The 72,089-nt window shown below is 38.6% G+C and overlaps 6 protein-coding genes across 7 annotated transcripts; 4 read left to right on the top strand and 2 right to left on the bottom strand.

The window, feature by feature from the left end:
• Positions 1–12,750: 12,750 nt before the first annotated feature.
• On the top strand, positions 12,751–15,679 carry LOC149677706 (uncharacterized). Its single transcript, XM_089837377.1, has 3 exons — positions 12,751–12,795; positions 13,697–14,650; positions 14,936–15,679. The coding sequence occupies exons 1-3, from the start codon at positions 12,751–12,753 to the stop codon at positions 15,677–15,679; spliced, it is 1,743 nt and encodes a 580-aa protein (XP_089693503.1).
• Positions 15,680–15,748: 69 nt separating this feature from the next.
• LOC149677707 (uncharacterized) lies at positions 15,749–17,796 on the top strand. The gene is made up of 2 exons (XM_089837378.1): positions 15,749–16,750; positions 16,810–17,796. The coding sequence occupies exons 1-2, from the start codon at positions 15,749–15,751 to the stop codon at positions 17,794–17,796; spliced, it is 1,989 nt and encodes a 662-aa protein (XP_089693504.1).
• A 70-nt stretch (positions 17,797–17,866) lies between these two features.
• On the top strand, positions 17,867–18,457 carry LOC149677708 (uncharacterized). The gene has a single exon (XM_089837380.1). It carries the CDS (start codon positions 17,867–17,869, stop codon positions 18,455–18,457), a length of 591 nt encoding a protein of 196 aa, XP_089693506.1.
• A 20,593-nt stretch (positions 18,458–39,050) lies between these two features.
• Positions 39,051–42,300, bottom strand: LOC149677709 (uncharacterized). Its single transcript, XM_089837381.1, has 5 exons — positions 42,288–42,300; positions 40,508–40,831; positions 39,798–40,355; positions 39,137–39,754; positions 39,051–39,061 (listed from the first exon to the last, which is right to left on the bottom strand). Exons 1-5 carry the CDS (start codon positions 42,298–42,300, stop codon positions 39,051–39,053), a joined length of 1,524 nt encoding a protein of 507 aa, XP_089693507.1.
• Positions 42,301–52,316: 10,016 nt separating this feature from the next.
• On the bottom strand, positions 52,317–55,693 carry LOC149677710 (uncharacterized). Its single transcript, XM_089837382.1, has 2 exons — positions 53,438–55,693; positions 52,317–53,387 (listed from the first exon to the last, which is right to left on the bottom strand). Exons 1-2 carry the CDS (start codon positions 55,691–55,693, stop codon positions 52,317–52,319), a joined length of 3,327 nt encoding a protein of 1,108 aa, XP_089693508.1.
• Positions 55,694–64,250: 8,557 nt separating this feature from the next.
• On the top strand, positions 64,251–67,170 carry LOC149677711 (uncharacterized). 2 transcript variants are annotated; one of them, XM_089837307.1, is made up of 3 exons: positions 64,251–65,574; positions 65,636–66,151; positions 66,217–67,170. In XM_089837307.1, exons 2-3 carry the CDS (start codon positions 65,885–65,887, stop codon positions 67,048–67,050), a joined length of 1,101 nt encoding a protein of 366 aa, XP_089693433.1. In that variant the 5' UTR covers positions 64,251–65,574; positions 65,636–65,884; the 3' UTR covers positions 67,051–67,170. The 2 variants fall into 2 exon arrangements, with proteins under 2 accessions (XP_089693433.1, XP_089693434.1); XM_089837308.1 differs by having other exon boundaries at positions 64,253–66,151; positions 66,217–66,303; positions 66,382–67,170.
• The last annotated feature ends 4,919 nt before the right edge of the window (positions 67,171–72,089 follow it).

A 72,089-nucleotide genomic window follows, 5' to 3' on the forward strand; every position in this document is an offset into this window, starting at 1 on the left:
TTTTCTCCCCATAATGACGTAAAATACATAAATGCTGTGACGTCAGCAACAATCGGCCTCAATTGCGGGAATTCAACAGTGACTCTATGTATCTCTATGGCATTTTCCGTTTCAACGACGATTTCTTTCCATTGTAGGGCATTTTCATCGTCATAGCTTTCTGCATCCGAAATAGTTGAAATCTCTTTAGCCTTTTCGGAAGTTCTTCGGAAACCGAAAATATCTCATGGTATTCTCTCATGGGTTTTAGCGTGGATAATGAGCTTTTGAAAGTTTCAGCGAAGGTTGCAAATTCGCCCAATAACTCAGTTTCGTTTCGCCATGGTTTGAACAGAATTAGTAGAGCGTGGCAGTACTTTTCTGGTTCCTCTATTGGGTCGTGAACGTAATGTTCTATTATGTAGGGCTTAATCGTTTTTCTCATCAAACCGAGATTATTTTTCAACTCGATTACATTTTCAGATTTTTTCGCTCCCTCCGAACATTGACGTAATCGTAAAACCGCCCGAACTCTCGCAAGCTTAAATCTTCCTAGCTATCGGGTCTGTTGGGAAACTTGTCGTCCACAAACCCTTTTTGGCAAATGTCTTCGCTTTCAGGATCAATTTCCCTCAAGCGCGCAAGATCCTTGTAAAATTTCAAAACTTTGGATCGGTTTTCCATCACTTTAGTGTTTATAAATCTGGTGCTGTCAGACTTTTGAAACAATTTCTGACCCAACATCATGTCCAAGGCTTCGTAAATACCGACAGACGTATTTGTGAAAGATTTTAGTCCGTAAGACAAGCTTTCGTGTGCCATCTCTGCGAAGCACTGATCCATTTCAGCCCGATCTCCCTTTGTCACGTACGACGTGACGTATATCGCCACTTGTTCCGAGGAATCGGACACAAATTGCAAATCCATATTGGCTTTCAATGCCAAAAGTAATGCCGGATTGAAGTCATTGATAATAACTTCGCTCTCAACAAGCAATGGTAATGCGCCAAGCCGCGAGATTGGTACTCGACGCGCACAAAATGATGCGCCAGTGGCGGATTTACACTTTTGCCGCCAGTAGGCTATTCAAATTTTGCCGCCCCTACCGACCTCTATAAGTGTAATTTCCTAGATTATTTTTAGATTTAGATTACATAAGAATTAGAAGTAGTTTTTGAGTATATTTCTGGGCTAATAAAAGCTCAATCATGTTCTTCTAATAAGACGGGGTTACGCGGTAAGGTATGCCTTAATCCTTCTACAAAACGTAATACTAATTAAATAATTTTTATTGCGCTCACTTACAGTTTTAAAACAGTTTTCAATTTTGTCATATGAAAACAATCCGGCTGATGATGACGATGATAATGATTGATTCTCAAATTCAATTAACTGAATTAATTAATCATAGTAATGACAGTTTTACAATTTCATTTTGCGCGATTTTCTGTTCGTAAAATCATCGATTACATCGTCGTATGAAATCTTGTTCATAAGCTCTGACTCTATGCACAAAAGAGCTAAGGCGTTTAGTTTTTCTTGACTTAAGGTATCTTAGGTAATTTTTCACCCGTTTTAAGCAAGAAAAGCTTCTTTCACCCGAATAATTTGTCGCTGGTGTACATAGAGCCATGCGAACTGCTGTACCCAAGTTTGGATAAACGTTTTGCAAATTCGATTATCGCAGGAACGAAGATAGACTTTCCAATGATCTAGAATCTGGTTTTACTAAAATTCAGAACGAAGATAGACTTTCCAATGATCTAGAATCTGGTTTTACTAAAATTCAGAACGAAGATAGACTTTCCAATGATCTAGAATCTGGTTTTACTAAAATTCAGAACGAAGATAGACTTTCCAATGATCTAGAATCTGGTTTTACTAAAATTCAGAACGAAGATAGACTTTCCAATGATCTAGAATCTGGTTTTACTAAAATTCAGAAGAAAGGTGGCATTGAACTAAGACAGTCTCTAAATCATTAGGATACATTTCTACCAAGAAAAGGGATTTTTCCGTAAGGGTTGATGATGACAATTTACTAATTTTGGTCAGAAATGAAAACTTTTCAATGAAACTGTTGTAGGCCTCCTGCCGTTTTTCTAATTCGGATGCGAGTCTATCAAGGAGGACGAGAAATGTGTTTACCCTGAAATTATCACTCGCAGTCATTTTCATTTCTTCATCGGGGGTTTCATCATAAAATATTTTCCTTTTCTGCTGCCTTTTCCGCAAGTCTTTTGTATACTGCTTTGACACGCTTTCTCCCATCACTCATTCTATGATATAATGATGATTCTAACAATTTTTAGCAGTATCCTTTGTTAGAAATTTCACTATTTCAGGACACTGAGGTGACCTGCTTAGACAGGATTGTCAGGATAAGAGGCGAGAGTGGCGAGACTCTACTAGAGAAAAAACGGGTCTGAAACAGCCCGATTCCAAAACCAAAACAAAAATTACTCAGTGTGGGTACGAGAAAAAAATAAATTTTCATACGAAGACCCAAAAAGCAACTGCTATCTTTATATTGTAAGAAAACTCATTCCTACAACGAAAAACTTATTTCACCATTCCGTGAAATGTTGGAATTCTGCTAGGAAAGGTAAAAATAATAGGGAACTAGCCTGGTCTATGTAGGCATGGAAGAAAAGGGGATTTATTTACCAAGCTTGCGTGGATTTTCCGACCCTCACCTTGTCACCCCCTTGTACTACGGGTAGGGGTAGTTTAAAAATTTAAACTACCCGTACCCGTAGATTTTGGGGCCGCTAAGGGGCGGCAAATTTGGGGCCAAAACTACTAGTTTTGGCCCCAAATTTGCCGCCCCTTAAATCTGCCGCCCTAGGCTCCAGCCTACTCAGCCTTCTGGCAAATCCGCCACAGTGATGCGCTATCGGTCCAAAAACCGGATTTTCTTTACATAGCACAAAGTTGTTTAGTAGCGATCTCACTTTGTTGTGAAAATGCAAACTGACGCTAAGTGGATCTAAATTTAATAGTTCAGCCACCGACATAGATTCGATCCCTGGCACGTCAGCATTCACTCGTCGTAGGTAGTCGTGAAGTTCAATGTCATCGTATTTGGCCGGATTAAAGGTTAAAAGCCAAGTAGGTGGGCCATACTCCCTAATCATGGCCAAAACACATTTGAGAACTTTATACCGATAATCCTTGGTACCTCGAATGTGGGCCATGAATGTCGCTAAATTACTCTCGAGCTCCGAATCTCGAGAATCAACTTGATTCACGAAATCATTGACCGATACGTTCATGGGTTTTTTCACGCGTAGAAAGTAATTCAAACTACTTTTAATGGATTTCATTTCGGCCTCTTGGTATAAATGGAACATGAACGCATAATCTCGTCTAAACATTGGATTCGCGTTCTAAAGACGAGAAAGTCGGTATTCAGTATCCGTTGTTTTCCCAAACGGTCTTTCGTCGTGCTTGCCATAGCGAGCCATTGGGAACAAATGCACGAATGACATGAATTCTAGATTTTTGTCCCAATTACTGATAGGCTCGGCTTCGACACGCTTCATTTGGAAAGAAGCCAACAAATCTTTTGACGGCTGAACTTTCACCGGGTGAATTGTATAGTGATCGTACAGCTCATTCACTTCATCTTTTGAGAGTTTTCGCAACAGTGCCTCAGGTTGAGTTAAAATTTTATAACGGTCGTCTGGCGAAAGATCGGATTCGATCACACCATCATTGATAACATCGATATCGATTTGGTGCGATTCCGCTTGCGGATTTTTTGCAACTGTAGTGAAGCCGTTTGTATTGGCCTCGTCGCGGTTGTTTAACAGTGCCAGAGGGTCCGTTTCCGCCAATAATTCATCGGGAGTTAATGAATTTTCGTCTTCAATAGTTCCGTTAATCTCTTCGGAGCCATAAATGTAATCCTCATTGATAAGAGTAATATCAATGTCTTTGTACAATGGATTAATTTTTTTCAGTTTAGCGCCGGCCTTTTTCAAAGCATCAAGGCGAACAATTTTTTGCCAAATCTTTTTGTCACTAGTGGGCAAACCATTAACCAAGACGTGCAATTCGTGATCTTTAGGCAGTGCTGCTGGTATCATATCCAATTTTTTTGGACTGGAATTGGCAAATAAATGATTCTACCCTTCAATGCTTTCACTGCGCCAAACTGCATGTTGGAATTAGTTTTAGTACCTAACCGGACAACAGTGTGAAATGCCTTCAAAAGCTGAATTATGGGTTTTTCAAACATGTTCAAACTCGTGACTTCGGTCGGAGGGACGTCAACCCCAAGCCATTGAGGAAACATCTAATTGGAACCTTTCCCTTTTGCAACTCTTTAGAACAATAAGTTCATAAAAGCATGTCCATTTCTCTAAAGTCAGGATTTTTCAACAGTAAACCAGCTCTTAAAATGAGAAAGGCGTGGTTGTCAAAAACTGCAGTGCATGCTTGTTTTTCAACGGTCCTCAAATCTGAATTCTTTAATAATCTAGCGCAACAATCGCAAGATTTGTCGTGAAATTCGTTCGTATCACGCTCAGCTCCAGCAAATTGTTTAACGTAGAAAGCCAAGATTTCACTCTCATCGAGACAAGGCCTTATATCGTTCTCACCGCCTTTCGTCGCCTCGTTTTCGGCATTTGCCATTTTTAATCCACGTGCCTCCACAACTTTACTAATTTTGGGTAAATCATTTTGAAGAGATTCGTAATCACCATGCTCAATCTCATCGGTCAATGTTGAAAAAGCATTAAGCAACGCTCTAACGGAGTAGATTTTACTCAAAATGGTTCTAATTCCCGAGTAATGCGGAGCCAGCTCTCTGAAGGCCCTCAAGTAACTTTGGCATTCCTCGCTTTCAGAGCAATAGTAGAAATGACCAAGATACGGCAAAACTTTAACTTCAAAATCTCAATCGTCCAATGGCAATTTGACAATGGATTTCTGGCAAAACTTATTTTTGTAGGATCAAACGTCAAAATCAGAACAAAAAAGTTCATTCAAGACGCTATCACTGGCCTTTGTCGCCTGATTAATGAAAGCTATGACTTTAAAAATAGTCCGCTCTCTAACGTTGCAAATGTCACTGCATTCCCAATACGAAGCTTTTTCTTTGATTTCAATAAACCCAGATTCGTTAATTACGATATTCGCTTTGGGATTTTTGTCCTTTGAAACGTTTTCTACTGCATTGAATAGATTCGTGACAACACCGAAATCATTAACTTGCAATTAGCGTTCAATGCCTCTGTTCAGTCTTTTCTGGTCAATAAAATTACCAGTTTCATCAACCCATAATTCATTAACGTTTTCGCCGCTACGAGAGCTTTCTCGTAGCACCTTTATTAGAAGACCATTTTCGTCGAACTGTAAAATTTTTTCAAAACGTGTTTCGTGGTCCTCGTTTTTAAAAATTCTACCATCATTCCCCAAAGTAAAATATGTTGTCTCGTGATAAAAAGCTTCTTCGAGACTATTGTGAAGCCTTTTTCCTCCAATGACTTTGATTAAATTGTCACTATCTACCAATCCAATTTCTTGCACTTTCTTGGCAAAACTTTTGAAATCTTCAATAAGTAACGAACGCCTTGCCTAGAAGGCCGAATATATTTGCCTTTTTAAGTGAAATGTTTTTCCAGATAGCAACTGGCATTGGAGTTTGTGGGATGTAAATTTGGAACTTTGCTTTTTTACATCTCCGAGTGACGTATGTCACGGAGAGGTATTACACCGGCCGTGTCTGTGTGTCTGTCAGACCCCACGTGACCGAGTTCGCAGTTTGCGTATCGGAGCAAACAAATACCCGATTTCCGGAACGCGTTCGCGGTTCACGGAAATTTGACCATTCATCTACCAACACCAGTCTTTACTAACTGGCTTCTAAGTGTCCCACATGGACACTAGTCTGTACTTGCTAGCTTCCAAGCACAACCATCTTCTGTTCTTCGTCTTTCGTCTATACCACATAGACACCAATCTGCAACATTGGCTTCTTACACCACCATCTACTAGTCTTTCGTCTATACCACATAGACACCAATCTGCAACATTGGCTTCAAACACCACCATCTACTGGACTTTCGTCCATACCACATAGACACCAATCTGCAACATTGGCTTCAAACACCACCATCTACTGGACTTTCGTCCATACCACAAAGACACCAATCTGCAACATTGGCTTCAAACACCACCATCTACTGGTCTTTCGTCTATACCACATAGACACCAATCTGTAACATTGGCTTCTACTCCATCATCGTCGTTAGGCTTAAGATGTACGCGGCAAGCGGCTAGGGTTACGAGAAACGTCTAGCCTCCCAATGTCAGGGCTTCCACCATCGGTTCACGCGAATGCGTTTTTATCTATTATTGGTTTCAAGATACACGCGGCGATCGGCTAGGGTTACGAGAAACGTCTAGCCTCCCAATGGCAGGGCTTCCACCTTCGGTTCACGTGAATGCGTTTTTATCTATTATTATAATGGAAACGAATCGTATATATATCCCAAAATTTGAAAAAAGCGGGCAAGAGGGGTACCCTTCACTTTAAACGTCAATATTAGCAAAGTTTCGAAAGATAATAGGAACAACTTTATTTTAAACGATTTAACTATTTTTAAAGTTATTTACTGGCCATTAAAATAATTAAAAATAATTATATTTATTTAAATATTAAAGATAAACCCAAGTACCGAAGTCGTTAAATCATTGCCTCCTATATCTATCAAGGCCCGTGCATTGCGTTATATTTCCTACATTGCGTCCTGTATCCATCAAGGCCCACGCATTGTGATATATTTCCTTCATTGCCTCCTATATCTATTGAGGCCCGTGCATTGCGATATATTTTTGAGAACAACAACCAAAATGGGAAGCTCCTCTCAGAACCATAATAATTTGTTTTCTCTGTTATATGAAATGAAAATATGGATAATATTTTCGGCAATTCGATTTGAATGGCTCTTTCTGATGTATGATTCTCTCAGCACTGTTCATAATGGACAGGAACGTAGAGATTCGAGACACTAGGAATTACGATTATGTTTCAAATCCTCTGTAATGAGGGCTTAAAGGCTTGGAGTGAGTCGAAAGATAAATACACATCCAATTTTTTAGTTGTACCATGCGTACCACAATGTTGCCAGGCGTTTATTGAAGGATGCTTGGGTACTAGTACAGACTGTTACGTCTACCAGGTTTCCTAGCATCCAACAATAAATAGGATTCATAAAAGCCAGTGTTAAGCGCATGTCATGGGTCAAGTCGTTAAATATATCGACGCAGTTAAATAGCTGATGGCATTATTTTATCCACTTTCTCATTGCGTTTCGAGAGGAAGTTCAACTTTGGCACGGACGGCAGATGGCGCTCTTAACCTTCTACCCCCAAAAATCGCTGTTGTCTGCTCGTTTTCCCCTTCCGCGTTTTTTCGTTATAAACTTATGATTTAGCGAACTGTTAAGACAAAATTTCATATTTCCTAAGACAGTTAAGCAGCTACTCCTTTCATCTTACTCCCAGTTAGATTTAACCTTGTTAAAACATAATCAGATGAATTTGAGTTACAATGTCGTAAAATCCTGTGCATACAGTTACCTAGGAGTGATAGAGACATTTTTAACGATGCCTAGAGATGATAAACTTAAGCGAAATTGTTTTACGTTTGAATAAAAATACCGCTTCCAGTAGTGGGTTTATAGTACTCCTTGTTTGTGTAAGATTAGTGTAGCTGTAGAGCATAATCATGGTAAACGCTTAAAAATATATATTTTCAATAAAAACACCGCTTCCACTAGTGGATTTATACTCCTTGTTTGTGTAAGATTAGTGTAGGTGTAGAGAGTAATCATTATAAACGCTTAAAATTATATATTCAAAAATGAAGAATATAGAACATTTTTTTGTATCAAAAAATATTTTGGTGCTAAGATTGCTTTAGAAAAATCCAAACGGCTAGGTATTGGTAAAAAAGACATGTGTAAGCTATTTGTAGATAAGATAATGTTTTACATGTTTTAAATGAGGCTAAAACTTCCACTATTGTGTCTAAAAAAGTGTTGGCAATGTATATTTTTTAAATATGACGGAATTGCGGTTGATATGATAGCGCCTATTTGCGAAAAAAACCTTTTTTTAAACAGTTGAATAACTCTTTGATAGAATTTCAAAGGAAGAAGTTAAACGTTAAATTTGCTCGATTAATTTTGTTCGGAAAATAATATATTTAAGCGCTACGTATTACTGAAGGAGATTGATTTTGCCAATCTTTGTGAGTATTTAATTGTTTAATAATTATTTTGGTTAAGTGGGAGCCTAGCTTATGTGTGATTGGGTTGTGGCTTCCATGTTTTGGGGACATTTGCTTTTTGTGTGGCGAGGTATGATTCAGCTTTGATATGGACAAATGTTACAAATCGTACTGGTAGACTAAGAATACGGTTGAGGTATAGCGAGAGACTAGAGTTTCCACAGCAATTGAGAAATATTGAATACGCTTGAACAATTGACTATTTTAAAATTGAATTCCTGCACTTGCAAAGAATTAAAAAAAGCGATAGATGCATATATTTAGGTTGTTTAAGGGGTAGTGATAGTCATCTCCACTCGGAGAGGTAATATTTTGGCTTTCCCAACTTGTACATGAATTAGCAGAAGTTTTTGTTGACAGCAAACGTTCCGTAAGTCGCGTGATCAAAAACCTCTTGAAACTTTCGGCAATCATCTTTTTATTTTTTGTTTTAAAAATTCCTTTGTTGAAGGAGATTTTTTTAACATAATAGTTGGCAGGATTCGCACCACCTTTTCTTTGTCGCGAAGTGCCACCTATTTTGGGGGCCTGCAAAACCTTTTTTTTTGTTGAACTTGTCAATAAAGACTTACGATTACGTCCACACTCGATTTTTTACTCTGAGAGAGCTGTTTTTTTAAATGGTACCTTTTACACCTAACTCGGTTTGATACAGAGTTTTCCAAAATCTTATTCACCCTAGCCTGAGCTTGGTCTTTCAACGCAATTCGCTTTAAATATTTTAAGTGATTTTTTTGTTTCTTAGCACGTAGCAGCGAAACCATTTTAGTTCTCTTTCAGAGCCAGAAAGGCTTCTTTTAAAGCAAGAAAGGACTCCCTCTCTGTTGAACCACGAAAAAAGGTCTCTTTGTTGAACCACGAAAAAAGGTCTCTCTGTTGAACCACGAAAAAAGGTCTCTCTGTTGAACCACGAAAAAATGTCTCTCTGTTGGACCACGAAAAACGAAAAAAGGTCTCTTTGTTGAACCACGAAAAAAGGTCTCTTTGTTGAACCACGAAAAAAGGTCTCTCTGTTGAACCACGAAAAAAGGTCTCTCTGTTGGACCACGAAAAAAGGTCTCTCTGTTGAACCACGAAAAAAGGTCTCTCTGTTGGACCACGAAAAAAGGTCTCTCACACATAAACACAAACACAAATACAAAGAATGAAGCAAGAAAAATTTTCTTACCTTTAAAAAGACACTAATAAATTGCAATGTACAGCTTAGTCCGCTTTTAGAAAAGCGTCAAACCTAAGCCAACTGAAACGATGCTCAGCAAACTTCACAGCTGAAAATAAGAAAACCCAAAACTCATTAAAATGTAATTAGGCTTACCTATAAGCTTTCACGAGTGAAGTGAATGTCTTTGTCTGAATTAAAAGCACGCGTGCCGTCACTGCCGTGATCGGACGAACTTCACATACAGTTCAGTTCAGCTCAAATGTAGACCAAAACATTGAGAGTGAAAAAATTTATTTGTAGCAGTCGCACTCGCTGGGGCCTACTTAGCCATAGCCAACTCGATTACGCAACCACCTGTACACGTTTTCCCCTTCAGTAGTCCAGGCCCATCATCCTCCTTACTCGATGGAAAATTTCAGCTGGTCAAGTTGCTACCGATCTTCTCCAAGCTTGTGTTTATACTCTATGGAAGGTCGTTCCATGGTGGGAGATTTAAAACGGCATTATTTTATTAACCATCTTCGGTCAATATTTTGCTCCGTATAGTATGTTTCATGAGACGCTCTCATTGTACAAACAAACAGTTGATAGCATATTCGTACATAAACACTGTATTATCGGTTTATTCGCACTGAAGTTCTTTCAAGATCCATAGTTTGAAGTAAAAAATTTCACTACTACCCGTTTTGAGTCAAGGATAGTTAGTGGCGGTAACCATCTTAAATAGGCTCTTATGCCTCTGTGGTTGGCAGTAAGTTTGGCAACGATCATTTTTACATTTGCGCAGAATTTACAACCTTAAACCGCTTTGTGAATTGTGATACACAGTGTTCCTTTTTTGCTATATTCACGTTGGCGTCTGCTTATCCTCCTAAATTGTTGTGAATATTGAAATTCTAGCCATAGTGGGTGACAAGATCATTCGTTAACATATTTTCCAGATCATGTTTAAGTGAACACTGCACTTTTGCAACGTTAACAGCAATAGGGTTGATAATTGATTATTTACCAAATTCAATTCAGAAGACTTCATTATACATTAACATATTTTCCTTCATCAACTGTACATTCAAGTAATTATTTTTATATTTACTCGACACTTTACTTTAAAACACTTGTTCCGCTAGATTTTGATCAATACTAATTGATGATCTGTGGCAAATAACACTTACTGCCTCGAAACTTCTGTTCCAGTTATTTCAAATATGACAAGGTGTAAATTGGAAATAATTTTAATTGTAAGAACAGAATAAACTTAAATACTGAATAGATTTTTAGTAGGGTTTGGATCATTTGACTTTATTTATTATTAGAATTTCTTACAGCCTAACTTACTGTCCAGCAGATGAAAATTACGTGAAACACCCAATAAAGCGCAATGTCATAGTACCTTCCTGGCTTATCATCCTGTGATACAAAGCACCTTAAATTTAATTCATTCCGCATTTTCAAAATAAAAATACCAGAAATAATTGCGTAGAAATATAAATTATCATGTAAATAAAACTATGACGTAAATAAATAGGACGGTGACTATTGACAGACATTGTGTGGCAATAGCCTCACCCATAAATTAATTATTTCTATGTTTTGCAATAGTTCTTTTATTGACAATAATCAAGTAAAATAATTTAAAACAAAAAAATTAAATAATAAAAAATATTTTAAATGAAAAAAAAAAACGTTTGTTACATAACTTCTAATAACAAAAAAAGAGATATTTAAAGAAAATTATCACAATTAAAAAAGAATGAATAATTAAAAAAAAATATTCTTTGTTGATTGTCACACTGCAGTTAAAAAATTAATATATATTATTAAATATTTGTATAGTCTAAAGCAAAATTATCAAACACGTTACCAATCAAGCTCCACCTCCAATTGCCTGATGATTTTTTCATCTTCAGCGGCGTCCCGCTGTCGGCCTTGAGGAGTGGCCACCACCTCAAGGAGGGGCGCCACCTCCGACCCCGCCGCCACCTCACTCTCCGTCTCCACCTGGGACCCTTCCGCCCCCTCGGAGTCCATTGGTGGGGGCATCTGGGAGCCCTCGCCCCCCTTAAGCTCCATCCCCTCCCCCTCGGCCTGCATCGGCGGAGGTATCTGGGACCCCTCCAGCTCCATCCCCTCCCCCTCGGCCTGCATCGGCGGGGGTATCTGGGACCCCTCCGCCCCCTGCGCCGCGACTTGCGGGCGCGCTTTTTGGCTTCGTGGGCCTGTTTCATTAATAATAAAATTTTAGAATACGGGCATTTGAAAATTTATATCGTTTAGCAATGAATGACGAACTATACCATGTCGGCCCCAGCAATCTCGAGCTAAGTGGCCGTAGCGTTGGCAGTGATTGCAGCGGCGTCTTCTTCCGCTGCCGCAACTACGGCCACAATTTTGAGCGCCCCCGCGCCTGACTCAACCCTTCCGGGCCCTCGCCCTCTAATGGGCTCACGCCCACGCCCTCTGGTGGGCTCACGCCCTGTGCTGGGCCCACGCCCACGCATTGCGGTGGGCCAACGCCCACGGCCCGATTCAGTGTAAGGGGCACCGCCCTGGTTAAAATTGACGTTGACCGTCGAATTTGCACCGGTCACCGTAAAATATCTCTCCATATTGAAACAAAATTTGGAAATAAAGAATTTTGAAATGGGATTTCGTGAGAACTCTGGTGTGGAAGGAGCCTAGGTTTTTGCGCCAAATTACTAGTTATAATTTTAGTGTGAAGTGTAAGAACTGTTTTTGAAACCAAGTACCATTTATTATTCAGACGAGGATTAGAAACCCGGTAGAATAAACCAAAGTTTGTTTCATAAAATGATATATAGTTAGTGCCATATAACACTGAATCTTTTTCATGGAAAACAATTAGTACGGTTTATGAAACAATCTGGTTTATTGTACGAGGTTTCTAATCCTCGTCTGAAAAGGGCATTATACAAAAACGTGGTATAATACGACATTTTTTATTATACCCGCTTCAGACGAAGTGTAAAAACGTGGTATAACAAACCAAAGTTTTAGTTTCTTTCATAAATTGTGGTTAGTGACAAATTACATTGAATCTTCGTGTGAGACAATATCCACGGTTTATGAAAGAAACTTTGGTTTGTTATAACATTAATACCACCATCAAACGAGCTTTACGTGGTGTGCTAAACAAAAATGTTTTTTTTTCATAAATTGACGTTAGCGCCAAATTACATTGAATTTTTTTCGTGTCAAACACTAACCACAGTTTATGAAAATATCTTTGGTTGGCAACACAAGGTTTTTACACTTCATCCGACGAGGGCATGTCGCGGCATGATTCATGCTCTCTTCAGATAGCTGCAATCGCGGAATTGAAACGGACAAAGTAAGCAGTGCTCATTAGCCAAGGCTTAATATCTATATGGTTAAGAAAACGTTTTAAAAGATTTAAACTATTTATTGTAAGATATAAACTATGTGTCGCGTAATAGAGAAATAACATATGCTCTGCATAAAATTATATAATTTGTTACTAAATTTTGAATTTAAAATCGGAAGGAAATAAAATTAGAAGCTCCGTATTAAAACCACTTTCTTGTTTTTCGCGTCCAAAAAGAGAAATGACTGCGTTCAGCAAGCATCAACAATGCACCGATTTACTACGGCATTATTATTCTCTCTAACCTGCCATTTAACCAGTTTTTTGATAGGTCTAGCTGAACGTTTTCCAAAAAAAACTGCGAGAAATCGTTAGATGCTGCAGAGATTGTTTATTCGCTAATAAAAGTAGAGTTTAATGTTTGAAGCAACATATAAGGGAAAAAATTGGGAACCTGTTCAGTCTCTGATAAGAGAAACCAACTGAAACATAATACGATCTTACACTATTGTGTTTTACTGTTATCTTTACCTCTCCGTATATTGTTACAGTTTTAGGCGATATATTTTTTAATGTTATATTTAAAGCGTTGTCAAGAAATAAACTAATCAGTGTGTTTTCAAATATGGTCGCATTCATTTCATAACTAAATTACTCCTTATCAAAGTTCGAATGGTAGGTCACCGCGGCGTCTAGTCACGCACATTTTTGGTCCGTCGAGCCGGATTGTTCGAATCAGGCTTTATTTCCGTGGGACACTAGTTCACCGTGGGAAATCTACTGTTGCGACAAGTCCTAGAATATACTTGGTGTCGTCGTTCAATTTGGCAGGATGCCAGCGACAGCCTTGGGGAAAGCCGTAGCTGAGAGAACGAAAGGATAATTGGGTTTGGCTACGATCACGAAGAAAGTCCAGGGTCATTCTAAGATCCCACTCACTATCCATCAAGCAGAATTTTTCATCGAAGAAGCAGACAAAGCATGGGGGAACATTGAAGAAGCCAATGTGAAGATTACAACGTTAGATCCCGACAACCTTGAGGATTATGAATCAGTATGGAACAAGCTGTTTAACGATTACTCTGTGGCAAAGTGCGATCTTCGTGGTATCAAAGCCAGCTTAAATCCCAGCCCTTTCAGTTCAAGCCATCATACGGAGGTCAAGCTACCAAAGTGTCAACTACCACAATTCTCTGGCGATGTTCATGATTGGATTTCGTTTCGAGATATGTACATTACTGCAATTCATAACAATACGGATCTGTCCGAAGCTCAGAAGTTCACTTATCTCAAGTCCAGCTTGACAAGAAAGGCCGCTAAGCTGATCAAGTCACTTACGATTTCAGATGCCAACTACCGAATCGCCTGGGACACAGTTACAAACCGGTTCGAGAATAAACGCGAACTCTACTTCGCTATCATGCAACGATTTACCACGCTACCAACTGCGTCAACCAGCAATTCAAGCTCCTTGCGGTCAGTTGTGGATGGCGGAATGGAATGTACAAGAGCCTTGGACACACTAAACATATCGGACAAATGGGATTCGGTTCTAGTCTACATGATGACGCAGAAATTGGACCCGGCATCCAGGGAACAATGGCAGTTGAGCCTAAAAACTACGGAAATTCCGGCGTATCAAGACCTTTTGGATTTCATTGAGCAACGAGCACGTTCCCTGGCAGCCTCGTCGTCAGATTCCGGGACGAAAAAGAAAGACTCACTACACAGGGCAGTCAATCTTCACACCAGACCAAGGACTATTCCCGCCAATGGGGAATGTTCATTCTGTGCTGGAGCACATTTCAATTTCCGGTGTCCCAAGTTCACCGCCATGAAAACCGACGAGCGACGATCGTTGGTACAACAGAAGAAGTTGTGTTTCAACTGCCTGCGGACTAACCATAGAGCTCAAGAGTGTCAGCTGGGAAAAAATTTCAACTGCCTGCGGACTAACCATAGAGCTCAAGAGTGTCAGCTGGGAAAAAATTTCAACTGCCTGCGGACTAACCATAGAGCTCAAGAGTGTCAGCTGGGAAAAAGTTGCAAGACCTGCGGAAGAAACCATCATTCGCTTCTTCATCCCGACGAAACCACTAATCTCGGCAGTACTCAATCGTCTAACTCAACTCCAAATCCACCGTAGAGTCAAGTCCAGAATTTTTACTGCCAGGGATGGAATGTCTCAAGGTCCGACGCGTTATTGGCAACAGCAATCTTGCAAGTCAAGACCTCTCAAGGCGGATGTTTGCAGTTCCGTGCCCTATTGGATAGTGGGTCAACAGTTTCATGCATATCTGAATCCTGTATTGGACGGCTGGGTCTAAACCGAGAGAAAGTCGATAGCGAAGTAATCGGTCTGGGCTCAACACAGATCGGCATGACAAGGGGGCTTACGCAAGTCCACTTCAAGGCTCATTTTGATACGACGAAAGAGGAGAAATTTTGCGTAGATGCCTACGTGTTGAAGAAGGTCACGTGTCGTCTTCCGACCAGAAGTTATGACATTCGAGGCTGGCATCACCTGAAGCAGCTCCAACTTGCCGATCCTAACTTCAATATTCCCGGAGAAATTGACATACTCTTGGGAGCGGATATATTCTTCAAACTACTCCTCGATGGGAAACGAAATGGAGATCCGAAACTTCCCGACGCTGTTCACTCGAGGCTGGGCTGGTTGATATCAGGACCAGTCGACTCCATTCAACCCGGAATTCAAGTCCATCACGCAACGATTGGCCTTGAAGAAACGCTGAATCGGTTTTGGACCATCGAGCAAGTACCGAAACGGATGGCTATGACCCAAGAGGAGAGGCGGTGCGAAGAGACGTTTCAAGAGACTCATTACCGAGATCAAACTGGGCGATTCGTGGTTCAGATACCGATGTAAGAACCAAGGGTGCCTCTGGGATATTCAAGAGAAACCGCAAAGGGACGGCTGTTGCAGATGGAAAAAAAGATGAATGCTCGTCCTGAACTGAAATCTCTCTACCAGGGATTCATGGATCAGTATGAGTCCTTGGGGCATATGACGGAGGCGTGGCAACTACATTCATCCGAACAGCGCATCTTTATTCCACAAAATTACGTACTCAAAAATTGGGATATAACCAGTAAATTCAGAGTCGTTTTTGATGCCTCGGCCAAAACCAGCTCTGGTTCATCACTTAACGACGCTCAGATGGTTGGCCCGGTGGTTCAAGATTCGTTGTACGCTATAATACTGAGGTTCAGGATGAATCATTTCGCTTTCACAGCAGACATTACGAAGATGTATCGGCAAATCTGGGTGGCACCTCACCAACGCGATTTACAATGCATTTTAAGGAGACCGTCACCAACGTCACCCATTCGAGAGTACCAATTGAACACCATCACATACAGAACGGCGTCGGCGCCGTTCCTAGCGACTCGGGTTCTTCAGCAACTCGGCGATATGGAAACAGCCACGTATCCGTTGGGATCTAAGATCTTAAAGCAAGATTTCTATGTAGACGACGTCATGAGCGGCAGACAAACCATTGACGACACAAAGAAATCTATCTCAGAACTCCGTTCTCTAACCGATAGCGCTGGACTCATGCTCAGGAAATTTTCGTCAAACTCGTCTGAATGTCTGTCCGAGGTCCCAGCAGAACTTCGAGAAGTCAACGATGTACCTGTGGTGGATGAAGATGCACTAGTCAAAACTCTTGGGTTATACTGGGATACGAAACGGGATCAATTCCTATTCAAAATCCGAGTAACTGCCATTCCGCTAATACTCACAAAAAGGACGCTGCTATCCGAGATTGCTAAAATATACGATCCTAAGGGCTGGATCTCTCCTGTGGTCGTCCAAGAGATGATTCTAATGCAAGATGTTTGGAAAGAGAAGATTGCTTGGGATGAACAACCGTCGGTTTCCATTCGAAAGCAGTGGCAGGACTTCCAAGTATCCTTCGCTCAATTAATTCAAAACGTAAGACTGGATCGATGGACACATTATTCCGAGAAGATTACCGAGCTCGAGCTACATAGGTTCTCAGATGCGTCAGAGAAAGCGTATGCGGGTGTCGTCTATCTACGATCGGTAGACACCTTTGGAAACGTGAAGATATCGCTACTTACCTCGAAAACGAAAGTTGCTACATACCACGACTGGAACTCAGTGGGGCACTGTTACTCTCGGACCTTATGGAAACTGTCAAGGAATCGTTGAAAGTCTCGTTCGACCGGGTCCACGCTTGGACGGATTCTACGATAGTACTTTGCTGGCTTGCCTCATCTCCACGGCGTTGGAAGATGTTCGTGGCCAATCGTGTGTCTCGAATACAAGAAGTCATTCCCGGATCGAATTGGAGTCATGTACTGGGGACCGAGAATCCCGCCGACGTCGCGTCCCGAGGAATTGCAGAACATGAATTAAGCAATCATCCGCTTTGGTGGCGTGGACCATCATGGTTGTCGGACCTTACATTGAATCTTAACTCATCTGTCCAAGCCATGGATACTGACTCAATAAACACGGCCAAAATTGAAGAAAGGGTTACCATTGTCGTCGCAAGAACCCATGTAGTCAACATGGCCATGCTCACGAGATACTCAACGCTACTGCGACTTCGCCGTATTACGGCATGGATCTATCGATTCTTCAACAACTGCGCCATCAAGCATGAAATTCAAGTTAATCAACATTCAGCAGCTTCCACTCGGATTACTGGTCCACTCACAACTGCGGAATTAGAGGTGGCGACGGTGGTTTGGGTCAAGACGGTACAGTCATATTCATTTGCCAAAGACATCGAAGACTTACAAGAAGGAAGGTCCCTGTCGCATAAAAGCAAGCTGTTAAGTCTACGACCAGCATTGGATACAAATGGGCTACTACGTGTTGGAGGACGTTTAAATCAAGGAGATTTCGGACACGATATGAAGCATCCAATTCTACTTCCAAGACACCACCGATTGACTGAAATGGTGATACAAAAGCACACATACAGCATCTACATACGGGAGCCCAACTAGTACAGAGCATAATTTCAATGAAATACTGGATTATTCGAGCTAGAGATGCCATTCGACATCAAATTCGGAAATGTGTTACATGCACGAGGTACCGCAAGCACCGCATTTTGGAGGCATATGGGAGGCAGGCGTGAAATCCATGAAACATCATTTGCTCAGAGTAGTGGGTCAGACTCTCCTAACGTTCGAAGAATTCACAACCATTACAACTCAGATTGAGGGATGTCTCAACTCTCGGCCGCTGACACCACTCTCGTCTGACCCAACAGATCTCCGAGCACTCACCTCTGGGCATTTCTTGATAGGTGATTCGCTCCAGTCAATTCCGGACCCAAACCTTCTGCACCTGCCTATCTCAAGTCTTGGTCGATGGCAGTTACTACAAAAATTGAAACAAGACATCCATAAACGTTGGCTACGAGAATACGTGACACGATTGCAACAACGTCCCAAATGGATGAGTCCACAAAGAAATATTGTAGTCGGCGACATCGTCCTGATCAAGTCTGACGTTGCTTCTCCCACTACCTGGCCGTTAGCTAGAGTTGTACAAATCCATCCAGGACTCGACCAACTAACCAGAGTCGTGACCCTGCGAACAAGCAAGGGCGAAATACAGCGACCCATTGTGAAGCTTTGCCTACTCCCTTTGGACCAATGAAACTCGAGTGAAGATACTACCGACCTTCATAATTGATATGGGATATCAAAGCCGGAGAATGTTTAGTCGCTGATAAGAGAAACCAACTAAAACATAATACGATCTTACACTATTGTTTTTTACTGTTATCTTTACCTCTCCGTATATTGTTACAGTTTTAGGCGATATATTTTTTTATGTTATATTTAAAGCGTTGTCAAGAAATAAACTAATCAGTGTGTTTTCAAATATGGTCGCATTCATTTCATAACTAAATTACTCCTTATCAAAGTACGAATGGTAGGTCACCGCGGCGTCTAGTCACGAACAGAACCGATATATTTTTATTGCTTTTCTTGAATTAGAATTTAAAAGAAACCACATAATGGTTTTAAAACTGGCAGTTTAACAAGTTTGTCCGGTTTCAAGCGACTTCTCACGGTAAAAATTAATAAACATATATCTTAACTAGATTTCTGCTGGATAATGGATAGTGTAATTATTTGAAGTAAATTTTTCCCTCTGATTTAATTAATTGAATTGCAAGTGAAATTTAAATTTTGTAGAAGGGAAATTATCATTTCTCAACAATTTTCCTTTTCATATAATCATTAGACCAACACAAGCGCGGGCGCTCGCTCCTCTGCTTCTGATTCTGATATAGTAAGCAATAAGTAAACAAAGCTAAGTAAAACCTATCACCAAAGGTAAACGTTTCCTAGATTATACAAAATCCCCCTACTGCTCTGTCATAATCTCCCATCATAGTGAAAATAAGAAGGTAAAAATACAATATAAAAATAATCTAAAAAAACTAGAGGCTTCCTAATCAGCAGAGCGAATGATAGTCTAATTAGGTCCTTGACTTTCATTCATTGCAGGGTTACAAATAGGTTGAGTTGTGAGTGAAAATAACGTAGAAAGTTGCTGCTAATATGAAACCATTTTTGATTTGGAATTGTTAATTGGTGTTGCCGCTGACATTCGCTATTGCCTTTCAGTTTGACAGCACGTGATCCTAGCAGAACATTCATTACCACAAACTTAAATTTTGCGCCTTTTGAATATTGGTGAAAATGCTTTCTAGTGAAAATTTAAATAATTGTAGGTATGAAGTAGGAAAATGGAGTCTTTTATCTTTATTTACTTCCGAAACAATATTAAAACCTTTTTCAAAAAATATTGATGTTTACATTTATTTAGTTCCAATATAATATTACACCTTTTCCAAAGTTAATTTTACCCTAACTATACTTCGTAAAATTTAATTTAACGGTTTATGTAGTGTTGATTTACTTTAATACGAGTTGCAATAAAATATTAAATTTAATTGTATTCTGGTTTGAGATTTGGAAATGTTTTAGCGTGTGTTTAAATTTCATAACAATTTTTCCGTCATTGTTGACACAGGTCACCAAAAAACTATTATTTTGGATTAATTTCACGTTAATTATATTTATTAAGCTCTCTTACTAGAGTTAATTTAGTTTATTACATAAGTTGAACAAGAAATTCTCCTTAAACGCAAAGCTTAATAGAGCGTTTGATCCTAGCGTAACATTCATTACCGCAAACTTTTAAATTTTGCGCCTTTTGAATATTGGGCAAAATGCTTTCTAGTGATAATTTAAATAATCGTAAGTATTAAATAGGAAAACGGAGTCTGGGTGAAAGATAAGTGTAGTTTCAACTTTAATCTGTTAGTTAAATTTAGACTAATACCAATATATTGGTTTAGCCAAATATCGGTAGCGATGGGCCAATACCAGTTTAAACCAATTCCAATAATATATCAGTTTAGTCAAGTAAAGGTATCGGCGCAACACTATCCTGAATATTATTATAAAACAGTTATAGCAACGGCTGCGGAGCTTCTGAAATTTTGAAATATTTTCAAATAAATTAAAGATAAGTTCTTCAAGTAGCAGTTCTTTTTCTAAAACATACCTTCGCTTCGCTATCCTAAAGATCAACAAGCATCACTATTTTTAACAATAACCTAAACTGTGAACCTTCAGTTCAAGAAATGAGAGCCTAAGCCAAACAAGACGCTGGAGGCTCTGAAGCTGGGGGTTCCCGCCGTCTAACGACTACGAGAGTCGAGAAAAACTACGTACGAAATCTAAGCCTTGGTCTTCCAAAAACCAATATCAAATAATATAATGAAGTCAATTACCTTTAGTTTTATAACTGGATTGCTTTTTTCAACCAAATTTCGACCTAATAGCAAAGGGTGTTACAGAAAATTTATAAAATGAAATAAACCTTTTAAGGCGGTAAAATACTAAAAAGCGTCGACTCAGTGTGTAGTTCCAAAACAAGTTCAACCATGGAGGCTGTATCTTCATAAGATTATATAAAAAAGGACTTGGTTTTCCCAAGCCCAAAAAACAAAACGATAAGAGTTTTTTCCAGTTGACTGAAGCTCGGATATTTTTCTATATAATTTTAAAGACAATCCGTATTTTACTACTCTTTAGAATTTAATTCAATCTCCTGATTTTACTGGTAATGGATTTATTTCCTATAAATTAATTGAAATGAAAAATTACTTATCTCAGATTTTTCATGATAAAATTTTACGAAAATGGAATTGTTGTTGAAAAATCTGAGATAAGTAATTTTTCATTTCAATTAATTTATAGGAAATAAATCCATTACCAGTAAAATCAGGAGATTGAATTAAATTCTAAAGAGTAGTAAAATACGGATTGTCTTTAAAATTATATAGAAAAATAAAATATCCGAGCTTCAGTCAACTGGAAAAAACTCTTATCGTTTTGTTTTTTGGGCTTGGGCAAACCAAGTCCTTTTTTATATAATATCTGTCCCTTCAGTCTACATTTGTATTAATCTATTATAAAACAATTTTTTGCCTGAAATGCGAAGTTTTTCACTTCTAGGACGAGGTTAAAAATGGCTCTACTTTTCTACTAATTCTTATAAGATACGGCTCACAATTCGTTTTAGAACACGAGATTTATGGTCAACTTCAAAACCAACATCCTGCCACGATTTTTAAACTATCAAAGCCGTATCTTTTACAGTCCACTTTACGATTGCAATTATCCATGACATTGCGTTCACTGTCCTTGTACGTTTACAGTGAGTGGCACCGTGGCCAATTATTTTAATTAAAATACCTAGGCCACAGGACCAGTTTTAAAAAAATCCTTATTTCCAACACTGATCCATCTATCCTTCAAGCTTTTACAATCACCCATTGCATAGACTCACTCAATAGTCTGCCTAAGCATGGATTTATAATAGAAGCTTACGCTTCCTTGATATTTCACTCACCTTAAAACGCGCACAACATTTATTCCTCGTCTGAAATAGTACCAGCCTGGCAAGCGCGTTTGTGACGTAGAATTTGAGGCAAATTCAGAGGGGGGTTGAAGTTTTTCACGTGATCGAGTAGTAATTTTTAATAGTGCGCGCGAAATTATTTTTAGAAAAGCGCGCGCGCACGCGCGCCGAAAGAAAAAGTTTGCCTCAATTTCTACGTCATCAGGCCCCCCAGTCCCCACCCGCGCGAATTTTTATGACATAAATGTGTTTAAAATCAAAATGCCCTACTGAAGGCTACAGTGAAATATCCATGAAGCGTAAGCTTCTATTATAAATCCATGGCCTAAGTAAGGCAACTTAAGCCTTGGTCGAAACTAAAATCTAAAATATAAATTAAAAAGGTATCTTAAGTATAGAATTTCAACCGAGACACATAATAAAACGAAAATTAGACCCGCCAGAGAAATTTTTAATAAATATAGTGTTATATTTATTGAAAAATATCAAGTTAAAGTTTCAAGGCGGTGAAATGGCAAATTAGCGTCGTCTATTGTAGAGTAATGAACAACTAGCGTCGTCTGCTGTAAAATAATCTTTTGAGGTACTTACATTTTTAATTAAATTAACATACTTAGACTTAATTAATTTTGATGAAACTTGAAAAAGGCACACCTTGAATAGTTACTTGTTAATTTGAAAGTATTCCGAAACGTAACTTCGCTTTAGTTTTTAAATGATTCGATGTGCAGGAGCACCAAAAACCCCATGTTATTCCTATGGGAAAATCGGCGAAAATCTGTGAATTTTCATTTAACATTAAGGGAGGGTGTGGGATCTTATCTAGAAGGGCCTACCGGCCCTCTAGAATACAGGCTCTATGCATAGCCCACTCGATCACGCGCGTCACGACGCAAGCTGCTCGCGCTTTAGCTATACACGAGCAGCGCAGCGTCCGGGAGCGCGGATCGAGTGGGCTATGCTCTATGGTTCAACTTAACTTGTTATCATGCACAAAGCTAGGCCCTCCCTTGTTCTCAATCTGGTTGAAAATTGAAGAAATGGGTATCAGCGCGCTAACAGGTTAACCTGACGTATAACTCAAGAGCCATACTTCCGTAATTAACTAAAATTAACATACTTAGACTAAATTGTTTTTGATGACACTTGCAAAGGCACTCCCTGAATACTTAATTGTTAAATTAAGAGTATTCCGAAAAGTAACTTCGCTCTAGTTTTTCAGTTAGAGGTGGTTAAATATCGCGAAAAACCCCATGTTAATCTCCATAGGAAAATTGGTAAAAGCATGTGAGTTTTGCTTTAACGTTACAAAAGAGTATCAAGTCATATCTACAAGGGCCTACCGGCCCTGTAAAATAGCCGGTTTTTAATTCTCACCAGGTGCCAATGATAACTGCTACGAAGATAAATTGTTTGTCAAATTGCTGGTAGAATAAATGATTGATTAAATCACACGATCACAAAACCCTGTCACCAAACAAACCAGAGCTGTGCTAATTATCTGGCAATTAATTAAATTGGAATTAGCAATTGGACAATTATGACTTAATTAGCAATTAGGCATAGAGGCTAATTAAATCCCTTTACACACTGATAAACAAATAAACCCTGTCAACTCCACTCTTGGACTACGGGAGCATGTTGTGGCGTTTGTTTTAACTAAAAAGAGGTAGATATTTTTTTTAAATCAGGAAATAACAAGTTTCGGCTCTTTTACAAAAACATGATAATTAGGAAATTTAATTTTACTGAGCTTAGCAGGCCAGTTAGCTACACCTTTTCGACCCTGGGAGCATCTAGTGGCGAAACCACACCATTTATTTGCTTTAAAATTCGACAAAATTTCATTGAGTTATGAAGATTGAAGAAATTGATTAACGCGAGTTGATAAAGAAATTGTTTAATTTATTAATATTTGCTTACAGCAATTAATGATACATTCATATTAGTATAAATTGTTTATTTGTGTTAATAGGAGTTAAAGGGATAAGAAAATGTCTTTATGAAATATATTTGTAGCTTTAAACGGGTCAACCATTTTTTAGATAACTGGAAAACTAAATGGTTGCAAATCAAAAAGAATGGAATAAGGATGGTAAAGTTAGTTTATTTTTTTCAAAAGATAACAAAATGGTTGGGAAATCATTTCCTATGTTCAAGGGGTAATGAAATGACTGGTAAACCTTTTCTTCAGTTAAAGGGATAAAATTTATTAAAATGGACTAATTAGAACGAACATTATTTTTTTAAAATGGATCAAAAAGAATGGAATAATGATGGGAAAGTTAACTGAATTTTTAAAAAATAACAACATGGCTGGGAAAATGAGTCTTCAATTCAAGGGATAAAGAAATAACTGGGAAACGTTTTCTTAAAAGGGGCTAACCAGCGCTGTTGGGGTGAAGTCGCCCTTAGTTCAGGGGGAAAACACCCAGATCTTTGACCATAAGGAATGGCGCCACCGTCGCGGTGGGTGGGTAAGCAATATGCCAACCAACAGTTTGAAAGAAATTAAAAGAACATCAGATAAAAACACAACCCCCTAATCAATCAAACAATAAAATAAAACCTCTACTCCCTAAAATACTAAACAACTCATACTCATACAAAAATACTTGCCCCGTTATTAATAAATACAAAGCCCCAACAGCTCCGGCCAGCCCCTTAAGTTCAAGGGATAAAATTTATTAAAATGGATTAATTAGAACGGACCATTAATCTATTAAATAGATCAATAATGATAAAAAAATTATTTGGTTCAAGAGATAACCATTTTTTAGTCAAGGAATAACGTAATTGCGGGTCAATAGTTTCTTAAATTTAAGGTATTACAAAATGGCTGCGAAACCATTTCTCCGGTTCAAAGGATAAACAAATGACTGGGGTAACCATTTCTTATATTAAAGGAAATAAAAAAATTTCTAAAATGGATTAATAAGAATGGAATATTAGTTCTTTAAATTGAATTAAAAAGAATGCAATAATTATGGATGAAATTGATTTATTTGGTTAATATATTAATAATTTTGTGACAAAAAAATTGAATGAAGATTAATATGGTGATAATGCTACAAAAAATACGAAAAAATATATATTAATTATCTTAAATGAAAATTTTTTATTGAAGATTTCAGGATGTAAAAATAATTAAAACTTAAGGCTTTTAAGAGATTAATGAAAAAAACCCGATAGTTACTTCTTTTCCTGTGCCCCAATTTAATAAAAGTGTTAACTTTTTTAAATGCGGCTTAATATACTTACAAAATATTTACAATGCGGTTTCCATGTTTGTACCCTCTTGTGGTGGGGTGGTTGGGTTGGTGGTGGTTTGGTTTGTGGTAATAGAGTTCGTGGTGGTGGTGGTGGTGGTAGTTGGGTTGGTGGAGGTGGAGTTGGTGCCCATTTCTACCGGTAAGACCGCCAACGCGTCGTCTACTATATGTAACCGTATATAAGTCAACTATATATGCTTGAGTCTTTAACACCTTTGGCTGTTTTGCGTGCGATGTACTTTTTTATAATTCATTTTGGTCTCACATGCAGAGATTCTGTGTCCTACAATTTCAGTCTAATATCCCCTTTTCTCTAGATACTTGTACTATTGGGTCCGTCCCGCTGCTGGCAGTTAGAGATGGTGGTACCAAGGACAGAGGTGTCCCCAAGAAAGCTTGAGCGTTGGAAGAGGCTGTTCTACAGTCTGCACTGGAATCGTTCGAGATAGTCGGATCTGATTCTGGTGTCTTGTGATGCTGCCCCCTGGAACATCAATGCGATACATCATTTGGCCCCGGTGGGCGGAGATTGTGCCTGGGAACCATCTCGGGCCTTTGCCGAAATTTCTGGCAAAAACTTTGTCATCCAGCTGGAATTTCCTCGTATTCGGCGCAGAGAGTGGAGTCGTTAGAGTTTCCTGAGCGGACGAGAGTTTGTGTGGATGGCAAAGATCCAAACGGGTCAGATTTGTGCGGCCCCTAAACATGATGTCAAACGGAGATTTTTCATGGACCACTGGGGCGCGGCGATGGTTCGTGAGAATGTGAGCTAGTCTGCAAGCTAAAGTGCCAGTTGTGAAGGTGTCTAAACCCAGATTAATGACGTCTGTGGAATCTGTGGTTCTACCGTCTAGTTTGCGTAAACTGCTTTTCACGGTGCGTACACTGCGCTCGGCTTGTCCATTGGAAGAGGGATGGTATGGGGCAGTGAGTTTGTGACGAATGCCATAGTGAGATATGAAGTGCTTGAACTCCAGGCTGGAAAAGCATGTCGCTTTATCGGTTACCAAGGTTTCCATGATCCCGAATCTCGCAATGTGTGCTTCTGTGCTCGTGGTACGAGTGACTTCAGCTTCAATCCATTTTGAGTGAGCGTCTGAGTGAAGGAGAATAAATTTCCCGTCGATGGCACCAGCAAAATCTGCATGAGCACGTTCCCATGGTCGTTGAGCGAGTTTCCAAGGGGTGAAGTTCGCAGCCGGCATTGGTGCCTCTTGTTGGCATGCGGTACAACCGTGGACTAGGGTTTCCAGATCCCTATCTATGTTGGGCCACCATATTCTTGCTTTCATTTTTACGATACCCAGATGAGAGCTATGAAGTTCGAGTAACATAGCTTTGCGATAGCAATGGGGGATAATCATTCTGTTTCCTAAGAGGATGATGTTATGAAAATTTGAAAGCTCGTGACGTCTTCGTTGATATGATAGCAAGGCTTGGCCAATTTTTCCGAGTGGCCAACCTTGAAGCATGTGTTTGCGTACCAGTGTTAGTTCTGGGTCAGATTGCGTGGAGTGGTCCAATTCTTGGATAGTCAATGGAACCGAAGTGAGAGTTCGCACCAAAAAAACGTATTCCGCGGGTGCGGGAGTATCTTCTGGCGTGAAGGGTAACGGCGAGCGACTGAGCGCGTCTGCGTTTTGGTTCAATAAATGAATTCCTGTGGCCACTGGACGTTGCAGGATGTTCAAGGTGGAAAATAACCATTGTCTTCCGCAAAGGTTAGGTCCTTGCCCTTGACTACGACTAATGGTAGTGTGGCCGTAATACCCTTATAATCCACTTCAATGAGTAGCTTGCCGAGGACAGGGACGGTGTCTCCGGAATAGGAACGTAGTGTGATAGAGAAAGGTTCTAGGTTACCTTTATTTGGAAGCGAGTGATAGTCGTTTTCCGTGAGCATAGTGTATCCGGACCCTGTGTCAATTTCAAAGATGGTAGGTGTCCCCTGCAATTTGCAAATGATCTTCGCTGGTGGCGGAATATCTTCGTCTTCGTGGAGGAGATTAAGATTGGCGGATTGTTTGTCATCCGCCGGAGCAATTGACGCAGTGAGATGGTAGATTTGGCAGTCATATTCGTGAGAGTTGGGTGGAATATGAACTGGTTTTTCCTGTATCACAGCTGGTACTTGATTGGTGAGTAGTTTAGTGTCTGTATCGTCTTGTTGAATATGATGAGCAGAATGACGTGAGTTACGAGAATTTGGGAGTGTCGTTTTCGATCTCGAGTTGTGAGTGAGTGTTTTATTGATTTCGAGTAAGCACGCTAGCGCAACGTGACCTTGTTTGTTACAATGGGCGCATGTGGAGGATGCGTACCGACATTCGGTGCGGTTGTGCCCTATGGATGCGCATAAGATGCAGGAATTGTCATCTGGGCGGAATCGACCGTTAATTACCTTTCCTCTAGGCCTGGGTACGGTAGAGGTGGAGTTGATATTTGAATCTGTGTGAACCCGTCCTTGTCGGAAGTTGGGTTTGCGGTCGCCTTGACGCTTCTGGCTTTGCGTTATTTGATGTATTCCAGAATTGGAATTGACCCCTGATCCATTATTTTTCTGAAGGATTTGGGTGTTTACCATCGCAACTAGAAGTCTCGTTGCGCTATCATCTTCAGCAAATAATCGCTGCTGCATGATTTCGTTATTGATGCCGCAGACTAATCGATCTAAGAGTAAATCATCGAGAACAGTTCCAAATTCACAATGCTTACTTAACTTGCGGAGCTCAGTGATGTATTGAGATACTGTTTCACCTTGCTTTCTTGAACGACTGTTGAAGTGGTACCGTTCAATAATTCGCGATGGTTTAGGATCGAAATGGGCCGAGAGCGATGCGGTCAATTCGGCGTAGGTTTTCGTACCGATAGCAGCTGGGTGATACATTTCGACAAGAAGGTTATGTGTATGAGCTGATATAGCCGTGCGGAGGATTCCGGCTTTCTTTGGAAGGTCTGTGATTTCGTTGGCGATGAAATATGCTTCAAGACGTGGTGCATATTTGGTCCAAACATCCCTTGTATCGTCAAACATTGGCAACATACCGAAGGTTCCCATGGTTAATCTGTTGAGTAGGATTATTGCGAATATCTATGGGATATGTTGTTTGTTGTTTTATTTCTGATAGCTACGGACGCGGCGTGGACGTTCGTAGTTTTGTGTATTAAGATATACGTGTACGATCGCACGTGGATACGAAATAACGGGCGTTACGGGTTTCTCAGGTCCTGAGGAAGTTAATTTACTTGAAAATAAATGTCGTACTTGAAAATTGAGTCCGTTGCAAAGCGATGAAATGTTCCATGAGGATTAGCGTTGTGTGTGCGAGAGATGTGTGCACGCGAGATCCCTCGTTGTGAAAAATTCGGGCCTTGGCTCTTTGTAATATTTCCTTTAATATTTATTGTGGGTGATTGCAATCGTTGAATAGATGCATCCCATCTCCGTTTCCATTTGTAGTGTTCAAATCCGGGGTAAATAATTAGTCGGGATAATCATACACTTAAGATTTATTCTTCATTTAATTAAGGTTGGTTATTACATAATTCAGGATGGGAGTAAGGCGGTTACGTTACCTTCCAGAGCCGGGGAGAGAGCGAGAGTGATTTCCCGTCGGGAAGTAGGCTCGAGCCTTTTATTAGTGAGACTAGCGCCATCTATCTCTAGTATGGAATAGTTTACATGTGAATATGACATGTGGGCACGCATCATGTCCAATTTTCGTTTGTAACATGGGCAGGTGAGGTCGTAGGTCGAGTGATTAGTATCGAGCTTGTCAACGCGAGTGCTGTTGGCTGCGGAACAAGAACGGCAGTAGAGAGTGGAGATTTTGCATTCTTTGTAGTAGTGAGGACCGCTGCAAAGAGTGCAAAGTTGTGTGCTATTACATTTTTGACTAACATGTCCCAAAAGTCCGCACTTATAGCAGCGCGGAACGTTTAGATACTCTTTGACATAACTGCTCGTCCAGCCGACCTTTATTTTTCGGAGTTTTTCATCATGGAAAAGGCCAATGAGTGCTGAATAAGACCCAATTTTGGTGTTGTCTTTACCACGAAGGCTATAGTGGACTCGCAGATCCGATGTGCTGATGCCGAGGTCATTCTGGGCGACAATGGTATCGAAGATCTCGTCTTTGGAAATGGAATTGTCCACTCCAATGACAAGGAGCATAGGGTTGTTAGAAATGGGGGTGGACGTGGTCACTTTGGCTTTTAGACCTTCAAAACGTTCCTTATTTGCATTTATAAATAGAAGCCAGTCGGCTTGTTTGGTAGCATATTTAAAGGAAGTAGGGTTACTATTTCTTACAAGGCTTAGGTGAAATCTAATATACCTATGATCGCTACAGGATATCTCACATCCAGGATTTCCCAGTCCTGAAGGATATCCAGCAGGGCATCAGAAATCATAATTATATCTATCCAACTTTCGCCATTGGAGGTCGAGAAAGAAGTATTGCTATTATTGCTGACATGCATTCCCAGAGTGTTACAAAAGTCAACGACTGCGTTACCCCTATCGTCCGTTCGAGGAGAACCCCAAAAAGAGTGTTTCGCATTAAAATTCTCACAAATTAAAACATTGGGGTGACTTAAAAAAAATAAGTGGGAATTTAAATCTACCAGGATAGGAAGAATATCCTGTGAGGGTGGAGCATAAAGAGAAACCATGACAAATTCCTTTCCCTGAAATTTTAAATTGATCGCGACATAAAGCTCCGTAATAACATCTAAATCTGTATTTACGCATAAAATTGCTCACTTTGGCCTACCTTGAACGGGTACCTAGTGAGAGACTCCAAGCCTACCCTCTAGTATATACGGTTCCTGTACGAATACCAAGTTAATAGATTGAGCTAAAATCTGCTGTCTCAACTGATCAGCCGCAGCCTTCGATCCTTTAAGATTAATTTGTAGAAACTTGAGGGGCAAAACCTTACCATTATTATTAAATAATTGCCTAGGGGGATCGAACGTCTTGTCAACCATATTTTGCGCTTTTCTATATTGAACCGCATCTAAGTAACCAGGACAGTTAATATCGAGCGCCCCATGCCCTAAGCGATACTATGTGTTCTTAACGGCGTTACTATGCGCGCAAATCCTGCAGTGCTTATCGTTTGCTTCACACACATCAAATTTGTGTTTTCCCCCGCAAAGAGTACAAAATTGCTCCTTGCTCTTGCACTTATTTAACGTGTGACCAAAAGCGCAGCACATAACAGCGAGGAATTCTTAAATATTCTCTTATAATGATAATAATCTAAGCTTTGTCTATGAAGGGATTTCCACACTAAGCCTGTGGCTTGTTTACAGGTGGGTCCCTTTACAATGAATAGAGGGGTGGTGGCTAGCCCCTATGCCACAGCTAACCTACAGCGCCCTATATTAACTATTACCGTTATAGCTACTATTTCCCATCCAAGTTTTACCTTTCCTTACTCAATTAAGTACTTCAATTTATCTGGCTCTATTTCAAAAAACAAAATTGATTTTAAGGTTACGCGCACCGTAGTTAAAAATATATTTTAGATCTGCGTATTCTACGTTACCATTACTTTGAACAACAATGGCATCAATCAGTACTACTTTTGACACATCTTCACTGACGTCCTTAATAATAATTTTAGGGTTATGTTTCGTCGAGTTATAAATTAAAACTACAGTATTAATGTCCTCATCGCTATGTATTTTATCCGTAAGTGTTTCAAGATCCTTAAGTGATCCGAGATGAATAACTACCCAATTATTCCTCCCGGCTCTAAGATGCTTAATAGTTACCCCTAAACTAACAGGAATTATCTTTTTCTAAAGGAGTTTTATAATGTCCTCGAAACTTAGAATACTATCAACCGCTTCCCCGGGGGACTCAGCGCTTTCTTCAGTAGCAATAATACTAGATTTCACTTTGGTATAGACCATCAACGTGAAATCCTCCATCATTAAATGAGTTGTAGGTCTACGCCCCTCTTTGTTATTATTATCTGTATTCCTACGCTTATTTCTATTTTCCATTTCATGTTAAAGATGTCGTTGTTATTGTTACGTTGCTCCTTATTGTAATTGTTATTATAAGATTTTCCTTATTATTTTTACCATTTTTACATTCCTCTGTTCTTTACTCACATAAACTCGAGATGTAGTTGGAGTGTTAAGATTGGAAGTTATATTCTTACGCTTACGTTTAGCATCAAGTTTGAAACCTTCACTGGCCTACTCTTGAGAATTAATCCCCGCTCAGAAAATGGACTATCTGATATGTTAATAAATTCTTTAACAATTTCAGGTCTAATTTTGTTAGCGGACGCGTGCCTAATCCTTGTTAGAAGTGCCACCTGACTCTCTAGTTTTTCAATTTCTTAGGTCTGCGCCTTGAATGGAGTAAAACGTTCCTCAAAGATGGTTAGTATATTCGACCCTATAGCTTTCGGGATCTTTTTTTATATTCGGAGTTAGTCATAATAGTGTGTAATCTACTCATCGAATCGGAAACTAAACTACTATATTTCCCTGTGCTTGAAGCCACATGACAACCTTGCTCATTAAGATCTAACTTGCGGTTTTTCGTTACGCTCGGAGAGAGAAGACCCGAACTCTCAAATTAGCCGTATCGTCGGCTTTAGAATTATCAATCAAGTTTCCAGAGTTTAACCCACCCGGATTGGGTGAGGTTTTTGCACTCTCCATCGTAAAATATTTTAAGTTTCATAAGGGATACTCCCCACACACCACCGAGCCCAACAAGGGGACCTTAAAGTTTAAACCTAAGGCCAGAACTATATCACCTATATACTCGGGCGCAACCCACAGAGGGAGGACACCCGATTGACCAACGCCCTTGGAAAGGCAAGCAGACTGATCCACTACGGTCACAGTGAACCCCCTGTCTTCCACAACCTCAAGGGCGAAAGAGGAATGTTGCCCAGAGATCCCCGCGGGAAACCCCCAAAACTCAGCCCACAGGTACCCTTTTGCCTGGCATACAGGACGCCACCCACGGCAAACGGGCAGGCAAGGCAACGCGCCAAGCTAAAGTGATTATAAAATCAATGAATAACCCCTTGTACTAGTTATAAAAGCAAATTAAAATAATAAAATCAATAACTTAAAAAAGGGGATAAAATTAACAGACTAAAACTAAAATAACAGTAAATTTAAAACTAATAAAACCCAATAAACCCTAAAAGCGTTGAAACCTAAAATCTTAAAATTACTAGCATAAAATATAAGCCCTCATCTTGCTGACGTACCAGAAAGATGACCAAACTTGATCATTTAGAGGAAGTAAAGTCGTAACAAGGTTTCCGCAGTTGAACATGAGGATGGATCATAATCGAAAAATTGCAGTTCAGAAAAGGTTTAACCGACGCCATTGTATGGGTACGAGTTTTTATTAAATCGCGATACTCGGCGAAAAAACTTTTCAAAATTTTTTGTATCTTCTTAGGAAGAAGGGTTACGTTTCGATCTTTACCCAAAACCCCCACCGGTTAGGGTTCGACGGTAAATCCGTTCACGACCTACCGACGATGCGATTTCGTTTGCGACATAGCAGTGCCTACACGACTCGAGAGGCGACGTAAATTCTCTTACGGCGTCGACGAATGATTAACGGGTGTACAGATTGAAGTTTGGATTCACCCTCGTGATGCTCCCATCGAAAGTCCCTGGCTGGCTTTGCTGAGTCGTGATTGCCGTCGAACGGATCGCGACGAGTAGAAATCGCACTTTGGTGGAAATATAAAAATGTCAGCGGACCCGACTGCTCGAGTGTGGAATCTTTCGTGTCGGAGCGCATGTAAGATAGAGGGTTCGGGCAGCGGACGTCAACTGCACGGCAGCTCTATCGATTATTCCATTCCATTTTCGCGTGTTTACCCTTTTTCTGCGGTGAAGTCCCGGCACTGTTTGTATAACCTCTATCATAGGGCGTTACCAAGCGTCCGCCTATCTTAACAGAAAGCGCTAGAGAGGGTGCATCCAGTATAGTGCAATTCAAGATGGCGGCCACTGAAGGTCGAGGAGTCGGGTTTTCCCGCTCTCCTCTCTTTACCTGTCAATATTTGATTGTATAGGCTTATAACAAAAGATGGTTTTGTAGGAATAAAGACCATAATATAAAGTGGAAATTATTATTGACAAATTTATTCTAAACGTAATAAAACTAATTGCAATTAACATACACAAAAAATGTCTGCAGACAAAACCCCAAATTAATTAAAAATACAAAAATTTTATATATATATATATATATATATATATATGCAAATTAATTTTACAAATTTACTTAAGATACCCGTAAGGGGTTGTGGTGTAATCTGGGAAAACTCTTACTTATCGACGACGGTTGATATGTTTCAGTTTGATCAATGGTAATTAAAGTGTGATTAGGTAATCGTCGGATTTGGGGGCCAATCGGTACTTGTACAGAGTTCATTTCTGGTTTACCATCGTTGTTTACACCTAACAACTTTTTCATTATATCGAAATTTACGTGGTTCTCAGTAGACGAATTTAAATAAAATCCTTTAACTTTAATTATGTTAGTGATTTTTTCTGTTGCGGGGTCGTAAATATTCATCGAATAATTTTTTGCTCCTGCGCTTCCAAACTCAGAAATATAGGCGTCTTTGCCGTATGGTTCTAACTCATTCTTTCACTCACCAAGATAATATCCTGTAGGAAGTATAGGGACTCCATCTGGCGAGAGGTAGATAAGGCTGTCCGTATCCATATAAAAACATAGGTCTCCCACCATCTCGAGATGTTTTAAAAGATGAAGGCGTGCCATAGTCGTAGTATAGCACGCTATAACTACGTTTGTATGCTTGTGAGCTATCTCGTTTTCCGCAATGTCTGTTGATTTGACTAGAATAGTATCATCGTTTAATGTCAGTAGACTTTTAACCTCTTTGTCTGGGTTAAGAAGTAACTCGTATAGAGCTTTTGCGTCTTTAATTATATCTGTTGAGGTGTGTCTCGTGTTTTGTCCAAACTTCCCCCAAAAAGAGTTCAACATTAGCTTACTCAGGCATCTCAACCCCTCGTTCTTTTCAATTTTATCTATATCTAAATCTATCCCCTCGACTTCTTTGTAGTTCCTGACGTACTTTAATGGTGACGCAATCAGCAGGAAAACCGCTAGCCAGAGTTTTATACTCCAGAAAGGCGTTTACATAGTCTTTAAAAAGACCACCTTGTTTGGTCTCGGGATCGTATTGTGTTATTTTGTAGGACCAGGCTTCATACATCCGCGTGATTTTGTATCCTCGCTCCACGGCGTATCTTAGTTCATCTGTTACCCAGGTACCTCTCAGTTCTCTCTGATCAGGTGTGTGGGTGCAGTCACCTTGAAATTGAGTTTTGCAACAGGTGTAGCATAGAGGGAATGTTAACTTCCCATTTATCCTCGCAGGTAAAACAGGATGTATCAGGTTTTGAGCCGGAAGTACGTCACATTTGAGGAGTCCATCGAAAGAGAAGATATCGGGAAAATTATCTAAAATTATTCGAGGATGACCAATGGGAATTTTTATCGTTTTGTTGACGAAAGGGTACAGGCTAGTGAAATCCACGTAGTGCATTTTTTCTGTACCCGTTGTTTTATGGTAGAGCTTGTTAGCGCAACACCTGCCTCCAAAGAAGGCGTCGCGAGGGTTCAGTCTTTTGGATGTTTTAACGCGGATGTCGTTCCGTTTTAAAAATTCATTAATTTCGGGGTTATTTGTTTTGTCTTGTTTCCATTCACATTCCCATTTGACATTGACTGCGTGTCCGAGGGCCTCTAGTTTGCTAATTTTTTTCTCAGTTCTCATGTATCTTGTGTTTAACGTTTCAGTAGGGTCACCATGTAACATCTTGTTTCTACTGATGGTAAAGTGTATTTTGCATCCATGATAATAGCATCCCATATATTCGAACACTTCTTTGTTGATTGAACAAAAACCGTCTACCTTTAGGGTTTGGATTTTAACCTCTTTGCCCCTAATTGAATAGGAATATTTCTCTCGTGAGAGGTCCATTCAAGCCATTCAATGGCGCCTAAAGATTGATTTTCATAACGTCTGTAGTAGTTTGTTGGGATGATGCTAATGGTGTTCGATTTAAGATAATTTTTCCTGAAAACGTAAGAACAAACGCCAGGTAGGGTGACTGATCCGCAATTAAATTTGTCTACGCTCGTAACTTTGAGTAGGAGGGACCGAAAAGTTATACATCCTAAAAATAGGAGTAGAGTGTCGTTTTCGCAATAATAATAAAGCTCATTTAAAAAATTAAAGCCTTTACCCTTACAGACTTCCGAAGTGTGCCATTTCATAAAGGCGTCCAAGTTTTTCCTGGTAAAGTACTGACAACCATATGCTTCTGTAGGTGGTAAAGTATTTTCTAACACGTAGTTAGTCTCCTCCTGTCTATCAATATCAAACTCGTGATCCACTACGTTGAAAAGGAAATGAGGAAAGTACCCTTTAGCAGCATTAGCGAGGCCGAAAGTAGCTGGAAACTTAGATAAAGCGACGGGAATAAAATTGTATGAGTCAAGGAATAATAGATTCGATAGCTTCATTACTAAAATTCGAGTTCCGTTAATTTTCAATGATTCAGGTACAAATTTCTCGTCCCTATTAATTATTTCCCTATTTAATAGCTGGTTGTCATAATTGCTGCCAAAATGGGATAATACAATAACCTTCTTTACGTCGAATAAGCTGACTAAATAATCTAGGAATAAAGCTATGGGTTTTCCACCAGTGAAACGTTGTTGGCGAGGTCCAAATTGGTTGCATCTGACGCAATTAAAATCTAGGGATTGTTCTTCTATACAGTCTTCGCAAACAGAGATACTGACGCATAAGGTAGCTTGATGTTCATACGCCCCCAGCTTCTCTTGACATATTTTCATCTGTATACATTCCACATCAAAGAAAACATACATTAGTTCAGGTATATTACGACGAGGTTTTTTCGAGGGGATAACGCTGGGGTTTTTGTCCTTTATCACTTGAATGTAGCATAAATGATCGCTGGGTTGATGTTTTCCACATACTTGACAAAACATTTCTCCACAAGTATGGTTAGTCTTGCGGTTTGCGAAATCTATTGTTTTAAAACAATTTTTACAAAGGTAGAGCCTCTCACAAAGAGGTTTTTTGTTACCAGTTGGAACCAAGTGACTGTTATAACAGTCGTCACCCCAGAATTTTCGCAAACATGACCCACATGTTTTTTCACGGCCATGACAAATAGTGGGACGCATACATTTAAAGCACCAGTCGTTGCATTTATGAGATTGAATACGCCAGTAGGGAGTGAGACACTTCTCGCAAAAGTACTCGTGACTAAACAATAGTTTTAAATTTGTAATAACGTTGTAGTCATTATTTTCGTTAAGTAGAAAGAGGCGTGGTCTGGTGTCTGTAGGGTCATTTTCGCATAATATTAAAATGGGTACCCTATTTTCGAATTTATATACAAAGATAGAGTAAGCCGATAAATATAGTTTAAATTTCTGGAACGAATCGGGTGTTCCGCATTCGTCTAAGGTGACTCCCGCCTTACGACATAGCTCTAAAGCGGCTATTTTTTGCATTTTGTTGTGAGGACCTGGTCTGGCTACTGCGATGTAATGGGTTTCGGCCTCTTTGTTGTTTTTGTTGTTCATGTAGTCACGATGCGAAATAGCTACACAAAGACTTCGGGCCAAGCAGAGATTATCGGTACTCGTAATCCGACGTATTCCACGCCTATCTTTAGAGAAAATATTGAAGGGTTTAAGATGACGACGATTAGATCTGCCATACCCTTCAGGAATTCTCACTATATGGAATATTATTTTTACGGGTCCTTGAAAAAAATGCTCAATTTCATCGTCGTAAAGTAATTCGGCTAGTTGGTCAAAGAGGATAGAGGGATCTACTTGGTCTAGTCTTTTAAAGGATAATTCTAATTCAGACCTGCAATTTATACCTAAGGTTCTCAATGTTATTTGGACATAATCAGTGGGTAGATATTCGCTTAATACGTGATCCGTAATAGTATTTATGCTATCAACGGGGTCGTCAGTAATGTTTAGAACTAATTCTCTACCGTACATATTAAATTGTCCATAGAATTTTTCGCTCTGTTCCAAGATTTCGCAATGGGCACGTCGTGAATAGGTGAAGGTGGGCAGCCACCACCCCATTGGTCGTACGCATCGGCCGCGGCTTCTTCCGAGTCCACGAGAGACTCATGTTGACTGGGTAGGTAGTCGGAGAAGTTTAGAGACAGGTACTCAAAAGGGTCGTTTTGTTGACATTCCTGATTCAAAAATGACGCCATCTCTATACCGTATTGTGGGTTGTTGAATTCGGCGATTAAGGTTTCTTCCTGGTTAGTGGGTATTAGTTCATTCCGTCGACTTTCTATGCGATTGGCGTAAGAAATATTTAGAGGTCTAGGAATTAAGTTACTTAGGTGGTCCAATTCGTCTATTGTATGGCAGTCTTCCGGTGTTCTAGGGACGGTTCTCATGTATTCAATGACATCAAGGAATGTATGAATTATATTTAAACCCCCATTCGTAATAAAGCTGGGTAAAGTTGATGGTACATTGGCAGGGTCGATTTGTAAATAGGTACATAGGAAAAAATAAAACTTGTATAATGAAGTTAGGGGCCAAGGCCTATTTACAGCTAATTCATCTAAATTCCAGCGAAGTGATTCAGGATCCATCTTGATGTTACGACGTCTAAAATTCGAATGCGATATTCTGTTGCTATCTCTCGTTATTTTATACTAAATTTCTCTACACCTATTAGCGGGGGGAGGGGGATGGAAGGTTACCTAAGCTTCTATTGGCCAATGGTACGTTGACCTTCCGGACGTGTTTAAACTACTATTGTTAGTCAGTCAACAATAGGTGACCTAAGATTGACATCCAGGTGGCTGATGGTAACAAAAGGATGAGTCGTCAATAGATTTTTTAACTCAACAAAAGGATTGTAACAAAAGAGATGATGCGTCTTTTCTTGGGTTTTTACGACATTACATGAAGATGTAAGAAACGTATTTCTTCAATCAAATATAGACAGGTTAGGGTCGTCTCTATTAATAGATAAATAGGTCAAGTTTACTATTGTATAACTTATTTACTCATGAGTTGTTATGGAGTCAAGTACACAAAGGATGTCGAGAATTCGTCAGATCTTGGAGATTAATCCCCAAAAACTACTTATTGTATTATTTATTTTACTGATTTTGGGGGTGCTGGAATTCCTTAATCTGTGGTTTCAGAACTTTGACATAAAAATACGCTTACAGTCTAACAATGGAACAGTCAAGGACAATAGATATTTCGCAATAGCTACGTAAGAAATTTGGTATAAAAACCCCTGACTCAATAGAGTAGAGTATCATTTTTCGAGAAGACCTTAAACTCTCAAGATGGAAAATCAAGAAGGAGGCAAAAGGAAGATTGGCGTAACTAATGAACGTAAAATTAACGGGAGATTCCATATATCTAAAGAGTTGTTCTTAACAACTGGTTTTGTAAACGGAACCCTGGATCCTGAGGTTCGTCTTTGCCGGAAACAATCGGTAAAAAGCTTCGCCATTTTTACGGACACCTGGGAAAAGCTGATGCCGCGCTTACCCGTTTTAGCAGGTTGGACCGCTGCCCATGAAGCCAACAATTCTGAAATCGTTTTAAACGATACCCCCAATGAAAAAAACGACAGTTGTGGCATACCATAACACATGCCATATTAAAGACTTAATAAAGGAGGACTCTATTGTTTTGACCAGTATGGAAACAGCAGCCCTGAACCGCGTTTCGGGAGCTGTAAAGGAGCATCTCGTCAAGATAAATAACCATGAAATCGTGTTTACACACATGGCGGATATCATTATAGAGTTTTATAATGATATTTATGATAATTTATACGGGGACCACGATCGTATAGCTTATTTAGATGGACAACACGAAAAATTTGACGTCGTGGTTGGGTACTTCACCAATTTTATAACGTCGTACCAGGTGGTGATGAAATTTAACAACGTACTACAAGAAGAAAATCTTGAAAACTATTTTTATAATTATAATTTGTTCTCTGTAATTTCGGGTCAAATAACTTACATGAATGAACTTGAATTGGGGGAGTCTGTTCTGTAGAATTCGTTCCTCCAGTCGTTCCGCAAATTACCCATCCAAAGATTGTATTAAGAGCTCCGGCTGTGCCTGGTCTTCCCTTGCGAATGCCATCTCGCATTAAGTTTAGGTATACGTCGGCACCCAATAGTACGTCGATCGGGCCGGGCTGATAGAACGTTGATTCTGCCAGTTTCAACCTCTTGATATGGGTCCAGGAACTTATATTAATTGGTAGATTTGGCAAGTTCCCAGTGATAGTCTTCAGAATCAATGGCTTGACCTTGATTGAACCGGTGCCGTCGCTTGATCTGATATGAAGTTGCACACTCCCACGAGACGTGCCGATTCCGATAGCGCCAATCCCTCCAACTGTTACATTATGTTGTGTTCGTTTGAGTTGTAAGGTTCTGCAGCATTGCTCGGTAATGAAGCTCGCCTGTGACCCAGAATCCAACAGTGCGCGAATTGAGTGTTGTTGACCATTGGTAAGCTCTATCTGGACTATGGTCGTGGCTAAGATGACTTGCGCTACTGGGTTGGATTCTCTAGAGGTGTGGCCGTCGTTCAGATTCTTGTGATGAATAAATGGTTCGATGCAGGAGCCTGTTGTGTTTCATCAGGCATTTTCGACAATTTCCGGATTTACAATTCTGGAACTGATGATCGTTTCGCACGCAATTGTAGCACAATGAATGCTCCTTAACAATTTTCCATCCTTCGTCGATAGTTGATTTGATCAATGACTCACATCTATTAATGGCATGTGATCCTCTGCATATGGTACAAGTATCTCTAACTGCGCCATGATGCGTGATTGTGCTCTTCCGTTGGTGGCTTATAGGGACGACCTTGGACTTGTGCGCATGGGTAGAGGCTGAGGCCAATAGTGCCCGGGCTCGTTGCTCGAGAAAAATTGTAAGCTCATTGAAGGTTGGTCTTGTGGTAGTTGTAAGAGACAATTCCCACTGCTTCCTTGATTCTGAGTTGAGTTTCTCTTTGACTATATGAAGAAGTATGGCATCCCAATGTTGGACAGGCTCATTGAGAACTCGTAGAGAGCGGATGCATTCGGTCGTAGTATCCAGGAAACTCCGAATCGCTGTTGCCGACTCGTCCTTGACACTGGGTTGGTTAAACAGTCTCTTGATCTGTGCATCGATGATCTCTCTGGTGTTGTTGTATCGACCCAATAGAATGCTCCATGCTTCGTTATAATTGGCATCGGTTTAACGAGGACGGCTGCCTCACCACTGAGGGATGATTTCAGGTATTGTAGTTTTTGAGCTCCCGATAACGATGAATTGTGAACTGTTGCCGTAAAGAGGTCATGGAATGTAAACCACTCTGTATAATTACCACTGAATGTTGGAAGCTCCATTTTCGGAAGTTTGATGTCCGCTGTTGTTTGTGCTGTTATGGGTTGTGGAGCTACCCTCTGGTGTGCGATAAGTAGTCCAGTGAAGAACATGCTTAGTTCTTCCGCCCGTGTAATGAGGTCGTTGTATTCCTTTTCATTTGCATCAAACGTGGCCACTGTGCATATTTCTACGATGGCCTCTTGTACGTTTTCTAATTCGGTTAAGACCTTGTCCGTCCTATCTTGATATGTCTTGACAGCAAGATCCCCAAGCGGTTGAGTTGTATGAGTGACTCGGATGCCTTCTAACCTGGTTATTTGCCCTTTGATAGCCCGACGTTATTCAATAAGACGTCCATGACTTGTGCTTGAGTTGTGCTTGAGTTCAGTACTTATGTTACAATCAGACTGCTTCTATACGCATGAATTGCGGCCAGTTCTCCCAGATGAGTTGTAGTTGCTCACTAATGTTTACGATATCCGGCTCGACGGACCAGAAAATGAACGCGCATACAATCCGAAATGCAACATACGAAGTACTCTAACTAAGTAATTTAAATATAATAGCAGTTTTATTCACGTAATTTACAACATTGTCTAGTTCCGATAAAATAACAACAACTGAATTTTCTTCCCGTATGTTGGCTTATTTATACAATAAATTTTCAATAGTAAAAAACATGTTATCCTAATATTAGATTACAAAGAAATAGCCTTTTTCACATAGCTTGCTAAAAAACATAGTCGTGAACAACGTGTTCTAATCTAGTTCGGTTCTGTTCTAAGCTGCAACAGATATGAGGTTAAATAAAATTGAGATTTATATTTTATGGAATATTATTTTCTAACGTAGATTACCAAGTCCATCGGTCCTTTATTGGGAGACAAATTGGACCTTAGTCTGAAGCTATTATCAGTATTTTGTTTTAAATCTATTATTATGTAAGAATACACTTTTTCGGTACACTCTTCGTACGGTTCTGTTAGCGTTTGGTGTCTGTAGGAAAAAGCTGACGACTTTAATATCGAACCTACTTTTTATACCTAGGATTTTTAATTATAACAATATAAGAACCGTTCAATGATATCTTTCTAGAATATTTACCGGGGTTAAAGACATTTTGTGATAATAGTACGATACTTAAAGATATATATTTAAACCATTTTTCGTCATTAACGCGAGAACGTACATGAAGGAGGAATTTTATGAAACTTAATGTTGAAAAGGATAAAGCACTTCGCATTGTGACCGCTTTACTTTAAAAATAATCTTGTTCAAAGTAACATTTTGATTTTCAAATTTTGATATTCTAATTGGTCGACCATCTTTGTAATCACCTCGGAGATTATAGGACCGCTAGGTTCCTTGAAATCATTTACTAATCAATAACAAAGCCCACGCTTTTTGTTTTTCCTTAATTGAATCTTTTCTGGTTAGGAGGCTCGAGCCGCAAAAATGAATCCATTATTTAAGTATTTAACAAGCACCAAATTCGAGCCGTACTCCCCCGCGGCTCCTTATACGATTAACCGTTAGTAGGCAGCTTCTATTGTAGGTCTTGGAAAACTGTTACGATTATTATCTTCCCCGATAAAACCGTGTTCGAACGGATGATTATAGGACCGCTATGTTCCTTAAAATCATTTACTAACCAATAATAAAGCCCACACTTTTTTCTTTCTCTACAATTGAACCGAACCTTTACTGGTTAGGAGTCTCCAACCACACAAATAAGTCCGTTATTTAGATATTTTATAAGCATCAAGTTCAAGCAATACTTCCCAGCGGCATCTTCTATTGAACACTGTTATGATTAATGTCATCCCCTACAAAACCATGCTCGAAGGAATGATTATTTGACGGACTATGCCATTCAATAGCTTGTTCGCAATCGTCACTTTTGATAGCATCTTTAATTAGAGTAATGGTTGTAAAATGCAGTTGGAACACCAGCATTTACTATGGTTCCAGTTATTATAGCGTCTTTACTATTAACCTTATTGTGATCAGTTAATTGTTCCTATTTTGTGATTAAACAAATAACACGTAGAGTCGTATATACTTCTGGTCCAATGCACGTCAATAGGTGTGCCTTCTTCATAGGAGCGGCAGTGATCGCCATGGTTTCGAAGAATATTTCGAGTCTTTCAGAGTAAATAGTCGAAAAGTCGAGGTGAAGAGTGTGTCTGGGTTCTTCGTCATCCATTGTAGCTAGTCTTGGGTTGATTCTCCGCTAACGGTACCTCCTTGAAAAAGAACTGCGGTGTGGTCCGAGTAAGCACTTTTAGCCGTGAAGTACTTATGAGAGTTCGTAAAGCTCCGTCGCCATTTTTGTTGTGTTTGGGTGTTGGGTTTTAATGTGATAAAACACAATATTAACTACGCATAAAACTTCTTTATTGTTGAGTAATTAACAAGTCGTTTACGGTTAAGGGAACAGGATGCAGACTGATCGGTAGGTAAAACAGAGAATGCCGCACGGGCTTATGTGAGCTACTTTTATACATGAGTTCTTATCAGTTATTAATATGCAAAAAACCTTTTGGCCTATTCAGCTAGCTAATTGGACCAAGTCATCTTGCGACTTATTGCCCCTTATCTCACGCCTTTACAATGCATAGAAGGGTGGTGGCTAGCCCCTATGCCACAGCTAACCGACAGCGCCCTATACTAACTATTACCGTTAACCTCTGCAAGTTTTGATGGAAAGGAGAAACCGGGTTAGACCGCGGAGGAAAACTCCTTTAACAAGCGGGGAGAGAACTTGCAAACTCTACGCAGAAGGATTTCTTCCCAGATTTTTCACCCGGTGCCACAGTCCGGGATCGAACCCGGGATCCTCTTGCTGCGAGGCGAAAGCGCTAACCGCTACGCCACCCCACCTTACAGTGATAATCTTTCTTTGGTCTATTTATACATTTACAACATAAATAAATTAGGAACCATGTCAATAAATAGCGTTAATAATCTACTCAAGTTTTATGGCCTATTTAAAGTAAAGAGAAATCGTTGAAAATTATGTCTTTGGGACTAGCCTCACATTTGTATTGTGTTGAACGCCACTTATCAAAAGAACCAGAAAATGTCTGTTGAAGTTTTTTCCGAAGTCTTGCTTCAGAATTGGCTTTTGATTTTGCATTCTTCAAACGGATTTTCTCTTTGTACTCCTTTCTCAATTTTTTCAAATGTCCATTTCCAATTGTGTTAATGAAATACTTTAAAGGTGTTTAAACAAAAAGTTCTTTGTACTAACAGACATGCCTTCGCAAACCGTGTTCCAAATTTCTATTACTTCAAAATCTTGTTCTACACTTTCTATAACTTTTTCGACCCTTTTTTCAATATAATAATTTTTTTAATATTCGGCATCATGCTTGTATAACAGTCCAAAAAAATAAAAGACCTCGTTAGTAGGGTGAAAAAACCAACTCTATCTTGGGATTCAATCCAAGATCATACGTCCTTTGCAACATTATATTTTGTAGTGGTTAATCTTGATGATAATGTCCTTTCTTCCTCAGATTTCCTGCATAATGAGCGTAAAATTGCACCGATCACATACATCAGCACAGCTGGAGATTCCTTAATTGGAGAGTTTATATCAATTTTCGTTATTGGTAACTTTCTTGAACCAAGTTCAATTATCCTCCAAACAAGACAATTTATAGCTGAAAGTCTTTGAATAGACTTTTAATCAGCAAAACCCAATAAAATGACAATTTTTTTGTCATACTACTTATTTTATGCCATCAACATACCGAAGTATGTTTTTACGACTTAGTAATTGTAAGGGTTTTCCCTTTGATGAATTAAGATGTTTGTCTCGTGTGAAACTTTGTCCTCCGATGTCCTGGTTAAAATTGGACGTATAACACTTTTAACCCTATTTTAAATCCCTACAATGTAGGCTTGAAACCCAAGATTACGCCTCATAAGCATCTTTTCTCATGCGTAGCTTCTCAAGGTTTTCTATTATCTCTATCTGAACATAAATAATATTTTTACTCCTGGCGATAGTTCGGGTTGACGTGACCATAGGTCTCAACTTTGACCCTACCGCTTTCACTCGAGACATTTCAACTCATTTATAAATACGACGTTATTACGCTAAATTAATTTACAAATTAATGGGTTAGGAACTATCGACTAAAGTTGCTTAGGGAAGTAAAAGTAAATCTTAATTATATCACAACCTTTGCGAAGGTTAAGAATGTCGCGCATTTTTGGTTTCAACAAAATTAGAGAGTTAAATTTGGAAATGTCTTTGAAAGAAGTTAAAAGCTTACGATATCTTTATCGGATTGGTAGCTGGGATTTGAAGTCGATAAAGCTTCCCAACGATTGTTATTGGTGTATTTGTTCTGAAAATTTCTTCTATGAAAAAATAGCAGGCAATGACCAATATGGCAAACGCCACGATGACACCAGTGACGGAAAACAACATGGTTGTTAATGACACTGTTAAGGGAAAAACACAACACATGCGACGATAGCAACAAGGGGTGAAATTGGGGTAAAGAGCTCGATAGGACAAGTTGATCGTCGAAACTTTTCAGCTCCAAAACTGGGAAATTGACTCGTAATTTTGAGCCTGGTGGACTAGTAACTAACCAATCGCAATGAACATTGTCCATGGTTATTGGAAGAGAGTTTGAGGGATTATTTGGCCTTAAAAAGGAGAAGCTTCGCGACGGATAACTTTGGTTTAGATCAATTCTTCCACTGCAAGCTACAACAATTAACTCCAATTAAATTATTGGCAATTAATAAATAATTACACGAACTTACAATCCGGTACAAGTTCGTAATATATCTTAAAATATTCAAATTTGGCACCGGCGTTTATTTGAATGTCAAATTCTACTTTTCCTTTCGAGTAAATCTTTGTTGGAAAATTATTGACATCTGCGAAATTTAAGTTTAATCACGGATTAGCACTACCCGAACTTATTAAGTAACTATCTATCTAACTAACCTTGACTAGTGTATATTTGGTCGTCTTACGTCGAAGAAAAAGTCAAGGCGCCATTGTTCGATAGAGTTATGACTAACGTAAACATTTTTGTCGTTCCAAAACCGAAGATCGAATATTGACAATTTAGAGGCGTGTTTCGGTTGTAATTGTAAACGGGCGAAATCAAGGAACCCGATTGGGCGTCTCATTATAATCTTCAGCTAAATCCATGAATTACAAAACATAAATCTAGCTCTAAATTGACATAATAGACAACTGATAAATCTCGTGTAATAAGCAAGAACATTAATTACTACATTTCACATTTTTCTCCCTGCAATCTAAAGATTGTTCACACCAACTATTCGTGCGATGACGAGATTAATATTCACTAGAGAATTTTGACAATAACAACTTACCTCTAATCAATTGTTTCGTAATTTCTTTCAATTTCTTTTCGACACGCTTTTTCGATTTTGACTTCACAACACTTCAAACACAATAAAAAACATGTACCAAACTATCGTCTTCCATTAATTGTTCACTCTGTTCACTTAGCAACCCCTTGAAGTGATTTAGGAATTTCATCATCAAACCCATTGTTCTTTAAATCCTATAACGCTACTATTATTTCTTCACCATCAAGGTTGTAATTCTCATCACCCTCACTAGAATGAGCTCTTGATATGGCGTCTGTAATAATTCTCTCAATCTTAATTTAAGAGGCTGTTTGTCCAAATTAAATACATACTGGAAGCATCGCTATCAACGTTGTTCTCGTCATTGCTAATGCTTTCGCCTACACTATTTAAATACAATTCATAATTTCACAAGATTCTGTCATATTGCAATAACATTATATAAAACAGTATTACTCAAAGATGCTAGAACTGGCGTGGAAACATTTAAACCCCGAGTTTTTAGAGTATTGATTCCAAACGAGCATCCAGGATTATAAGGATTCATTGTATCCAAATACACCTAAATCATATTATATTTGCTTATCATTTAGTTAACTAACCAAAACCAATAATACATTTCAATTTCCTAAGTGTGCTTAACGCAACAAGGAACGCGAATGAAGCAACCAGGGTCGAATTTGCAGAATGAAGGGGATAATCAAACCTAAACAGAGTTTTTGAAACTTTTAAAGCAGACCATAGCTATAGCAGACGAACCTGGACCAACACGTGACTAAAAAAGCTTGTCTTATTTTTCGATTCCATTTACTCCTCCTTCTGCCCTTGGCTCGCAGGTTGGACCGTCAACTATTACCCTTGGACTTCTAATTGGAGGCGTCCATCGATGGCGTTGCATTCCTTGGGTCAGTGATTGCTGCAAATTCTGCGCATACTCCGTTGTAAACTATCAAATGATACACCAAATTCAAAGTGTTTTTTATCAACCAAGAAATAAGTAACCGGTTAAACACCGATTTTAACGGTAGCTTCGGTAACTCCATGTGCTGAACGCAGCCACAGCAGACGACATTTACGATCCCTGCTTTGATCAAGTAAGTAAAGTGGTGAGTGTAATTTATTTAAGGGTTAAACTAATCTCCTTAATTTATGAAGTATTCTACTAACCTCTTTAATTTATGAAGTATTCAACTAATCTCTTGAATTATTCCCGCAGTCAACGAATCTCTTAAATATTTCGAGGCTACATCTAATCTGTTTAGTTTTTCAAGGATTTAACAAAGTTTTAAGGATAACAATAATCCCTTTCATTTTTCAAGATTCAAGTTTCAACTAATTTCAAATGGCTGGCGCTATGGCTCGTGTCTTGCTTGCTCAAGTAGCGGAGGAGCTAGAAGCAAGAGAACGGCGAAAAAGATATCGTCAAACGAGAGAGGAAGGGCGCGCAATTCTTATGCCAGATGCCGAGTTTTTGCGCCAATATCGCACGACGAAGGCCAAAGTCACCGAGTTGTGCAATTTGTTGAGACCAGAGTTGCACAAAGAATAAAGAGGCCGTAACCAATATGTTTAGTCTGTCGAGGATGAAGTTCTAGTGACGTTACTCTTCTATGGTTCTGGTAGCTTCCAACATAGCCTCGGAAGTAATTACGAGCACGGAATGAGCCAGTCCTCCGTAAGCAGAGCTTTTGAAAAAGTGGACGAATGCCATTAACACCAGAATGAGAGACTTCATACGCTTCCCTACTGGTGATGCTGAAGTCGTTGAGGTTAAGGTTAGTGTCATATTAAATCATTGGACCAAATGTTGTGTGTTATATCTCTTATTTCCAAATGTCTTAGGTGTCATTCAGGCTTACTTGCTCTTTCCCTGAGGTACTGGGTGCCATTGACTGGAAACATGTTGGAATTAGAGCCCCAGCTACGGATCCCAATGCATTCTTGGACAGGAAAGGAAATTATTCCATTAATGTGCAACTAGTAATTAATATTTCATACTTGTCTGCATATTAACAATGAATGCAAAATTACAGATGTCGTAGCTATGTGGCCTGTTAGTACACATGATGCATTCATTTGGCGTTTCAGTGGAGTGTTGGAGCGATTTAAGGCTGGGGATATGCCGCGTGGCTATCTGCTTGGAGATAGTGGGTACCCACTGCAATCATTTTTAATGACTCCTCTGCTGCGAGCTGTTACACCCAATGAACAGCGTTATAATGAACGCCATATGTCAGGTATTAGAACATTTATTATTCCACAATGTTATACATAAATAATATTGTGCAGATAATTCTCTTATGATAAAGCATATAAAAGTACAAGAGTGCTTAGCAAATCTTTTACCCAATTAGAAGATTTATAGACTAAGAAGCTGTTAAAGGGAATCCAAAGAAGGCTGCGGCAGGTGCGTAAGAATTATTTGAAGTACGTCACAGGCACAACGTGAAACCAAGATTAAAAGACTCCAAATTAAGTGGAACTGGATACTTCTTCCTTGTCCTCATGAGATTGCAGTGCCAAATCCCTAAAGTCGAATAAAAACAACCTAAGTTTCTTTTAATCACGCCTCTTCTCGCTCACATGCCTCTAACGTATGTCAAACATTTTATATCCACCCACCATTGCGTTCCTTGTAGTCCTTTTAAGTATGCATATGTTACACAAAGTAAGTTTTTTGCATTCCCCGTGTTGCTCGGCCATTCATGAAGTGGGGACTTCAGAGAGAAGGCTACAGTTTGATCCAGTACTTGACTAACCTGCCTCACCAAGGGCCTGACAACACTTAACTAAAATTAATGAAGAGAGAGAGAGAGAGGGGAGAAATATTCTGTAGCCCCTTTAGTGAAAACTATCAGTAGCAATACCACAACTCTTTATCTCTTAAGATGACTGATATGACGCTTTTTGATGAACCAAAAGTAAAATAAATATGAGAGCGATTGAAATATCCGGATGGAATTGAATAAGGAAGATATTTTCCCACTTCTTGTAGGAAATTTTTCTTATTGTCTGTGCAAAACAGCGATTAGGGCTTGCGTTGATTATCTCCAAGTCCGTCAAGACTTTGATTAACCTATACCTGTATAAGTGAAAGTCCCGACTGGCAGATAATCAACTCCAAGCCCGAATCACTGTTCTACGAACAAAGTTTAAATTTTGCATAGACAATAGAAAGATGTTCCTAATCCGCGTACATTTGGATACATAGCGGCCAGAAGGGGGAAATATCTTCATTATTCAATTCCGTCCGCATGTTTCAAACTCTGTCATTCATATTTCATCCCATTGACAAAGTATTTCATCAGTTTTTTGGGTTGAATATTCCACCAAGAAAAGTAAAAAAGTGGCCTCACGAAAGTTATTTATTTATGAGATGATATTGGTATATTCCACGCAAAACCATAAACTGGTGTAAGCGCAATCATATCGATGTCACATACCAACTAATATTGGGTTGTTCGCAGCGCTAGATAATTCTTGAAATCTAAAGCCATTTTGCAATGCTTATCTAACCATTGTATTGCCCCTTTAAGATAATGTGACTTCTAAATGACCTATGTTTTTCTTAAGCCGTTCATTGATTATCTTTATCATTTAGGGCGCAATGTCATTGAACGTGTCAATGGCATTTTAAAAATGCCGTTCCGCTGCTTGGACGCGACTGGAGGGAACCTTTGCTACATACCTGAAAAGGTATGCGCGATCATTAGTGCTGAATGTATTCTGTACAATTTCTGCGTGGATCAGCCAATGCCTGCCGGGGGAGGTAGAATAAATCCTTTTTAATGTTAATTTGGACATGAGGGCTTGAATCCAAATTTTCTCATAGTAGCTGCACCAAATCCAAATATAGGAGGTCGAATGAATGCTGCTGAGCCTCCTAATGACAATGAGCTTCTTCAAGCTGGACGTTTGACTAGACAAGGCTTAATTAACCTTCCATGTAAGGCCCTTGAATATCTTTTACTAACGTGTAGTATCTGTTAGGGCTTTCCATAACATAGCGATCAGTCAATTCAAACAAATCTTTATAAAAACAGAGTATTGCCGGGAAAACTGCATTATTTCAAACATTTTCACTGTTTGAAGCTATGAGATTCTTAATTGGTGTAGTCAAAAGTGGATGAGAGGAAAAGTATGAAAATGGCCAAAAGTCGCGGGTCATCAGAGTGTCGCCATATTTGACCGTTTTATTGGCGTAGCTATACTGGGCCTGTTCACTCCCTTAAAATAAGTCTTGTGTTAATTCGCGGTTACCGTCGTCTGCTATTGTGTATGCTAACACTTCCTCGATTTGTGTTTGTAGTCAGGACAGAGTAGCTGGTAATGTTTTAAAAGGTATTTGAGGGTATAATATGGATTTAAGTAAGGTTATCGAAGCAATAGAAAAGCACATAAAACTAGATACGTTTAAAACGAATCTCTGTAATTTAGCTATGGCGCGAGCAGCTTGCGTCGTGATGCGCGTGATCGAGTGGGCTTTCGTTAAACCAAGGAGCATAAATGTCAGAACTACTTTCAATCGCGAGTTTGCAAGTCCATCAGTCACAGTAAACTAAATAGTTATTGGCGAAACTTTGATGTCCGCGTTTTTTAACACAGACTCTATGGCCATTGTCATACTTTCCCTCTCATCCACATTTGGTGTAGTTACTTGACAGACAATCTATTGATTCGTAGTAAAATCACTGGTCGTTATCGTAAGGAACGCCTCCTTTACTTTTTTTGATCAATGATTTTACACAATGTATAATCGAAAATACTAAATAGGATTCAAGCAGAGGCCACAACGCAGAGGACACACAACATGGCGAGTGCTTTGAGGCAGTTAGGCGACAAACGGGAGCCTGAGAAGAATTTCGATATTGGTGACATGTTGAAGCAAAGGATGCTCTACTTACCTTAACTTTTTCTTTGTTAATAACGTCTCCCCAATTGCGTTAGTTATTCAATTTAATTCTCAATTTGGTATGCACCATTTTCATGGCATACCATGAAAATGATTCTTTCATGAATCATATCTCAATTCTTTTAATAATTCAAGTCGACGTGAACTCTTTTCACATCTTTATTACTAATTATTCTTTTCTTTATTGTCAATATCTTAATTTCATTCCAGTTTGCTTCATGTTCAATCTTTTTCATTATCATTGTAAATTATCTTTTCTTCACGCCCAATTTGGCGTGCACCGGTTTTGTTGATACAATTCATTACATACGCCAATGACATGCATGTTATAATTTATTGCTCGCACTACCCGTTTGCATTTTATAATTTAATTTATTACATGCGTTACTAGCATGCATTTTATAATCTAATTTAATACTAGCATGCTTTTTATAATCTAATTTAATACTCGAATGCATTTCTTAATCTAATACTCGAATGCATTTCATAATCTAATACTCGAATGCATTTCTTAATCTAATACTCGCATGCATTTCTTAATCTAATTCTCGCATGCATTTTATAATCTAATACATGTTAGATAGAATTGATCCAGCGAAGGGTCTCATGAATGATGGTAAAACCTGTAAGGCTTCATCTCCCAGTAAATCGTGAGGTACAATGATGTCAGTACCAGGTTGATTAGTGGGGCTGGGAAATCAACTTTTCTATTTTAATTATCTTCCCGAATCCCGGAGATTTAAAAATACTACCCTAAGAACGTGATCCAAATCCACCAACATGAAGGGTTCTCAATCTGTAATTCCCATTTACTACTGCCATAAGGACAATAGAATTAGTGGATATTTTTTTTAATAACTATTGAAATTCCCTTACTATTAAGAAATTTTTCCATTTAGTTTGTAGTTATGGAAAACAAAGCCAGTTTTTTGGTCTTAAAAATTAAGAATTGTTTTCAGCCTACTGCACCAACACGCAGGATGATTCCACTTGTCACATTTTGATTTCGTTGTTGTCTTCAAACGAAAATTTATTATCTTAAGTGAACTGTTTTAAATACGTTATCTCAAAAGAACGTATATCGAATTAAGTGTTAACCAAATAGCTTTAAGTATCTGCTTAATTATGTTTGATGCCGTTGTTATACCAACAAGAATGGCGTAAGCAATGCTAGTTAGATTTTGCTCTGTTGCAAGATATCTAAACATAAATAGTCGGTTTTAAAACAATAGTTCATCCAAATACCATAATATGAAATCAATACCGGAGTGTCAGTGTTAAACGTAATTCTGCATAAAATCGGTAAATGATGCCATTCCTTCACCATGAGAGTGTAATTTTGGAATTATCAAGGATAGAAGGAAATAAATCTTCGTTGGTGACATACTTGTGAGGTTATGGAAATGGTGACATTCTTGTGAGGTTATGGAAATATTGGTAGTCATGTTTAAGCATAGCCTTTAAATTATTACGACATGATTTAAACATAAATTTTCACTGTTAGGGACCAAGGCTGATTGACTTAAGTGCCTCTTGAAGCACAGTCAGCTGGATTTTGAGTACCCGGTACATGATGCCAGTGAGCTGCTGGAAGAGTTTCTTGAATTGTTGAAACCCTATTTGCTACGAAGGTCTTCCACCGTGAGGGTTGCGATGCCAGCCAGACCAGAACTGTTGTTGAGTCTGACCAACAATGAACTTCTCTTATGTTGATTTTCAAAGCTTCAAGCATGATCATGATCAAATCAACAAGTAGAACAGCAGCACAGAGTTCCAATCTGGCTATTGTTATTGGTTTCAACGGTGCGACTCTTGTTTTGCTGGCAATCAATTGCGATTTGATTTGCCCGCTGTCGCTGATTGTCTGTAGATATACCGCTGCTGCGGATACCTTTTCTGAGGCATCACAAAATCCATGGATGCTTATTTCTCTCGGATCAGCTTGAGAAATATGTCGTTGAACTGAAATAAGTTCTATTTCTGGTAATTCCTTACGAAATTCTTGCCATGTATGGATGATATGAGGAGGTAGTTCCTCATCCCAATCTTTTTTCTGTCGCCACATTTCTTGCATGAGTAGTTTGGCTCTGATAGTTACTGGTGCTAACAGTCCAAGTGGATCGAAACACCTCGAAATGTCTCTGAGTATGGTTCGCTTGCTGACCTTGAGTCTCATACTTGAGGAATGGACGATGAATGTGAATTGATCTGAGGCAGGATGCCAATGAAGACCTAATGTCTTCATGCATTCATTCTTGTAAATGTTGAGAGAAGCTTTGACTTCTCTTGCTTCAGCTGGTACTGACTGTAATACAGCTAATTCGTTTGAGGCCCACTTCCTGAGTTGGAAGCCTCCCTTTGAGGTTGCTTGGATTAATTCTGCTTGTAATGCCAAGGCTTGACTGATTGAGTTTTCTCCTGACATGAGATCATCTACGTAGAAGTCATGAGTGAGTGCTTCATGTGCTAATGGAAGTGTGTTCTTCTCATCTTGTGCGAGTTGTTGAAGTGCTCTGACGGCCAGGTACGGTGCTGAAGAAGTACATATGTGATTGTCAACAACCGATAATCTTGAAGAGGTTTGTTGATGTTGCTTCGCCAAACAATGCGTTGTGAGTCCGTATCGTCACGATGAACACGAACTTGTCTGTACATTTTCTCGATGTCTGCTGTCATTGCAATAAGATTGGACCGGAAACGAATTAACAACTTGATTAAATCGTCTAGCAGAGGAGGGCCGACTATCATTATGTCATTCAATGATAGGACAGTAGAAGCCTTGGCTGAGCCGTCAAAAACGACTCTCAATTTAGTAGTGGTGCTTGTTTCCTTGGTAACGCCTTGATGGGGCAGGTAGTAATGGGATACAACCTGATCATTGAATAATTCATTAGGCTTGATGAGTTCCATGTGACCCAAAGCTTCATATTCCATCATACAGTTTCGATATTGGTCATATAGATCAGGCTTCGATTGTTGACGTCGTTCATTGGCTAGAAAGCGACGAACTGGTCGATCCTGTGAGTTTCCAAGAGCTTCTGATTCATGTCGTACCACGTATCTTCCGGTAACGTCTCGCGTATGAGTCTTGAGGAAATGCTCTTCACATTGCACTTCAATAGGTGCGAGTCCTTTCTTGCGAGGTAATTCTTCGACTTCCCAAAATTTCTGTAGTAGAGTATCAATGTTGCATTGATGGACTTGAATGTCTGATTGGCTGATACTCGTGTCTTGAGGTCCAGAAATAGTCCAACCAAAAATCGTGTTTAAAGCGCCTAGGGTGCCTGTTGGTCCCTTACATTGGCCTTCACAAATGATGTCCATGTAGACATCTGCACCCAAAAGAAGGTCCACTTCTCCGGGTGTATGAAAGAGTGGATCTGCCAGTTGTAAGCCTTGCAAGTGTGACCATTTGTTTGAGTCACATGCTACGCTTGGCAAGACTCCTGTGACTTGTTTCAAAATCAATGCATCTACCTTGAGTTTGATGGTCTTGTTTATTCTAAAGCGAATCTCTAGAGTCACGCTGCTACGAGCGGTTCCAATGCCGGAAGCTCCGATTCCACCGATTGATACAGTGAAGTGATTGCGCTTTTGTTGAAGCCTTTTTGCGAAACGGTCAGTAATAAAGCTCGCTTGCGAAGCAGAGTCAAGCAGTGCTCGTACTGACTGAAGCTGACCGCTGGAATCGACAACTTGTACAAGAGCTGTTGCTAATATGAATTGCAAATTGTTGATAGCATTTCTTGAAACATTCGAGATGATTTCAGAAGGTGGTTCTTCTGTGTTTACTGCGGCTTGGTCTTCAGGTTTGTCTAGGTGCAGCAACGTGTTGTGTTTTGAATTGCATTTTCTGCAGTTTCCTGCACGACAGTGTGTACCTTGATGACCCTGTCGTTGACAATTGAAACAGACTGCAGCTTTCCTGATTAGTGTCCAACGTTCGGAGAAGGGGCTCTTCAGTAACGTGGAACAATTGTAAATGGAATGTGCTTCCTTGGTCAGGCAATGTTCACGTGCTGTTCCAAGATGCGTCACTGTTGTGGGCTTTGGTTTTACAGTGGATCTTGCTTTGGTAGAGGACGTTGACTGTTGTACTGCAGCCAACGCTCTAGCATGTTGGTCGAGAAAGTTCATGAAATCCTCGAAAGTAGGTTCCACATTTCCTGGCAATGACAGTTCCCATTCGCGACGAGAGGCTGGATCAAGCCTTTGCTTCATCATGTGTAGTAATATTGAGTCCCAATATTGAACTGGCTCTTTTAGTACTTTCAAAGCTCGAAGTGATTCTGACTTGGTGTCCATGAGACGGCGGAGAGCTACTGCTGATTCTTGTGTGATGTGTGGTTGCGAAAATAACCGCACTATGTGTGCGGCTATAAGCTCATTGGTGTCGTTATACCTTTGCGTCAACACATCCCATGCTTCAGGATAGTTGGCATCCGTAGTTGGTATTGATTTGATTAAAGTAGCTGGTTCGTTTTTCAATGACGCCTTGAGGTATTGAAACTTTTGCGCGCCGCTCAGTGAGTTATTGTTGTGGATCATAGCAGTGTATAGGTCGTGAAAGGTAAACCAATCGTCATTGTTACCCCCAAAAGTAGGTAGTTCCACTTGAGGTAACTTTATATCCGGACTGGGTGTAGAACCTGTGCTTGTGGTTTGTTGTGAGCCTGTGACTGGCGATGTGGTGGATTGTGCTGAAGCCGTAGCTTGTTGTCCTTGTTGGATGTTATGCACAATATCCGCAAAATTAATATGTAATTCTTCCAGTCTATTGATAGCTAAATTATGCTCTGTTTCATGCAATGAATATTCGTCTGGATCACATATTTGAACTATCTCTTCTAGTAGTTTATCGTAACTAGTAGTGAGTTCATCGATCTTGTGTAGATACATATATAAGACCATTCTGCATAGTGAAACATCCAGGAAATATATCCCAATACTTCAGAGTTTTTTAATGATGGAGGAGACAACGGGAAATAAAGAAGAGTAAAACCAATACTGCCCTAAAACAGATGCTGATTATATCGACGCTGCTGGGAACACCCATTCTCGAAAATGACACGAAATTTTACAAGCAAAGCCTGCAAGAGGTCTTTCGGATACACCTGCCACTTCAACACAAAAATTATTGAAATGAAGCTGGTGATGTGCGAATGGCATTTGCGAATCATTTTGTTAAAAAAAACGGAGAAATAACTTGGCAGTAGGATTTACTAAGATTGAAAAAGCCTTTAAAGAGAACACAATAAACTCCAACGCGAGGTTAATTTATCACAATTAACGTATTTTTTGAGTAAAACTAATAATTTTAAAACTATTTCAATATATTTAAGCAGAATTAAACTTTCACTTCAAGAACGAGAGAATTAATTTAAGCTTAGTTTTTTTGGAGTGGCACGTCTTCGAGTATATCTGCAAAATAGTCAGCAAATCTTTGTGATTTTGATCTATTTCCCAGTTCCCTAACAAGAAAAAACTTAACTTAATCTCTTAACGTTAATACTTAACATGGAGCTGTACAAGGGTTTAGTTTTTGTTTCTAGCCTCTCAGGGCAAGTTCGTTGTCTATTTTTGATTGGTGTGCACTGCATGGCTCATAAAAGAGAACTATTATGCAAAAATGCTTTCAATGGAAATAAGAAAATTAAAGACTTTGATCAAATTATTTTAGATATTATTCATTTTTACCATAAATCATACAAAAAACTTGTTGGAATCCAAGACCTTGCTGATCAAGGGTTGTTGGGAGACACTGGAAATCGTTGGTGCTACACCTCAAAGAAATTGAAACTACCACCAATTATGATACTAAAACTAAGTCAAAAACCAAAGAATTAATTGAAATGATCTCAAGCTCTTCATTTCTCGCCAACCTAGCCCTGATGTATCATATATATTTCCAGCTAGGGAATCTTTCTCAGAGACTTCAAAAAAGAGTTTTAGTGCTCTATGAAGCCAAAAATGAAGTAAAGAGAACAGTTATTGAGAGAAATTAAAGTAAAGACTATCACTGAAGAGCTTTTGAAAACACCAAACGAATTTTGGGGTCAGCCAATCAAAATGTATTTGCTTGACGCTAAGACATTCTTAGAGGAACGCGCAAATTCGTGTGAAAATTTTGCCCTTTTTGAAAGAACTTTATAAAACAACAGATAAAATTGAAGGATCTCACATCTTTGATATTAGAATATGGCCAAACAGAGAAATAGTTTGAAGATTATGGTAACCTGGAAATTGAAGAAATTAGAAATTTTTTAAAACCAATTCTAAATGAAGAAGGATGAGTCTAAAAATGGAATGGATATCATTCAAGAGAATGGTATCTAATCAGGTATCACTGAAAGTACCAAACAGCATCAAGGACATCTATTCAATAGTGATAGAGTTGATAGAGTAATATTTATTACGTTTTCCTGCACTAATACGCAAAGTATTTGAAGTTATTTCACTAGTTATCCCTTCTTCAGCTGAGGCTGAAAGGAGATTTAGTAAATCAAATATGATAAACACAAACATCGAGCATTGCTTAGCTCCAAAAATTTGGACAATTCTCAAAGAATTTCTTTAAGAAAAATTTCTCTGGTGGATTTTGATCCTTTACCTGCCATAATACTACGGCTATCACATAAAGAAAGGGAGAGTTTAAACAAATAAACCCCATTCAGAATAGGATCAAAATGATTTTGAATTACAAATGTCATTGAATAAATAGTGGTTTAACCTTAAGTGATAATTTATGTGATATTGAAAAGTTCCCAATTTTTTAATTTAGGTTGCCAATATAAATAATAAAGTTAACTGTTTTGTCTCTTCAACAGTTACTTTTCTTGACCTATGCAATATTCACGGATTTCACATCAAATTGGAGGATCAGTAGTAAAAATATTAAGGGAAGGTTCACTGGTTCTTAGGACCAGTTCATTCTTCTAGGCTCACTTATTAATAACCTGTTACAGGACATCGGAAGAGATTCAATTTTTCCGAAAATAAATAATATAGTATCATTCGTTAGTGACGGAAAGTTATTTGAAAACGACGAAAAAGTTATTGGAAAAGTCAACTCTGACGACATTGCATCGTTATTTATAGAAAAGAACTTGGTTAGCTTCGAAAGCAGGAGCAATTGTATTTTGATACAAAGCCCATACAGTGGGAAAATTGACCTTGTTGACGTAAGAGATGATTTGGTATATTTCTCTTGCAGGACGGTCCCGATTGCTTTCACGTCAAAGCAGTCATTCTTTTACAAAACAAATTACCCGAAGAGAGCTCGCAATTAGAAAATAAAAAAATAGTTCATTACAATTTAATTGAACTACGAAATAAAAAAAGACGGGGTAATAAATGCAATGCAACCTCTAATACACGCAATTTGAAGGTTTCAAGGAATAAAGATAAATTCAATATGCCGTCTACACCAGTAGTGCAGGCAAGTTACACAAAAGCTCATGAAATACATCGTTTTCCTAGAGTAAAAAGCAATAAATCTTAGGCTTCACACGATTCTAGAAAGGCTAGTATACACATATTAAACACAATCAAGAAAAATATTTCCTTTGAAAGTGAAAGCTTCAAGCAATCCCTTGATTACAATTTTTTTCACTGTGATGAAACATGAGAGAAACACTTCATGAATGGCCCTGAGCGCTATGACACCCTCTTACCAGGCCAATATATAGATGGAAATTTACTAAACAAAGCAATAATTTATCTTCTTAGATATTTTAAGAAAGAAGAACATTTTGTTATTGTCACAACATCTGTGTACCAAAAACTATTTATTGAAGATTTAGAAGACGAAAGTACCAGAATGTTTTCTCCCGTAACATCAGTGCTACAGCACATAGGAGCTCAAAATGGAACCTGTAATCCAGAACGTATTATAATGGTTTTAATACCACGAACCGTGGGTAGAAGTGGCCATTGGATGCATTGAATAGCAAAAAGAGATCAATTATACATTTACGATTCTTTACAAACGAAAACTGCAAAAATCACAACAACAGAACATTATAATAAGTTGAAAAAAATGGCCATTGGTCACTTGAAGCAATACACATTCAAGTGGATAAATAGTCCCATTCCTGTACCACAACAAAACGACAATATTTGCCACCAGGGAAAACTTTAACTAGAATTAAGGTAAATTAATGACTATTAAAATAATATAATTTATATAAATTATATTTATTTAATTATTTATGAAAAAACTCTTATTTCGGAGAGGTTTCATTTGGTTTCCCAACTTGTTATAGGTGGTTTTTACAAAAAAAAATCATTTAAGGAAATATCAATATTTTGAATTTTTTTAACTTTATAATTTAAATACTAAATAAATCTCAAATTTTAGGTTTCTACGTCTTCTAGAAGTAGCTTAGAATTTTCATGATCGGCCGCTGAGTGAAATAAAAAAATTTGACTTAAGGTATTTCGTAAACTATATTAGGTACAAACTTATAATTTGGTTAAAGAGGTAGGCCTATTACGAACTGTACGAAGATACTTGGGCTTAAAAGTGCCTAAATTGCTACTAGAAAAGAGTGGTTGGAGTGCTATTGGCTAATTTAGCCACTCAGATAACTTCTGTGCACCCAGATATTTTCTTTCCCAATGAGTTGGTGAATTTTTCAAGGGGCTTGACCAATAACCTTTCCCGGGGCCCGAAAAGTCTCTCGATGTCCCTGCTTGCGACTGTGGCATTTATGCCATTATGTACTTAAAACATATATCTTCCAGTGTTCGAACCTGAGACATACCGCGCGAAAGTCGGACGTGATAAACACTACACCATAGATACTTGGTTATTCTAAGTTTTCGAAGAGATCTAGCTTAATATTATGTCCAATCACGATGGTAAAAACATGTATCTTCCAGTGTTCGAACCGGGTCATTCCGCGTGAGAATCGGCCGTGATAACAACTACACTATTGAAACTTGGTTAATGTGAGTTTTCGAAGAGATCTACCTTATTATTATGTCCAATCACGATGGTCAAAACATGTATCAACTACGGCTGGAACCTGGGACCTTTCGCGTGTAAAGCGGATGTGATAACCACTACACCATGGAATCTTGGTTAATGTGAGTTTTCCAAGAGATCTAGCTTATTATTATGTATGGTCAAAACATGTATCTTCCAGTGTTCGAACCTGGGACATTCCGCGTGAAAATCTGACGTAATAACTAATACAGAGTTTTCCAAGAGATCTAGCTTATTATTATTTCCAATCACGATGGTCAAAACGTGTATGTACCAGGGCTTGAACCAGGCACCTTCCGCGTGTAAACCGGACGTGATAGCCAATACACTACAGAAACTTGGTTAATCTGATTTTTCGAAGAGATCTACTTTATTTTTATGTCCAAGCACGATGGTGAAATGAAGTATCTACCACGGCTCGAACCTGGCACCTTCCGCGTGTAAAGATTTTATGGAGATTTTGACATAAGCCCCACCGATCCATCGCATAACACCCTGCCTTCGTGTTAAGAAACTTCTCGTGGCACGCTCCATGCTGAATGAAATTTAGCGCGCGACTTGATAAAAGTTGCGCGAGATGTAGAACGTGCAACGGAAATTTTGTTAACAGGAAGGCAGAGCGTTATGTGATTGGTCGAAGATGTTTTCCTTTTCAAAATATCCATAAAATCTAAACCTAATTTGAATTTTAAAATCATAAGGAGGTATACCTGAATGTTTCACTATGCAGACTGGGTTTATAATCAGTAGAAGAATCGATAAAACAATGCTGTAAATAATTAATTGCACCGATAAATTATTTTTTCAGTTTTTTACTTTCCAATCGAGCTGCGTTTGTTTCCCATCATGATTAGCAAACTTGCCTTAAGACATGGATGCGATTATTGGGCACAAGCTCCGATGAACTTAATAATAGGAATGGGAGATAAACATCAATTGCTACAGAAACTAGTAAATTGATAAGCTTAAACACTTTATTGCGAATATTTTGACTACAAGACTAGGTTTTCTATTAAGTGTTTTATTTAATGAACCAAATTTTATCCATTTAATTGCCCACATGTTTTGGAACCTTTTCAATAAACCCTGGCAGGTTAAAATAACATGGGGGATCTAAAATATTGCTGGCAGTTGATGTTGGTTTTCAATTACAGTTTCCTTTCCTATGCTTGTTTGAGACTTTATTTGAAATTTTTGTGCTTGTTTGAGATTTATTCTTGGTTGAAGTTTTGTTATAATTTGGATTTCCCACATAATTCCTCTATACATAATCTGATATTTCACACCATTCTACATGCATTCTTCATCGTACCAATGTCTAATTCTTATACCTTTGAGAATATCTTTCTTCCTTAAACTCATTGGTTTGTCCACGTCTATGTGAGTTTGATTGTGACTTCTTTCACTTCTAGACCTAAAATTATAAAAATGTTAAGAGAAAACTTTCTTTTTAATATTTGCTCTTGGTATATGCCTTGATTTTGGCTCTATCCTTCCTGCATATCATCTAACATCTCTAAAATTCACCTAACCCAGCAACACAAGTGAGAGAATGATATCCATGCTCATCAGATATAATCCACGGTTGTGTTGGTGTCTCATTACGATTTTGAGAATGCTTAACCTAAGACGAATTTACGTGTATTTTAATCATGGTGTATGGCTTTTGTAGCCCCCCAAAAAACTTACTTTACCCAAGAAGACGAAGTGGTTGTTGATATGTTTTACTAAAAGCTGACGAACAGAATCAGATGTGAAGAATTTATGCGAGTCATGAGTAGTTAACCACCTAAAATATGGAGAGTTAATTAGGTCATTTAATTGGGTCGCCAGCCTTCTAGCGCGCTAGACCCGCGCGTGTATACTCGCGTGAGTTTAGAATGGGGGAACACCGGTTTTTTATCCGGGGGGGTTTCTCTGAGTTCGTTTATTGGTCGAGAGTGGGGGTCGCCAATTGATTAGGTCTTTGTTAATTGGTTAAGGGCGGGAACTTCTTTAGTCGTGACGTAATCGTCAGTTAGAGTTTGTCTGATAAGACATTACTCTCTTTATCTCGGTTATTCGCCTTGAAGAGAGCAGTGACTTCTAATGGATCTCTTCTTACACACTATGCGTTATATAGTGACGTATCAACGATTCAAAGGGCGCGAGGATTTCCAATATATGGTCGCGTATCTTTTAGATCAATGCACTATGTATACAATATGTTTCGAACACCGAGTATCTGAAAGTGGGAAAATCGCTCGTGTTACTAAGAAATGCACGATATATGAAGATAAACCTCCTGAACATCAAGATATCGAATACCAGAATCAGGTGGAAATTTTGAAGCGATTAATATTTGATAGTAGTGACATTATTTTGGAGGATTTACATGACGGACTTTTATTTACCCGATTGGGTCACGGTATAAATCAAACAAGAGTTAAAGCCCCGGAAACGGATTCACCGGCGCCATTGTGTTTAGAAGAAAAAGCCGAATTTTACGGAAATGACTTTATAAAATGTTTACGGGAAGAATTGAGGAAATTAGGGACTCTCGATAGTATCTACGAGGAATATTTATCCTTTTTATTTCCCGGTAGTCGTTAATGTAATCTATTCTATAACCGTCAATTGATTAGGTCTTTGTTAATTGTTTAGGGGTTTTTAGGACGTGTCTGTACTTGTCTTTAGTCGTGACGTAATCGCCAGACTTAAGAGAGTGTTCGCTTATGTATTATCTGTTAACGTCTCGAATTTCACTCGAGACAATTTTCTTTACTCCTACATATTATCCGTTACTCGGTCATTGCGCTAGAAAGATATTACTATCAGAAAATTGACTAAACAAGATGTCGCGAATACGTTTAATGGTATTGACAGCGCTGTGTTGAAGAGAATCCCTATTTATCATATATAATAACGTAAATAAAGGCTTTTTTCGGCGATAGGACAAGTTAGTTATAAATTGTCGATAACAAAATTTAGCCCTATGGTTATAAATGAACAAGTTGGATAAAATAAAGAGATATGGTTGAAGACTTGGAAAAATAAAAGATGAAATTTAATATCACTGTATATGTACAGATATAATGATGAAAAAATAAAGGCGTTCATCGGCGATGGGAAAATCTTATAAATTGTTTATAACTAAGTTTAATCTTGACCCAAGGTTTAACTCGAACTAGTTGGATAAAACTAAAGAGAAGCAGATATGGTTGAAGGTTTAAAAAAAATTAATATTATTGAATCCATACCCCCACAGTAGCGATAATAAGTAATATGACTCCGCTTAAGTGTAATCAGAAAGAACTATTCATACCCTTACATTAAAGGATAGATATCTTTGACTTAAAGCTAGAAAAGACAACGCTCATTTAATATAAAAGATCAGACTTAAAGGACGATATTCATTCGTACCGAAAAAATACTTTACTAACAATTTGCGATAACACATTTCTATAAAAAGGTGAGTACTTTGTACTTTTCAAATGGACTGGAAAATTTAGTAAAAGGGAAATAGTTATTTTATACAGCGAATCAAAGTAAGAGACCGAAATGGAAGAAGAAAATATAATAGAATCCCCGAGAAAAAAACGAAAAATAGAAGACGTTAAAGTAACATCTTTACAAGATATCGCTATAAATAATTTAATGCATGTTTTTAAATATAAGTTTCATAATGAAAGATATTTTAATTTTAACGATGTAAAAAATTTCATACCGAAAACCTTTTGGGGACACATAGAATCAGTCTTTTTTAAAGCCGCCGAAGTAGATAAACATCGAGCACCTGGAACTTTCGAAGATTTGGATATAAGTATATCAAAATCGTCTATAGAGAGAGAAATAGTGTTCGACGAATTCAGTCCCTTAACGTTCGAAGAATTTGAACTAGTGCATCGCAACCGGATAGAAACGCCACCATTTATCTTATCAAATGAACAAAATCATTTACATTACCAATATTACGTAAAAATATGCTATTGTGGTTGCCCGCAAAATTATAGACGAATATGTCCCGCTTGCTATTTTCATCATAGTTTAAACGATTGTTTAAACGCTAAATATGAACAAGTAACTGATCACTATCAGGTTAATAGTAAAGACGTGCTACGCAATTATATCTGGAACTATAATAAAAGCTGGTGTTCCAACTGCATTTTACAACCATTATTCTCATTAAAAGATGCTGACGATTGCGAACAAACTACAGATTGGCATAGTCCCTCAAATAATTATCCCTTCGAACACGGTTTTATCGGGGAAGACATTAACCGTAACACTGTTCCAAGACCTACAATAGAAGATGCGTTCTAACAGTTAATCACTCCAACATGGTGCTATTTAAATATCTTAACAATGGATTCATTTTTACGGTTCGAGCCTCGTAACCAGAAAAGGTTCCATTGAGGAGAAGGAAAAGGCCTGGGTTTTATTATTGGTTAGTAACGCCCATGCCTTTTCCTTTTCCCATACGGTTCTATAATCATCTCTTCGAAAACGGTTTTATCGGGGAAGATATTAATCGTAACATTGTTCCAAGATCTAAATAGAAGGTGAGTTCTAACGGTTAAAATATATAAAAGCACGGCATTAACGGATGAAATTCATTCGTGTCGAAATAACGATACTATCAACTAGTTTTTAAGATTGGTGAGTACTAAATATTTTCATTGGATCATTAAATTTCTGGGAAAATTGGTATTCATTTGCTTTCGGAAAGAAATATAGATTTGAAGTTTTTTCCCGCTAAAAAATGTCGGACACTTCATCGTCGGACACTTCATGGTCAGACGATGAGGTTAAACCAGTCGATTTAGCTACTAAATTTCGACCAGAGCTATATTATACGATAGATAAAACATCAAACCGTGTATCTAGGAAATATAGATGCGTTACAACCGAATATAACGTTAAATTCCGCAACTTAGAAGAACTTAAATTAATAAATATTCACGATCAACTTTCCCAAATTTTGAATTCTCTCATAACTCATGTTACGCAAAATGCTGAAGAATATAATTTAATAAGATTCGCCCTGAGCTCTGACGCTTTAGAGAACCCTATCAATTTAAGATTCATGGCTATAAATGAATTAACTTCTGATCGGTTACTAGCTAGTATTGAAAAGGTGGCGCAGTCTAAGCGTAATCTTATACTTGAGGGTACCCTAAAAATTGATGTTATTCTTCTAAAATGTAAAGTTCCAATGGCAAGTACCTTCCTTATCTAGTTTTTTGGGCTTATCTGTTAAAGATATTTAAATCATCAAGACCCGTCTGCCACGTCAAATGAGAAAACGGACCACTAAACATCGGGTCACGTTTTCCCACCTTGTTAAAGTGAGAGTGATACCGTACGAAGATCGAGTCAACTACGAGTTCATAGACGATATTAGAGAACGTTTTAAAAATGGAGAACGGGTTAGAGTATCGCCTCCGCTTAGAAACACCGATGACCATTTTACTGGCTGGCCCAAGCAGCTCGGGGAAAACAACGTGGGTAATAAATTTACTCAAATATAAAGACATTATCATGGACAAACCTCCTGATAGAATAGTCTATTGCTATAGTGTTTATCAGGACATTTTTGATGAACTGAAACTCTTTTTACCTATTGAATTCCACGAAGGACTAATTCCTAATGATCCTGATTTTTTTGATAAGAGAATAAATAATCTTTTAATCCTAGACGATCTAGCTAACACCTGTACCAAACAGGAGTTTATAAGTAATCTTTTTTGTGTCGGGAGTCATCATTTATCTTTAAGCATCGTGCTGCTGTCTCAAAATGTCTTTAACCCAGGTAAATATTCTAGAAATATATCATTGAACTGTTCTTATATCGTTATGTTTAAAAATCCTAGGGATAATAACCAGGTTCGCTATTTAAGTCGTCAGCTTTTTCCTACAGACACCAAACGCCTAACAGAAGCGTACGAAGAGTGTACCGAAAAAGCGTATTCTTATATCTTAATAGATCTAAAACAAAGTACCGATAATAGTTTAAGACTTAGGTCCAATATATTCCCTAATGAAGGACCGATGGTAATCTACGTTAGAAAATAATAATCCATAAAATATAAATCTCAATTTATTTAACCTCATTTCGAGACATGCCTTTACCCGTGTCGGTTAGGAATCAATTACCCTTTTTAAATCTCTTGCGTAAAAGCGGTGTGAAACAAAGAAAACTTTTAATATCAAAGTGTACGCGACCCCAATTGGATTGTATAAGCGGTATTTGTTATAATTTGAAGAACGGAGGTATTCCATTGAATCGACATAAAAAGAAAAGACTTCAACGTTACAAAAACGTTATAAGGTATTTATCTAAGAGAGGTTTAAGCGACAAAAAGAGGCGACAAGTGTTAATTAAACAGGTAGGAGGATTCTGGCCGGCGTTGCTTTCAATGTTAATACCGACAATAGCTTCGGTCTTTACTAGATAATGAAAAAGTGCGTTTTAGTACCAGCGGCTTTACTGACGGACAATCAAAAGGAAGTTAACAGTTTAGACAACGCCATTAAAGAGGTACTGAGAAAACCTGGTTCTGCCGAGGAAAAATTGAAGGAGTACCTTTTAACTCTTCAGAAATATTTATCTTTAAAGAGTTTAGCGGAGCCACCAAGCGTTACTATCTTGCCACCTACAACGAGTTCGTCTTTTCCAGCACCCGGAGTGTCAAGCAAGATACAGCCTCTAAGTCCTTCATCCTCGTCTTGGATTCCTCCATCGTGGCCTACCCCTATCCAGAATATACCTATTAATATATCTACCCCCTCCCAAATTGTCCCTACTAATGTCGCTACCCCTCCCCAAAGTATCCCTTTTAATATCTCCTCGAGTCTGACTACCCCACAGCCTATAATGAGTAGTACAGCAATGGGTCAAACACCGGCGATATCGTTTACTACGCCAGCGTCACTCTCTCGAACGACCAGTATGCCAATTTTAACACCCATGGGACCCGTGGTACCGAAACAGTCCGGGACGTCTCAAACGCCTAGTATACCAGTTTTAACACCCATGGTACCGAATCAGCCCGTGGCGTCTCAACAGGCCTTATCAACGAAGGGCGCTTCTGGTTCAAAGTTCCGGAAACTTAACCCTAACGATGAGACTTCGCCGAAAAAAAGACTCGCGAAAATTCCATCTACGAAACCAAAACCGTACCCTACACAAGCCAAAATAAAAAAAGATCGCGAAGCTAGCTTGAAAGAGCTTCAAAAGCCCGAATCTAAGATCGAATGGGTAACTTATAGAAAGGCAAAAAAATAACCTTAATAATGATTATTACATTAAAAGCAACTAACTCATTATATTGAAAAACACGTATCTGATTATATAAAAGCATGTATTTGAGTATATAAAAAATCATGTATCTGATTATATAAAAAAGCATGATAATAACAATTTATATAAAAATTATAATCGAATAATAAATATTTTTATTCTCGCATTCAATACAAGTGTATCTGATTATTAAACATTACAACTTTAATATTTTATTGGTTACATTTTTCATATCTATGTCTTAACAAGTGAAGGCAGATATTCCATAAAGATAAGGCGTCGTTAATTTCCGTTTTATTTTCGTACATTTTCAGAACTCTATGAAACGAATTTCCCAGACATCTTTGAATAAGGAAGAATATACAATGAGGTCCGCAACAAAGGGAGAACATATCTTGAATTAATTTATCGTTATAGATCCATCTGGACGCGTATTTGGCCAGGTTAATTTTATACGTATCCGGGCTCTGCCCGTAGCTGCAGAAAAAATTGCCTTCATTGTTTTCAACGTAAATGGCTACCCAATGAAGTCCAGGATCCTCGGCTCTCTCCGTGTTCAGAACAAAACAAAATTTCTTCTTTCTAGGTTTCCTGGGAAGCATGTCTCTAGGAAAAGTACCTAGGTAGTAGGGTTTTGTCCTCTGGTCGCATGATAATATTTGATTTATTTGTAACGTATTCATATCACTTTAGATAGTTCGTATTCGTAAAACGTTCCTTTAATTATCTCGTTATTTTTGTCTTTAACGACGTATACTGGAGGATTACGGTATAAAACCTTATCAATAATAAAGATCTCTTTTGTAAAGTAGCCTTTATATCCCTTTGAAAAGGTTTTTTCAAATTTACTCAACCTTACTAAATCACCTTCTTTTAGCTTTGGTTTTGTCCCAGGTTTAATGGTACCGAAAAGACGGTACCACACCTTATGCTCATTTTGTAGATTAACATTGACTGGCGCGATACCCGTTGAGCGGTGTATCGAGTGATTGTAAGCCTTAACTATTTTTGGTAACGCACCCAGATAACTACGAGTATCACCGCTAGTCATGAATTTATGTATTTTCTCTTGAACCGTTCTGTTAAATCTCTCGCAGATCGCAATTTTTTTATTCCCGTAAGCTACGTAGTGATGAATACCTTTCTCTTTAAAATATTGCTGAACTGGTTTAGCTAAAAATTCAGAGCCAGCGTCCGTATTTATATTCGTGGGTACAACATCTTTATGTATTATTTTAAAAGCTCTTATAACTTCCGCGGAAGTCTTGTTTTTAATAGGTATAACGTAGGCGTATTTACTCAAAACATCTATATTACTTAACAAATATTTCATACCCTTGTTGTATCTGGAAAGTTTATCTAAAACTATTAAATCAGCCTGATGAGTCTCATCCATAGATGTCACTGTAATTTTATTGCGAGGAAACTTTAATCGACGATAACGATGAATAGTATAAGTGGGTTGTTTTAATAGAAAACTCTCAACTTCTTTCCTCGAAGACTGAGGAACTCCTTTCGTTAATTTATCCAATCCCGAAAAAGAGGAGGGATTTTCGGGGTCGTAGTACGCGTTTGAGAGAGACATTTTTCTAAACAAGATCGAAAATGATATCTGATAATATAACGTAGTTGTAGGGTATTATATAAGAGGGAGAGATACAATTTTCTGGAATATTTTCTAAATAAGGAAAAAAAATTGATATATAACGTAGGTATAGGAAACGCAACAATACGAGTAATTTATATTTTATTCGGTTACTTAAAAATTAACAATACATTGTTTTTAGACCGACAAAATTTCCAAGAATATATTTTAAATAGATACGTCATTAAACACTGGATCATTTAGGACATTAGCTTCGGTAGTGGTTGTTCTCTGGCGAATATCTCCTGGTCCCTTGGCACCGTTTATCGAGTAATTTCGATATTAAATTCATTTTGCTCTTCTCCGAGGTAACGCATTCCAACGATTTCAAATCCTCTCGGAATATTTTTAGACGCCTTAGAGTAATCCATGACCCAATACACGCGAGATAAGAGTGATATCTATTTTTTAACCGTACATTAGTTCAGTTTTTAGACCGACAAAGTTTCCGAGAATATCGTTAAATAAAATAGAGACGTCGTCTTCGTAATCTCCGTATTCCTCGACAAAGGATTCTAGAATTCTTTCGTAGTTAAGCAACGGAATAGCTCTAATTAGGTTTTTCTCCACTCTCTCGCTCCAATTAGTATCCGTGGGTAAACAAGTGATATCGTGGGCGATTTCGTTATGACAGCTGATATTTTCGCACGAATCAGTGAAATTAAATAAAATATTGGTCAAACTGTCCAAGATAATCTTCTTCATTATTTCTCTGGCCTCTTCTTTTCGCTTTAATTCGCTACCAATGACATTTTTCAAGTTCTTTAACCTTAACCAACTGTCTTTATTTAATGAAAATCCTTTCGATGTTGAGAATAGAATATTATATCTATTATTCGATCCTCTAATATATTGACGAATGTCAACTATTTTTCCTCTCTGACATACGAAGCATTCCAGTTTAACTCTCTGAGTACCGTCAACTAACCAAGTCAGAAATCGTCCCGTTATTCCGTTAAAGAAAGCGTCAATATCCGCTTCAAAAGTCCATATACTATTCCAAATACAACTGTCGAAAGACGCTTCGGTTTTAGTATCGAGTCGTTTGACATTGAAGACGGGAAGAATTCCGCTTCCAACGTAAATGTTTTGTTTCTCCGATAGGTAGTGTACTTGATTCATCTCTAACCGGTTATGAGAGAATGCTTCTTAAATCAGAGGTTATATAGAGCCTTTTTACTCGGGATTAAATAACACCGAGCGATCCCTAGTTATCATAATAGAATTTTCGAATTCGGAATAAATTATGCACGTGACATTGTGTGGTAAATTGTTTTTAAATTTCATATTGATACGTAGATTTCCTTGTCGGGGTAAAGAAAGATGACTAGCCCCCGCATTTTCATCCGGGCTTAAATCTAGGCAATACAAAGCGTAACCTTTTTTGTACTCTTCGTACGTGATAAAATTTCCCTTGTTTTTTCTGTATGTGTTTAGAGAGGTGAATAACGACATATACTCTCGAGTGTATAGATTGTTTTCGTAATCAGGCGTAAAGGCTTCCGAAGGATAGGTATCGGTACCGACGTTGACGGATAGGTAATTAAGATCAAAGGTTTCAAAATTAAAGGGGTTTAAAGAATGATTACCATTAAAGGCCGAGGTTCGAACTAGACCTATGATTACTCTTTGAGGTATTTTACCTAAGAAGACGTTTTCTCGATTAACGTCGTTCATTCCAGCTGGAATTGAAAAGGTTTTCACGACTGTTTGATTCAAAGGATAGATGGCGCTGGTTTGCTCTAATACCGTAGCGTGGGCTAACATTATTTCGGGATTTATTTTTAGTCTTTTAACGTACAACGAGGCATTATCGATAATCACTTTATATTTCTTATCAGCGGCTTCTTTCGATATTACGCAAAACTCTGGTTTGGATCGAATAAGTCTAAATCTAACGTCTACATTATTCAATAGGAAACGATTTAGGCGACAAATATCAACGTGTAACGGGGCGTATAAATCTATCGTACTCGATACCTTGGCTCTCTCGGCTCTTCTTAATATCCCATTGGTAGTAAGATTTTTATTGGCTGCCACCCAGGCGGTATCGGGATCGATCGGATTATCCTTATAATACAACCCTAGATTTAGTTGGCTTTCTTTAGCATCTATACCGTAATTTAATAAATTCTCGAGATAAGCGATATAAGGGGCTCCTTGGTTAGGGGACTGAACGCTCGTGTTTCCTAAAAAGACGTCTATTTGGGAAAAGAGGGCGGCGTGTAAAAGATTAACCGGAGCTACTTTGGTTTCAGCGGCTGGTACGTCGGTGCCGTCCAAATGAAGCACCCTGACCTTCAGCCTTAACCTAGTTTTAGAAAGGTCGATATAATGTTCGCTCGTGCCAGGGACAAAAAATTCCAAAGGTCCACTATCCGTTACGGAGCTTAAAGGTTGATAACTTTCGTCGCTACTAGTTATAATGTTAGCGTTCAAAGGGGGTGTCGCGAATAGGTCTAATTCCCCCATCATCCCTTCGAATTGAGCCATCTTGTTTTACGATAAAAAATCGGCCTTTGATCTACTTTTCTTCTTGCGTATCTTCTGACGTTTCCGTCGAATACCAGACCCGTACTGAGAATTAGCCAGACTATCACCCGCTTTATGAATTAAATTTGAGCCGGCTATTTTTAGATTCCTTTTGAACGCTCTCTTGGGTTCTTCTCCAGCGCTTAAATCTTGAATAAACCTACCACCAAGTCCTAAAGCTTCTTTACCCACGCTCTTAGCTATCGGTTTCGCTAGAGGAGTTAACATTCTCATCAAAGCTCTAAAAATGCCTCCCAAACCAAATCCTTTCTGCACTAATACACCTGGTGGAGATCCAAGGAACTGATCCTGATAATAGGACACGTACCTATTAGGTCGAGACATGTCGTCTAAAGTGAATTTTGATAATGATGCGATCCGATATAAAGGATATAGGAGCGTCGGCTTCGTCTCTAATATCAATTTTGATAGTTTCAATTTCGTTGGATCTTATAGGATAATAGTCTATAGTATCGTATGTGATAATTTTCTCCGACGTATCGTTTTTAGTGGGAATGACGCGTAGAAGAGGTTTGAAACCAGAGCCTATAAACTGGGGGTATATCAGATCAGTGTAAACGTATAAATATTGACTGACTAAATCCGGTTTGAAGTTGGCGTTTGCAGACCCTAATAGACGATTAGTTTGGTCACCGAATCCTAACATAGAACCTAATTTGTTACGAACGCCTCTAAAAAGCACGGTGCACTCCTTATCAGTCGTTATTCGAACGGTACCGTTATCGTTTAATGAGAAATTAAACCGAGATTGATGAGCTTCGGGTATCGCTCTATTCATGGCTTCCAATAGGGCGTCGACGCTATAGGGTCCCTCAGGAATCTTTAC

This window comes from Phalangium opilio, unplaced genomic scaffold, assembly GCF_054372755.1.
Source record: "Phalangium opilio isolate 3A_F unplaced genomic scaffold, DU_Popi_V2 ptg000043l_1, whole genome shotgun sequence".
Taxonomy (NCBI): domain Eukaryota; kingdom Metazoa; phylum Arthropoda; class Arachnida; order Opiliones; family Phalangiidae; genus Phalangium; species Phalangium opilio.

Coding starts and splice junctions, on each gene's coding strand:
- LOC149677706 (XM_089837377.1), top strand. CDS start 12,751: ATGCTCTCTTCAGATAGCTGCAATCGCGGAATTGAAACGGACAAA. Junction 12,796..13,696: donor GCGGAATTGAAACGGACAAA/GTAAGCAGTGCT, acceptor ACGATCACGAAG/AAAGTCCAGGGTCATTCTAA. Junction 14,651..14,935: donor CCGACGAGCGACGATCGTTG/GTACAACAGAAG, acceptor AATCCACCGTAG/AGTCAAGTCCAGAATTTTTA.
- LOC149677707 (XM_089837378.1), top strand. CDS start 15,749: ATGAATGCTCGTCCTGAACTGAAATCTCTCTACCAGGGATTCATGGAT. Junction 16,751..16,809: donor TCGCTCAATTAATTCAAAAC/GTAAGACTGGAT, acceptor CGAGCTACATAG/GTTCTCAGATGCGTCAGAGA.
- LOC149677708 (XM_089837380.1), top strand. CDS start 17,867: ATGTGTTACATGCACGAGGTACCGCAAGCACCGCATTTTGGAGGCATA.
- LOC149677709 (XM_089837381.1), bottom strand. Junction 40,356..40,507: donor GGAGCTTCCAACATTCAGTG/GTAATTATACAG, acceptor ATTATAACGAAG/CATGGAGCATTCTATTGGGT. Junction 39,755..39,797: donor CGATCATCAGTTCCAGAATT/GTAAATCCGGAA, acceptor GAAACACAACAG/GCTCCTGCATCGAACCATTT.
- LOC149677710 (XM_089837382.1), bottom strand. CDS start 55,693: ATGTATCTACACAAGATCGATGAACTCACTACTAGTTACGATAAACTA. Junction 53,388..53,437: donor TCGAGAAAATGTACAGACAA/GTTCGTGTTCAT, acceptor TGTTTGGCGAAG/CAACATCAACAAACCTCTTC.
- LOC149677711 (XM_089837307.1), top strand. CDS start 65,885: ATGCCTTTACCCGTGTCGGTTAGGAATCAATTACCCTTTTTAAATCTC. Junction 66,152..66,216: donor GACAAGTGTTAATTAAACAG/GTAGGAGGATTC, acceptor GGTCTTTACTAG/ATAATGAAAAAGTGCGTTTT.